Genomic DNA, 72,089 nt, shown 5'->3' with positions numbered 1-72,089 from the left:
GAGGGCACCTGCCCCCAGTAGGAGTTGGGTTCTTTGAAGCAGGCCTTTAACTGGAGCAGACAAGGCAAGCCCAGAGAGATTCTAGGAGAGGGTTCTAGAGGGTTTCCAGACTCTAATAAAACCAAATTACTAAAAATGTTTCCATTTTCCTCACTCAGGAAATTCTTACAGGGGTGGGGAATCTGAGGCCTTGAGGTCATATGTAGCCCTCTACATCAAGTGCAGACCTTTGACTGAATACAAACTTCACAGAACAAATCCCCTTAATAAAAGGTTTTGTTCTGTAAAACTTGAACTTAGTCAAAAGACTGAATCCAAGGACCTAAAAGTCCACATGTGGCCTCCAGACCACAGGTTCCTCACTCCTGTGCCAGAATATAGAGAGAAGAATTTAGTGGAAAGATAGAAGTAAAATAAACTGAGATTACAGCAACCATATATCCTCAGATTTGGGGTAGCTCCTCTCTGCCCTCAGGGGCTTTAGACTGTGGGTAACCCCACAAGCATCCAGAAGGCTTCTGGAATATCATGGTGTATTAGGTATATCTGTCATGATGGCTATTCCTGCTTATAATTCTATATTCCACTTTGTCCCTGATTTATTTCATAATCATCAGGTTGTTATTCACTTATTTGGGCTTCATTTTGTCTTATTTTAAAATTTCTCTGTTGGAAAGATGACCATTAAGGTCTCTTTCAGATAGAATATTCTTTGAATCCTTATCAACTGTAATGGGCACATGAAATCCATTATCTTGATGATCTCAGTAGATTTGAACATAGTTGAATGTGCCTAAGTGGAATCATGAGATTGGTTACACAGGATAGAACTTCCTTACAGTAAAGGTAACATAATGGTGAAAAATATTCTGTAAACTCCAAGGAAAAGCCTGGATTTTCAAGTTTAAACCATCTAATCTGAGCGGATTTCTTTTCACTTTTACTCCTGAGGGTACTGAATTAGTTTTCAGTCACTAGTTCTCTTTCATAAACTTTTCCTTATCTCTTCTTTCTGGACTACTTTTGCTTTCATTGGGACTGCATTTCAGGTTAATAGCTTTTTTGCTTAAAAGCTTATCTATTTTATAACAATGGATGATCAGTGCCCTAACCCGTTTGTAGCAGCACTCATCTGAAACTGTAAAAGAAGAGGGGTTATTCCTTGTTTAATCTTATCTCTGAGTGTTTCTCTTTGGTGAGTGTGCTAACCTCCATCTGCATACACACTGACGGACTTGATAGAGGGAAATTGAAAAGCAAACTAGGGAGTTTGCACTGGCCTTCACCTTTGAAGGCCATGTTGTCAAAGTAAAAAGCTTTCTTGTATGTAACAGTGACTTGGGAAGAATCAAGGGCTTTGGTGAACTTTATTTCCAAAAGAATAGTCCCTAGCTAGTTAATTTCCAAAGTATTTCCTGCAAGATGAAAGGACATTGAGACATTTAAAAGGAATATGTGTGTATGTATATGTATAAAAATGTGTCTGTGTGGAAGACATATGTCTATAAGAATGTATATATGTATATTTATATGCCCATTTGTACACATACATATATACACATGTATACCCACACATATGTATATATACAATGTATGTGTGTATATATACACACATCTATTAATCATGTAACCCACATGTATACATACATACATGCACAGACAGGTATCTATCTGCTAGTTCCCTATCACATATATGTGTATGCATGTATATATGTAGTATAGATATACCTATACATACATGCACATATATGTACACACATACATACATATATGCACACATATAGTGTGAGTATGGGTGTATGTATGAATATGCAGGTCCTAAAAATTGCACAGGTACTAATTATGTTGTAACTACCCAAAACACAAGCTTTGGGGTCTGAGGACCTGGGTAGAAATCCTGGCTCTGTCACTTATTATTTATGTGACTGTTCAAATCACTTAACTTTTTGGGTCTCAGTTTCCTCCTCTGTGAAATGATTGGGTTGAACTAGATGACCTTTTAAGATCCCTTAGAGAGGGAATGTGTTCTCTCCCTTTCTCTCTCTTCTTCTACCTTCTCTTCTCCTCTCCTCTCCTTCCCTCTCTGTCTTGTACACACACACACACACACACACACACACACACACACACACACACACAAAGAGGAAGGGCACTAGCAGAATCACATAATTATTTATGGGAGGGGTAGTAAAAAAGATCTTACATAGAAGGTGGTCCCGAAGTCTTATATTGAAAGAATGAGCGATTCCATAAGGTGCAGTAAATGAAGTTACCCATTCCAGGTATGAAGAATGATTAATGTAATGTTATGTGTAAGTAATTAAGAAAAGGCTGGTTGAGTTGTAGAGCAAGGAGAAGTTGGTAATGTATAATGAAGCTAGAAAGATAATTTGAGGTCAAATTGTGAATGACTTTAAAAGATCAACATAGGAGTTATATTTGATCCTAGATTCAATAGAGAAACACTATATAGTTGACTGAATAGGGAGTGGCATGGTTATATTTGTTCTAAAGGAAAATCACTTTGCTGGCTGTGTGAAAGATAGAGTAGTGTATGAAGAGACTTGAAGAAGAGAGAATAATGAGGAAATCGTAGCTTATTTCAAGGAAGAGGTGATAAGAATCTGAAGTAAGATAATTGTACGAGTAAAAAGTAGTCATATATGAGAGACTTCATACAGGTAGGCAGAAATAACTAGATCTGGAAATTGTTTGCATAAGTAGAGTGAGTGAGAGTGAAGGGTTTGGGATAAAACTAAAGTTCTGACACTGAGAGACTTGAAGGGAAATTTCTTGAAGAGAAATACGTTAATTTGGTGGAAGGCTAAAGTTGTGAGGGAAAGAAAATAAGTACTGTTTGGGACATGATGAATTGATAAAACCCCAGCATACTCAATTTAGAATCACTAATTAGCAGTTGATGATTTGGGGTGAGAGTTCATGAGAGATTCTGGTGCTGGATATATAACTCTGTGAGTCATCTGAAAAGAGATTATTATTAAACCCACGAGAGCTAAGGAGATCACTAAAAGATTATATACAGGAATGAGAAGAGGATCCTTAATTATTTAAGTGTGCACTATATATAAGGCTCAGCAAACTGTGATGAGACTATCTTTGCTCTTAGGGAGGAAAAAGGAAAATATTGTTATTTAAATGTGAAATCACTCATTTTTTTACATACTAATAATAACCCACAGGGAATGATGCTATTTCACTGTCCTCTCCTAACTTCAGCATTTTGCCATAATTAGCAAATAAATGCTTTATTTTCAAAATTTACCATTATCAAAATAGAAAATATTTCCCATGTATTCTCTTCTTTACTGCAGAACTGTCTTACATTTTGGAAATTCATCATTGACTTTGAAATGATTTCTGTTTACCCCGGGGATATCCCAGTTAATCTTAATAACCTCCTTTATTCATATTTACTCTTTTGAAAGAACATCTGACTTACTGTCTTTTGACTTCAGGATGAAAGATGAAAGTTTATTGATTATTGTTGTTCAGTCATGCACAACTTTTCTTTTCTTTTCTTTTTTAAGCAATTGGGGTTAAGTAATTTGCTCAAGGTTACACAGCCAGTTATTTCTGGGTGTGGTGCTAAGTATCAGAGTCCGGATTCGATCGCAGGTCATCCCGACTCTGGGGCCGGTGCTCTTACTCACTGCGCCACCTGGCCGCCCCTAAGCAATTGGGGTTAAGTAACTTGCTCAAGGTTACACGGCCAGTTATTTCTGGGTGTGGTGCTAAGTATCAGAGTCCGGATTTGATCACAGGTCATCCCGACTCTGGGGCCGGTGCTCTTACTCACTGCGCCACCTGGCCGCCCCTAAGCAATTGGGGTTAAGTAACTTGCTCAAGGTTATACGGCCAGGTGTTTCTGGGTGGGTGCTAAGTGCCCGAGCCCGGATTCGATCCCCGGTCATCCTGACTCTGGGGCCGGTGCTCTTACTTGCTATGCTACCTGGCCACCCCTCATGCACAACTTTTCATGACCCTATTTTGGATTTTCTTGGCAAAGATAATGGAGTGGTTTGCAATTTCCCTCTCCATTTCTCTTATTTTATAGATGAAGAGACTGATGCAAACAGGGTTAAATGACTTGTCCAGGGTCACACACCTAGGAGACTAGATTTGAACTCAGGAAGATGAGTCTTCCTGACTCCAGGCCCAGCACTTTATTGAAGTTGCTTAGTGAAGCAACTGTTAAAAGGCAAGAATATATCCAGTAAAAAACAGAGTATATAGAAATATAAAGAAGTATAGATTTAGAGTTGAAAGAGAACAAGGCCTACTATGTGCCAGGCCCTATGCTACGTGTATTACAAATATTATCTCATTTGATCCTCATAACAACCCTAAGAAATATGTGCTATTACTATTTCCATTTTACATTTGTGGAGATTGAGACAATAAGAGGTTAAATTCAAGCATGGTTTATAGAGCTGGCAAGTTTCTGGGGACACATTTGAATTCAGGTCTTCCTGAGAAGCACTCAATCCACTGTACCACCTAGCTGCCTCTGTTAAAGGATACTAGAGGTCATAGACCAACCAACCCATTTTACAAGTGAGGAAATGGAGGACTAATTAAAATTAAGTGATATGCACGAAATCACATGAGTAATCAGTGACAGAGCCAAGATTTCAACTCAGGCCTTCTAACTCTAAATACAGCAGTTTTTCCATTGCACATTGAGAGGAAGTATGTCATCATGAATAGAGAAGTGGTTTAGGACCCAGGATGACCCAGGTCAAGTTTTACCTCTGGTATATAGTAGCTGCCTTAATCTGCACAGATCACTTAACCTGACGGTGTCCTAGTAAACAAGTTGCAAAATAAATGGAAATACCATGAGTTCGCTATGGCAATAAATTACAGTGTCAGTCCTTCTTGTCCCATTTTCTCCCACAATGGGACCAAGTACAAACCCACCTATACCACAATTCCTCAGACATTTGTATATCTCTAACTGGTTGAGGTCTATATAATACATATCATTTGAATTTGTAATTAAATTCTTCACTTATGATTCAATAATTTTGAAACTGTCCTCTGTAGAAAAAGACATTACTTCATTCTTCCCATATATATAAATTCACCAACCCTTTTCCAATTCCACCCTGTAAATACTCCACAAATAATCTCTCATGATGTGTATCTATGTGTACACATATACATACATGTATACATACAGAGACAAATACATGCATATACACAGTCACATATACATGCATATACACATATGCACATATTATATGTATATAAAATATGTGTGTACATGTGTGGTGCACATGAGTGGACATACATGTGTGATGTGTGCATATACACACATTATGTTTTATTAGGAATATGTTTCTCTTTATTTCATTCCACCCAATATTTCTATGGTAGCTAAAAAAGGAAACAAAAACAAAGGGTGAGAGATGATCAGAAAAAAAAAATTAAAGACATACAGTAAATTTTAAAGGAGGAAAACTCTACAGAGAAATGCCAAAAAAGTAAAAGTAGAAAAGGATATGTGAATTAGGGGAAAAAAGAATCAGATATTAAAAGGGAAATATTTTATCCACATTTATGTCCTTTTAAAGGAAAAAAAAAAGCAGTGCATTATGTACTATAGTAAAATTATACCCTGTCATTCCATATTTCTTATCTCATTTTGTGGGTTCATGTTATAGCCTACGCTTACCCTCTTAAATTGTATTTATTTGTTTATGCACTTTTTTCTATCAAGTAAATTCAAATTTTCTTAGTTAGAGGTCATATATCTCATTGAATGTGCTGTTGTCTGTCCTTCATTTTGGAAGAAAACAGTGACATCAGTAAGGAGATGTCATGAGTTGCAAGTGAACTGTATTTAAGTGAGGCAGGGCTACCTAAAGTCAACAGCCTCACTTTTTACTCCAGAGCCATCTGAGTCCAGTGGTGAGATATAGATTAAGATGACTAGAAATGGCCTGGATGCAATGGGAGGGCTTAGCCTTTCTAAACTAAGGTATTTCCCAGGTCTCAGTTTGTCTGAGGCAACGCCAAAGAATGGTCTCTTTTACCTAGTCAAAAAGAAATATTTGCTAAATGTAATTCACAAGGACACTAGAGGGCACCACAGGGCACAGGCAGGGCCTGGATTCAGAAAGACTGGAATCCAAATTCAGCTTGAGGCAATTACAAGCTGGGTGACCCTGGACAAGTCACAATTTCCTCCTCTGTAAAACTAAGATAATAACAGGACCACCTCCCAGGGCTGTTGAGGATCAAAAAATGAGAAAACGTTTTTTTAAAGCACTTAGTCCAGCACCTGGCACATAGGTACTACAGAAATGCTAACTATTATTATTATTATTATTATTAATTAGGAAAGATTTCAAGTGCACCCATGTAGAAGAAAAACACAGTATTCTATAAAAAAGTAAAATTCTGCTGCTCTTAGGGCAATGAAATGTGCACCCTTTATGTAAGACAATACAAATGTCCTAAAGAGTCCTAATTCATTGGACATATCTTAGGAAAGGAAGACAATGAATCTCAACTAATGCTATGAAAGAGATAAAAATGATAAAATTCAAGGAAGATTTCCAAGTGGATTAGGAAGGCTGGTTTGAGCTAATAGGTAGATTTACACTGACAAATTCCCCCTCTCTTACACTTGCACCTAAAGGGCAATTTACTTTCAGCTGTGGTATGAAGAAAGATTAAAGTGATGGATCATAATTAATCAGAAGGAACATTATAACATCATGTTCTTTACTCAAGAGGAGGAGCACAATGATGAATAATTTTGCTTGGGTAGATAAGCAAGCAGGGCAGATTGGGAATGCCAATTAACTCCTGACCAATGGGTCATAACTGATGGTATTAACAGTTTCACATTTCAAATAGTTTTGGTAATCAAGTCAGAGTCAGGATTTTCCTAAAAATATTGGGATCACTGAAATACTGTATCATATTTTCATTTCATTTGAAAATTTAAAAGTTATATTCACAATAGCTTTATAATTTTGTGAGAATAAATTCCAGTGTGATAGAGTAAGCCTTGTGAATGAACTTAATTCTCATTTAGATTAATCCCCTAATTTTACAAATAAAGAAACTAATACAGAGATGGGAAAGTGATTTTCTATGGTAATGAAGGTCTCGACTCCAAATCCTTGTTCTCCTCAATGTACTAAGTTATATTCTATACCCCACATTCTAAATACAGTAGAAAAATGTAATGGGAATGTAAATTTTTAAGATCTTCCCTGCCCCTAGGCTAAAGTGCACCTGGAGCCTGGGGTGGGACGCTTGTTTTTCAGTAGATACCTCTTGATTGGCCAGTGAGTCAATAAGGTTGTTACATTCTCTGAGCCAGGAGAAGGTTATATAAGCCCTGATGTGTAGCTTTGTTTTGGGTCTCACTTTGAGAAGTGTTCTGTGATTTGATCAGATGAAACTCTGGGCTAGCCGTTGTCCAGAGTCCCCCGGCTTTGAAACCCAGATGTTGTTTGGTAGGGATGTAATGGTTGGACAGTTTGGAAATCTGTCTACTTGATCTGTTTTTGTCTTGATAATTCTGCCTGTATACTCTGAAGTTCGGGGTGCTGACCTTTTTCCCCTGAACTAGGTAAACAATACATATTTGGCTAATTAAAGTAAGCTTGTTAACCCATTTTGAGTTGCTTTCCTTTAACAAAGCAGATCCAAGACCCTGTGTTGGCAGACACCCTGGGGAATGCTTGGGGTGCTTGCTGCTACAAAAATAAAGAATATTCAAAAGTACTTTTGGTGGTGAGAAATTAATCAATCAACATTTATTAATACTATGTGATGAGTATTGTGTAAGATGGTAAAGATAGAAACAAAAAGATTACAAGTTCCTTCCCTAAATAAGCTTAAAATTTGTCATGAAAGACAATGTGCTTGTATGAATGCATATATATATATAGATGTGTTTAAAAACACATATATTAAGTTATTCACATAAAGATTAATGTATGTGTGTATCTGTGTGTATATGTGTGTGTACAGGGTATAACATAAATGTTATACCATAACATTATATTAAAATGTTATAACATAAATGTAATTGAACACGGGCAATAATAGCAGCTGGATAAATTAAGAAAGGCATAATGTAGGTGACAACCTAAATTTTTAAGAAAATTCAGACTTATAAGAGTCATAGGTGAAAATTCAGATATAATAGGGATGGGGGTGAAAAGGCCCAGAGATAATAGAAGATGGGCTGAGTATAAGAAAGAGTAAGAAGGCTAATTTGTGACAACTATAGATTAAATCACAGAAGCAAAATACAATAATAAGGTAGATTGAGGTCAAGTTGTGAAGAGTTTTTAATGTCCAACTTTGGAGTTTATGGAGCTTTTAGAAATAGTAAGGATAAAAATACTGAATAAATACCTTAAAAACTAGAATTGTACAAATGGAAAAAAGAGGTACAAAAACAGATTTATTAAAGACTCCTTAAAAACCAAAATTGGCCAGATTAGAAAAAAAAGAGGTACAAAATCTTGCTAAAGAAAACAATTCCTTAAAATAGGATTGGGCAAGTGGAAACTAGTAACTATGACACATCTTAAAGCAACAAAGCAAAAATCAAGAGACTGAAAAGATAAAAGAAAATATAAAATGTCTCACTGGAAAAACAACTGACCTAGAAAACAGATCAAAGAGAAATAATTTAAGAATTACTGGATTAACTGAAAGTCATGGTCAAAGAAATATTCTGGTTTTCATTTTTCAAAAAATTATCAAGGAAAACTTCCCTGATATCCTAGAATGAGAGAATAAAATAGAAATTTCAAGAATCCATTGATCACTTCCTTAAAGTGATCCCAAAATGAAAACTCCCTCGAATATTATAATCAAATTCCAGAGCTTCCAGGACAAGGAGAAAATACTTCAAACAGCAAGGAACAAACCATTAGAAGACAATGGATCTACAGTCAGAATAACACAAGATTTGCAACTACAAGATTAAAGGACCATAGGGCTTACAATATAATATTCCAGAAGGTAAAAAATCTGAGAATACAACCAAACAAATATAACCTTTGGAATATAACCTACCCAGCAAAACTGAATATAGACCTTTATGGGAAATAAATGGATATTTAATGAAATAGAGGACTTTCAAGCATTTCTGATGAAAAGATTAAAGATGAATAGCAAATCTGACTTCAAATAAAAAACTCAAGGGAAACATAATAAGGGATACATGAAAGAGAATCATAAGGGACTCAAGGTTAAACTGTTTACCTTTCTATATTGGAAGATGATGCATGTATCATCTAAGAACTTCATTATTAGGATAATTAGAAAGATGCTACACAGAAAGAGGGTGTGCAAATGAGTCAATTATTTTGGGATGGTGTTGAAAAAAATCAGTGAGAAAGATGGATACCCTGGGAGAAATTAAATGAAACACAGGAGAAAATAGTAAAACTATTTAAGTTGGAGACTTCAACTTTCCTGTCTCAGAGCTAGATAAAGCTAACTATAAAATAAGAAAGAAGTCAAGGAGATGAATAGAATAGTAGAAAAATTAGACATGACTGAAATCTGGAGAAAACTGAATGGGAATAAAAACAAGGATATGTTTTGTTTTGGTTTTTTTCTCAGTGGCACATGTCACCTACACAATAATTGTCATGTATTACAGCATGAAGCTCACACATCCAAAGGCAGAAAAGCAAAATATTAAATGCACTTTTTACAGACCATAAAGCAATACAAATTACATTAAAATAAGGGTTGTGGAAGCATAGATTAAAATTTAATTGGAAAATAAAAATAATTAATCCTAAAGATTGAGTGGGCCAAAGAACAAATCATAGAAACAACCGATAATTTCATTAAAGATAAAGACAACAATGAGACAACATTCCAAAATTTGTGGAATACAGTCAAAGAGAACTTAGAAGAAATTTTATATCTCTAAATGTTTACATTAATAGAAGAGAGAAAACAGAAAAATGAATTGGACATCCAGCTAAAAAAAATACCCCACAAACCAGAAAAAATTAAAAATGACCAATTAAACACCATAATAAGAATCCTGATAATCAATAAAGAGAGTAATAAAATTGAAAGTAAGAAAACCATTGAGCTAAGAAATAAAACTAGGGGCTGGTTTTATTAAAAAGTCAATAAAATAGACAAATCATTTGTTAATTTGATCAAAATAAAGACAGAAGAAAAGCAAATTACTGGTATCAAAAATGAAAAGGTGAACATACCACCAATGAGGTTGAAATTAAAGCTAATATTAGGAGTTATTTTGCCAAATTATATGCCAGTAAAATTGACAATCTAAGTGAAATTGACAGATATTTACAAAATAATAAATTGCACAGATTAATAGAAGAGGAAATACAATACCTAAATAATACTATCTTGGAAATTAAACAAGTCATCATTGAATTCCCTAAGAAAAAAAATCATCATGAACCAGATGGATTCACAAGTGAATTCTACCAAACACTGTAAGAGCTATTAATGTCAATATCATATAAATTATTTGAAAAAAATAGGTAAAAAGGGGGCCCTAAAAACTCCTTTTATGACATGAATATGGTTTTGATATCTAAACTAAGGAGAGAAAAATGGAGAAAAAAACTATATACCAATTTCTTTAATGATTATCAATGCAAAATTTTTAAATGAACTTCTAACAAAGAGATTGCAGCAATATATCACAAAGATCACATACTATGCCCAGGTAGGACTTATACTAGGAATGCAGGGATGGTTAGGGAGTAGAAAACTATCAGCATAATTGACCATATCAATAACAAAAACCACCAAAATTGCCTGATTATATCAACAGATGCAGAAAACCTTTGGCAAAGTACAACCTCTATTCCTATTAAAAACACTAGAAGCATAGTAACAAATGAAACCCTCTTAAAATGATGAGTAGCATCTATCTAAAACCAAGAGAAGACATTAACAGGGATAAAATTGTAGCCTTTCCAATAAGATCAGGAGTGAAGCAATGGAATCCATTATTATCACTGTTATTCAATATTGTATTAGGCCAGTTATAGCAATAAGACAAGAAAAAGTAATTGAAGGAATAAAAATAGGTAATGAAGAAACAAATCTATCATTTTTTGCAGGTAATATGATGATATATTTAGAGTATTTAAGAGAATCAGCTTAAAAAAAAAACCTAGTAGAAACAATGAACAAGTTTAGCAAAGTTTCAGTATATGAAATAAATCCACATAAATCATTAGCATTTTTATATACTACCAACAAAACCCAGTTGCATGATGCAGAAAGATAAATCTCATTTAAAATAACTGCAGACAATATAAAATACTTAGGCATCTACCTGCCAAGATATATCCGGGGATCGAAGGAAAACAATTACAAAACACTGATTTTCAAAGAAATAAAGACAGATCTAAATGATTGCAGAAATACTAACTGCTCATGGGTAAGTCAAACCAATATAATAAAAATGACAATTCTATCTAAGTTTATTTATTTATTTATTACCATGTCTACCAAAATACCAAAAAATTATCTTATAAAGTTAGAAAAATACTTATAAAATTCATCTAGAACAATAAAAAGCCAAGAATATCAAGGGAATCAATTTAAAAAAACATAAAGGAAGGCAACTTAGCAGTTACAGATTTCAAACTATGTTACAAAGCAGCAAATCTAATCATCAAAACAATCTGGTAATGGCTTGAAACCAGAGTGGTGTATCAGTGGAAATGATTCACAGAATACACAGTAGTAAATGACCATGGTCATCTACTGTTTGATAAACTCAAATAATCCAAGCTTTGACAGAAAGAACAAAACATCTGACAAAACTTTCTGGGAGAAATAGAAAGATGTTTGACTGAAAATTAGGTATAAACCAATATTTCACACTATATACTAAAATAATGTCAAAATGGGTACATGACTTTGACATAAAATGTATTAGAATAAGTAAATTAGGGGGGCATGGAATAATATACCTTTCAGGTCTATGGATAAGGGAGGAGTTTAAGACCAAACAGGAGATTGAGAAAGACAATGGAAAATAAAATAGATAATTTTGATTAAAATAAATTAAAATGTTTTGCACAACCAAAACTAATGCTGCCAAAAATAAGAAGGAAAACAGGAAACTGAGGAAGAAATTTATAGCAAGTTTCTCTGGTAAAGGCTTCATTTCTTAAAGATACAGGGAAATGAGTCAAATTTATAATATGAGAACAATTCCCCGGTGGATAAATTGTCACAGGACATGAACAGAATTTTCAGAAAAAGAAATCAAAGATATTAATAGTGACATAAAAATGTTCTAAATCACTACTGATTAAAGAGATGCAATTTAAAACAACTCTAAGATACCTCCTATCACAGACTTGCACAACTTGTAAACTTCTTCAGGCCACAGATAGTTTAGACTAGAGACAGACTGACAATGGTTGCTTGTCACAGGTCACATGACAGTTTAGACTAGAGACAGATCCTGGTTGGTTGCCACAAGTCATGAGACAGACTGATGATGGTTAGTTACCATGGGTCATATGACAGCCACCCAGAATCCTTTGGTGGGCAGCAAGAGAACTACAGGTCTTATATTGTGCAGGCTTGGCCTGTCAGACTGACTAACATGACAGAAAAGAAATATGACAAATTGTGGAGGGGATCTGGAATAATTGGGACACATTCACTATTTCAGAAGTTGTAAAGTAGTCTGAATATTCTGGAGAATAATTTGAAAGTAGAGACAAAAGATCATAAAGTTCTGCTTACTCTTTGACCTAGTAATGTTACTACCATGTCTGTATCTCAGAGATCAAAGAAAAGGGGAAAAAAGACCTATTTGTACAAAAAAATATATATTTATAGCAGCTCTTTTTGGGGTGTCAATGAACTGGAAATCACGGAGATGTCCATCAGTTGGGGAATGGCTGAACAAGTTGGGTTATGTGATTGTGATGGAATTCAATTTGCTGTAAAAAAAATGAGTAAGATGGTTTCAGAAAGACATAGGAAGACTTATATGAACTCTGCAAAGTAAAGTGAACACAACTGATAGAACACTGTACACAGTAATAGCAATATTGTAAGGCTGAGCAATTGTGAAAGACTTAGATACTCTGATCAAGGCAATGATCCAAGACAATATCAAAGGATCCATGTTTAAATATGGTGTCTGCCTCCAGAGAGAGATCTCATGAATTTCGAATACAGAATGAAGCATATTTTTACTTTCTCTTTTTAAAGATGTTTTATTTTCTTTGTGGTTTCTTCCTCAAGATGGCTAATATTGAATTATATTTTGCATGATTTAATTATCAAATTTTTTTTGTCTTCCAAAGAGGGCAGTGGGACAAGAAGGGCAGAAGAGAATTTGGAAATTTGGAACTCAAAAATTTTTAGGAAGTATTATTTTTTACATGTAATTGGAAAATATTTAATGAAATAAAAATATTTTTTAAAAAGAAATGATAAGCAGGATGGTTTCTGGTAAAAAAAAAAAAACCTGGGAAGACTTATATGAACCCTGCAAAGTGAAGGAAGGATATATTTGCATATATATATACATATACAAACACATATATGTATATATGTATGTATGTACATACTAACAAATACACATATGTTAACAGCTGATTACTCTAAATGTGCTTTAGCCACTAAGTTTTGTCTTCAAGATTTCATTGATTAGGGAACATAAAAGGCTTTACCTTTTTCTTTGCATTATGTTTGAACCTTGCCTAGGGGAGACCAAGTCATTTCTTAGTACTGACTTCATAAATTGGTTCAATTTGGCCTTTGTATTCAAGCTTTTAAAGCCTTGGTCTTTATTTTTTCTAGGGATATGTTAAGAATTTTCCACTCATGCAGTCCAAATGACATTTCAATATTGTTAGAGGAAGTTTCCACAGGGAGTCCTGGGAAGGATAGCCATATAAAATCATCCAGCCAAGGTTTTATTCCCCCAAGAAAAATGGAAAAGGAAACTATATAAAGCAATGGTTCAGCAAAACAAAGAAAACACCAGTAAATTTCTCCAACTAGCCCAGGGCTGCACAGAAAGAAAACAGAAAACCTAATGGAATTTTGGGGTGTGTGGTAGAGTCAAAGGGGCTTGAAGCCAATGTAATCTCTAGTAGACACACTCTAAAATGAGCAGTAACACCTCTATGATGCAGTGAATTAAGCATTGGACCTAGAATCAATGAGACCTCAGTTTAAATCTCGCTTCAGATAACTTACTAGCTGTGTTACCCTGGTAGAGTCCCTTAATGCTGTTTGCCTCCATTTCCTTATTGTTAAATGAGCTGAAGAAGGAAATGGCAAACCACTCTAGTATCTTTGCCAAGAAAACCCAAATGGGGCCATGAAGAGTCAGACGTGACTGAAATAACAATGACAAGAACAAAGTTAGCAAGGTCTTGGTTTTGGTTTTTGGAGTCTTAGCAGGTGACAGCGCCAGTTCTCAGGAGATGACTCTGGAAAGACTGATAGCCTGAGGCACTTAAGCAGCCTTTTGCTTCATAGTTTCTGCCTCTTGCCTTCTTTGAAGTCTCAGCTAAAATTCCACCTTCCAGAAGAAGCTTTTCTCAGTTCTCAATTTTATGGACTTCCCCCCTGAGAGAATCTCTAAATTATCCATTATATACTTTGTTTCTACTCTTACAGCTATATAGCTAGCATTTACCATGGTGCCTGTGTTAGGCACTTTAGAAGTATTACCTCATTTGATCCTCACAGTAACCCTGGGGGGGATACTATTATTATCTTCATTTTACAGATGAAGAAACTGAGGCAAAACAGTTTAAGTATGCTGCCCAGGCTCATACAGCTGGTAAATATCAGAGGCTGGATTTGGTCTCAGTATTCCTTATTCTAGGCCTGGTGTTCTATCCACTGCACCTCTTTTTTTCTGTTTGTTTTTTGTTTTTTTGTCTCCACCTCAGTAGAAAGCTCCTCTAGGACATGAATTGAGTCTTTGCCTTTCTTTGTATTCCCAGCACTCAGTACAGTGCCTGCCAGATAGTAGACCCATAATTAATACTTTCTGGCTTGACCTGACCTGATAAATTGAATCCCTGAAACATTCATGAATTACTCCTGATTCTGTCCTCATCAGACTTAGCAGAGTAAGTCTTTTATTCACCTGAGGGATCTTCCAGACTTGAAGCTAGCTATCATTTCCCACTAACTCTTCTCCCCCAGGCTAAACTTCACTTCCGTCATCTGATGATCATACAGCATGATTGCCAGTTCCCTCACCATTCTACATTCCCTCCTCTTGTCAATACAGTTTAATAACATGTGTCATAAAAACTCAGACCTGAAGAAAGTGCTCTAGATGTGATCTGACCAGGAAAGATTAAAAAAAGATTCTCACTTCCTTTATTATCAATGTTATAATAACTAACTCTTTTAGATCTGTTATCTTTTGTTGTCTCCTTGCACTACCAACTTAGGTGTAACTCATGTGTAATACAGTCTGCTAATGTTCCCACAGGCTTCCTTGGAATGATGCCTTTCCATTCTGTATTATGCAGCTGATTTTATTTATTGCAAGAATGAAAGGTTATATTTATCCTTATTAAACATAGGTCATTTTGCTAATTGATCGTGGTCCTTTTGACTGTTGATGACTTCACTCATGTTTTAGCTAAGTTTCTGAGTTTTTGAGAATTTACCAAACATACGTTTATCCAAATATTGATATGGAATTTCTTAAGACCAAGAAAGGTCATTGGTATATGTATTGGATATGAACCATGCCCAATCTTTAAGTTGGACTTGGTATTTGAATAACTTTGCATCAGCACTAATATAATAACCACTATAGCTAGGTGAGCAGTTCATAGACCATTAACCTGTTATCAAGAAGATGAGTTCAAATATGATCTCAGACATTAACTAGTCTTATGAACCTGGGCAAATCATTAAACCTCTTTTGCTTCAGTTTTCTTAACTGTAAAGTGGGGATCATAATAGCACCTACCTCATTATATTGTTGTAAGCATCAAATGAAATCATATTTATATAATGCTTAGCAGAGTGCCTGGAACATTGTTGCTGTTAAGGAATTTTTTAATTGTGGCACATAGGATGTGCTTAATAGTTCCTTCACCTTCCCCTTCTCTTCAGATCCAACTTTTAAACTGAGTTCACCTAAATACATTTAGCTCACATCTGTTTTACATAGAGTAGGGATTTAATAAATGCTTGTCAGATTCTATTTAATTGGATCCTGACCATTAGGATGGCAAGAGAGACTGTCAGATGCTTTGCTTAATTTCATATGTATAGCATCTGTAGTAGTCCCATGACATGCCAATCTAATTACTCTGTCAAAAGAGGAAATCCAGTTAGTCTGGAACAGATCATTCTTCATTGCCATACTACTAATTGTTAAGATCACTGGACTCCTTTCTAAGTGATCATAATCCATTCCTTTTACTCTGAATTCTAGTATTTCCCAGGATTAAAACTAGGACTCTTTTGTCTTGACTATGATAACCCCATCCTCTTCCTTTTTTGAAAATTGAAACATCTGCTCATCTGTAGCACTGTAGAACTCTCTTATTCTTTAGAGATTTTTCTAAAAATGTCTGTGAGAGATCTGGATTTGATAATGTTTTTATAATCAGATTTGGTTCTGATAATGCTTTTATTACCCTAGGATGAATACAGCATTTTTGATCTGATTTGAATTTATTGAGGCCTTCCTATTTATTTATTAATCTTGGGGTTTCAAGTGCCTCAATAATTTTTATTTTATTCTTTGGCTTGAAAAACACATTCCTTGGAGGCAGGCCCTGAAGGCGCAGCCCACAGAGGCAGGCCCAGAAGAGGCCTGATCAAATCGGAGGGCAAGTCACCCCACCAACCACAAGGTCCACTACCAGGCCTATCACCAAAGGGCTGGGACTGGAAAGAGCAAGGTAAGAACCAAATGCAGGGGCCCCTGTCCTGGACAGCAAAGACTCCTGGGGCTACCACTTCATAGCCCAGAAATTAAAAAAAAAAAGCCCCTATCAGCACCTCCAAAGACCAGGATTACAGAGAGAACCTGGCCGGCTACAACCCCCGCACCCCTCTGATCCTAGAAACATAGTAACTATTGCCCCAGGGCAAAACCCTCAACAGTAAAGGCTTGGGATCCCTAGAGGAATGGCTTGGCTAGGGCCCTGCCTCAAAATGGGTAGAAAGCAGACTACAAAGACAAAGACTCTGGAGTCCTACTATCCTCAGAGGGAGGAACCAAACTCAGAGGGAGACAATGTGGACTCCACACCCACAGCTGAAACATCAACAGGGAACAGGTCCCAAACACAGAAAGCTCTCTTAGATAACATCAAAAGGAACTTTGAAAACCGAATGAGAGAGATAGCAGACAAAATGAATAATTCACTCAAACCTAAAATAGCAGAATAAGAAAAACATTATAATGAAGAAAACATCTCTTTAAAAAGAAAAATGTATGATATGGAAAAGGAGCTCCAAAAATTAACCAAGGAAAATGATTTGATTAATTAGAGAATTAATTAATTAGAGAAGAAAAAGAAATCAAAGGAATCAAATTAGGCAAAGAAGAGACCAAGCTATCACTCTTTGCAGATGATTTCTAGAATCCTAGAGAATGAAGTAAAAAACTACTTGAGACAATAAATAAATTTGGCAAAGTTGCAGGAAATAAAATGAACCCACATAAATCCTCTGCATTCCTATATATTTCCAATGAAATTCAACAGCAAGAGATAGAAAGAGAAATCCCATTTAAAGTTACTGTAGACATTATAAAATATTTAGGAATCTACCTGCCAAAAGAAACCCAGGTCCTATATGACCAAAACTACAAAATACTTTTCACACAAATAAAGTCAGATCTAACCAATTGGAAAAATAACAATTTCTCATGGCTGAGTCGAGCTAATATAATGAAAATGACAATTTTACCTAAATTAAATTATATATTTAGTGCCATACCAATTAATTTACAAAAAAAAACTACTTTATAGAGCTAGAAAAAATAGTAACAAAATTCATTAGGAAGAATAAACGGTCCAGAATATCAAGGGAATTAATGAAAAGAAATGCTAGGGAAGGTGGACTAGCTATACTAGATTTCAGTCTGTATTATAAAGCAGCAGTCATCAAAACTACTTGGTACTGGCTGAAGAATAGAGGAGTGGATCAATGGAACAGATTAGGCACATGAGATTCAGAAGTCAATGACTATAGTAATCTATTGTTTGATAAACCCCAAGACCCTAGTTTTTGGGATAAGAACTCACTATTTGACAAAAACTGCTGGGAAAACTGGAATATAGTATGGCAGAAACTGGGCATAGACCATTATCTAACACCATATACCAAAATCAAGTCTAAATGGGTACATGATCTAGGTATAAAGGTTGATACTCTAAGCAGTCTCAGAAAAGAAGAAATAGTTTACCTGTCATATTTGTGGAGAGGGAAAGACTTTATGACTAAACAAGAATTAGAGAACATTATAAAATGTAAAATGGATAATTTTGACTACATGAAATTGAAAAGCTTCTGTACAAACAAAGCCAATGTAACCAAGATTAAGAGGGAGGTGGGAAATTGGGAAAGAATAATTACAACCTATGTCTCTGACAAAGGACTCATTTCTAAAATATACAGAGAATTGAGTCAAATTTATAAGAATACAAGTCATTTCCCAACTGATAAATGGTCAAAGGCTATGAACAGGTAGTTTTCAGAGAAAGAAATGAAAGATATCTATAAGCATATGAAGAAATGCTCTAAATCACTATTGATTAGAGAAATGCAAATCAAAACAACTCTGAGGTACCACATTTCACCAGTCAGATTGGCTAAGATGACAAAACAGGAAAATGACAAATGCTGGAGAGAATGTGGGCAAATTGGAACACTAATGCATTGGTGGCGGAGTTGTGAACTGATCCAGCCTTTCTGGAGAGCAATCTTGAATTATGCCCAAAGGGCTATAAATACTTTCATATCCTTTGACCCAGCAATACCACTCCTAGGGTTATATCCCAAAGAGATCATAGAAGTGGGAGGAAGACCCATATGTACAAAAATGTTTATAGCAGCTCTTTTTGTGGTGGCAAAGAATTGGAAATTAAGGGGGTGCCCATCAATTGGGGAATGGCTGAACAAGTTGTGGTATATGCATGTTATAGAATACTATGGTGCTATAAGAAATGAGGAGTAGATGGACTTCATATTTACCTGGAGAGGCTTATACGAACTGATGCTGAATGAGAAGAGTAGAACCAGGAGAAATTTGTACACAATTACAGACACAACATATGTGTGATGACTAACTTTGATAGACTGGACTCTTCTCAGCAATGCCATGATATATGTCAATCCCAAAAGACTCATGATGGAGAGAAATGTGTGCATCCAGAGAAAGAACTAGAAAGAATTGAGTTTATATCCAGATGGAAGCAAAATACCTGATCTTTTCCCCTTTATTGTTTGCTTTTATGTCCTCTTTACCATTTTTCATTCCATCTGATACAATCTGTCTTTATAACCTGACTAATGTATAATGTGAAAGTATTTACAGATCCTATACTTGACTATATGCCTCCATGGCGGGGGTGAGGGAAGGCAGGGGGACAAAAGGTGAAACTCAAGGAATTGTGGAATTGAATCCTGTAAACTAAAAGTAAACAAACAAATTAATTTAAAAAAAAACAACAAGAAAAAGAAAAACTCATTCCTTGGTGGAAAAAAATAGAAGCAAAGCAAAGACCAGATAGTTTTTGTATTCTCTCTAATTTTCCCATATTTATCCCATCAGTTAATAGTCTTTTCTCTTTATAAAACTTTTTCTTGCTCTCAATATAGAAAAAAGAAAAACAAAAAGCCATAAAACAACCCACTATCAACAACAACTAGGAAAATAAACCAAACAAAACAACAACCAAACTCTTTGTATGAGCTATCTCAGAAGCCTTCAAACAGAGGCCATGGTGTTCTCAAAGCAAGTGTTTTAGTCAATCTCCTCTGTGCCTTATTCTCCCTCTTACCTGTCACTATATCTCCCTAAAATTCTATGTAGCATGAATTCTTTCTAATTTTTAATTTATGATGACAGATTATCTGTCCCTTTAGTCTGGTTCATCCTTTTTGTCACCAAAATTTGATGCTGGCAATGATATTAACTTAAATGATTATTTGATTCAGAAATTTCATTAGTTCAAAATAGCCTCTCCATTAATCATTATAGTGCCAGAAACATAGTTCCCCTTGATAAATATTTGTTGAATTAATGAGTTTCAAATAGTGTCAATTATTTGCATTCCAAGGTAAATATTTTATAAAATTATAATGCAGATGGACACTGAGAAATTAGATTTTAAGTAGGAAGTTTGGTAAAGAAGGTCATTAATATATTTTGTGTGTTATGTTTTTCCTAATGCAGAAGACCATGAATGTTTCCTCAAATAACCAAAATAATAAGATAAATTGGTTACCAACAGAATAATTAAGGCATTTTATAAAGTTTTTGAAAGCAAAAAAAAATTCTAGGAAAAGCTTCAGCAAAAGAAAAAAAACTTGTCAAAATCATCACCTGAAAAACTAAGTTGCAGCTTGCTGAAACACTATTTATTATATGCTTGAGCAGAGTAACAGAAAACTCTGAAGCAATATATTGGCATATACAAGATAGGCAAGAAACACATTATCTTCATCTCACTGACTTCAAATCTTAGACTAGTTGTTTAACCTTTTTTTTTGCCTATATGAGATGGCTGTTTGAAAAAGTTAGTGCAATTGACATCTCTTACAGCTTCATAAGTCTTTTTTATCATATTTGTACAGCTTACCTCTTGCTCTGACTGAATAAACAACAAATTTGAAAAGCAGCCTAGGACAGTGACAGCTCTATCCCCAGCTGTAAGAACACTATCATTATCAGCAAAAATGTCAGTGGCTCATTTACAGATCAATGTCATGTATGAATAACATGGAAAAAGAGCATGATTATTGAGGAAGAGTCAATTTCCTCTAGCAAAAAGACAAGTGAAAAGAAAACAAATCACAATTTTAATGAATTTTCTGAAGCTGTATCCAAAATGATCCTATGGTACTTTGCTCATTCATATTACTTACTTGACAAATTTTGATGATGGTCAGCATTACATTACAAATTGTACTAAATAATTGATTTTAGGGGGAAAATAATTCTAAGATAGCAGTGTGGTGCATTAGTTAGAGTTGACTATAACCAGAAAGACTTGGGTTCAAATTCTGCCTCCAACTCTCATTACCTACCTGATATTTGGCAACCACTCTATGGCTAAGGTAACATCCTACTGCTTATTTCCTAAACCAAGAGTTTCAATCTGCACTGGTGAAGAGAGTTCTTGTACCATAAGTTCCTCCATGTTAAGGAATCCATAGCTTTCATACTGTTTACTGTTGTCTGCTAAAAAAGAGTTTGAGAAAAAATACTACAAATAATGAATCCTTTGAAGTAGTCTCATGTGATCAAACTTGCTCTATTTGAAGCTATAGTCTTGTAAAATACGGACGTTAGCTTCAGTCAAATAGAAATATACAGTGCAAATTCAAATAATGGGACTGCATTATGGGATTGATTATTTGTACTAATCTAAACCTAGCTATGAATCCTTCCTAAGTATTCATCTAACATCTGCAGACTATAGAATCATTTCCTAAGGGAAAAATGGTTTTATTTCATAAATAGGTAACCTTAAGAATTAAATGTGAATTTGGGGAAGAAGTAACATAACATACTCTTTCCACTTAAAAGTGGAAGACTGGTGCTTTTGCTAATAGACTGAGACCAATTTCATGCCCATAACAGATAACAGCTGATCTTCATAGTTTTCATTTGGGGACTAAAGTGTCATTCATTGTCTACTGCATAAATATCACAAATTTAAAGTATATATTTGACTGTATGGGATGTCTGTGCCTTTTAGATCTTCTTTAACCATGTCTGGATTTTAAAATAGTCATCTCTTGATGCAAATCTTATAAGTGATTTCATTTGAAATGACTGATTAGGCACCATGTCAAAAATTGCAAATCATTCGTTTCAAATTGAGTTAGTTTACATCAAGATCATGTTTTCTTTTAAATATTTCATGTGTGAAAGTTTACTAACACTTATACTACCTAATGAAAGTCATTGGATATAAGTTGGTTCAATATACTAAGCAGAAATTAGATGCAGGTATTCTTCATTATAACTAAATTCAATCTTCAAAAATCCATTATGATAGTGAATATAAAACTAGGTTTCACATTCATAATGACTGCATAATTAAGACTCAAGACCATGAAGCCTTCCATTACATTCATTTTTTTTTTTTTTTTGCCTTTTGGAGGGCAATTGAGGTTAAGTAACTTGCCCAAGTTTACACGGCTATTTTTTTTGTGTGTGGGTGTTAAGTGTTAAGGCCAGAACCGAACTCAGGTCCTCCTGACTCCGGGGCCAGGGCTCCACTCACTGCACCACCTAGCTGCCCCCATTACATTCATTCTTATGGTTCAGGAACAATCCTTCCCCTTGAAATCACATTGTGATGTTTTGAATTGGTGCCCCTTCTATTTTTTCATCTTTTCCTTTTAAGTCTTTATCAACCTATTCATTTCTAAAAGTGAACAATGTACTAGGAAATAAGACATCAGTAACCAGAGAGTACTATAGAATTATTTGCTTTAAAATATTGGGGGAAACAGAGTGGCAAATAGAAGCTGAATGATTTCAGTCTTGTGTTGTGCCCAATAGCCAGGCTATTACTTTTACACACACACATATTTATACATATATGCATATGTATATACATATGCATAGATAAGTATATATATAGAATTTATATATTTCATTATATATTACATATATACACATATACATCATATCATTACATTATATATATAATTTTGACAACTATAAAAATAAATTTAAATATCTCTTATTTGTGCTTTACTTATTAAAGTATCAATTTGAGGTCAAGACTTCTTGTTTCATTGTTTTAGGGAATTCTTAGTGTAGAAACCTCCTCTATTAATTCAGAAAGGAGTTAATTTTGCAATTTATAATCTTAAAAAGTTTCTCGGGGCAAAAAAGTTTAAATTCCTTGCCTAGGTCATATATCCAATACATGACCAAGGTAAAATTTGTATCGAGATCTTGCTGACTACAATCTTGGCTCTCTAGTAGATCACTTAATTAGCAATTAGCATTTATTAAGCACCTATGTGCATGTCGTTAAGTATTAATACCAATATTGTCAATTTTTCCCTTTAAATGTTTGATTCTGTGCTCTCTGCAACATTTCTAATGGATAATGAAATGCCAGAAGACTGGAAATAACCTGAAAACTTATGAAATGTCACTCTTCTTCCTCCAATAAGCCTTAGGAATTGTATTGTTGAGACCTATTACTAGCTTGCACTAATAACAAGTCTCTTCTATGAATTGATTTCCTTATTACCTGGATTAAATTTCAGTATAGAACAAAGCCATTGTCCTTTTAAGAAGAATGAAAATTTCTTTCTTTCTTTCTTTTTCTTTTCTTGTTTTTTTTTTTTTTTTTGCTTTTTGGAGAGCAGTTGGGATTAAGTGACTTGCCCAGGGTCACACGGCTATTTTTTTGTGACAAGTGTCTGAGGCTGGATCCAAACCTAGGTCCTCCTGACTCCAGGGCTGGTGCTCTATTCACTGTGCCACCTAGCCACCCCAAGAATGAAAATTTTAAATACTTGTACTTTGATTTTTTCAAACTTCTTCAATTTTATTTCTATCATTTACTTCTCCATTTTTTTGTGTGTCAATATCATGCTTATCACAGAAAATATTTTCTAAGGTACCATCCTCTATTTTGATGACCATCTTATATAACAAACAAGTTATTTGTTATTGAACGTTTTGATAATTCTCTGAAGTTAATTTTTTATTATTTAGTTGCCATTTTGCTAAACTGGATGAATATTTACAATTATCTTAAATATTATTCCATTTATTATGTTTCTGTTTTGTTAGCTTACCATTATAGTAATTTCTGATAATTGTCTGTCTTCCTTCTCATTCAAAGTCAGCACACTTTTATTAAGCACCTACTATGTGTCAATTTATTTTGTTTTCCCAACTAGTTTACCACTCTCCTGCATTTCTCTTTACTTTTTGGAACATTCTATATACTTTTTCATTGACAATATGAGTTCCCTAATAATCCTAAATAAAGTTTTTCATATTAGATATTGAAGAATTTCTTCTTGGACCTAAAAGTTCTGAACTTAAGAAACTAATTTCTATAAAAGTTAAACCTGGTATTTCTCTCTGGTATTACTCTTGGAATACTATTGATTTGTCTCTATCCAATTGGTTCCAATGCTTTGAAGTAATTTTCTTTTTTATATTCTGAACTATGGTATTAAATATTTTTGTTTCTTTTGGAAATTTACTGAATTTCAGATTGCTTCTCTAAGACTAAATATTCAGGTCATTTGGAGATATCTCCTAAATTTTTCCAGTTGTAAGCAGTTTATTATTTTTTGCCATATCATTGAACTTTTACTTTTTTCCATCATTATTTTGTCAAATGTTTTCTGGTTTTTATACTAAGTTACTGATTTTACTAAGATATCTAATTTTACTATTCATCTCTTCCTTTATTTCTTTTAAACTTTCTATTCACTCTTTTCTCCTTTCCAGGATAGTAGTTTCAGTTATTTACATAATTTCTTATGAATTTTTATATTCTGATTCTCTTAAGTCACACTATTTAATCATGGGATTAGAGTTTTTTTCTTTATTTTCTAATTTACTTATTGTCTATTGTTTCTATCACTGATTTTCTTCCTGTTGTCCTACTGAATAGCACAGAATGACTTCCTTCTGTGACTTTCTTCCTTTTCTTATCTATTTCATCTGTTTGTTGTTTTTACTTTGCTCTTTCCCTCTTACAAATCATTATGGTATTTACTTAAATAATTGTATCCTCCTCTGTTACACATGATTTCTCAAAGATTACTGGTTATTTTAATCATCTGAGCAAATTCTTAAAATAGTTAGTTGTGTAATTCATCTGATTCTGACTACTTCAACTACTTTAAAGCTTAAATTCCCTGCTCTCTCTTTCTCACCAGTTTCTTCTGAACCATATATGTGCCACATTTTTCAGTTTGAAGTCAGTTTTTGTGTTTATTCTAGGCTAAAAAAGAAACAAATGAAGTGGGAATAGTACTTCCAGACTTCAAACTCATTATAAAGTGGCAATCATCAAAATTATTTTGAACTCTTTAAAAAAGAAAAGTAGATCATATACAAATTAGCTAAGGGAAAATCATAAATAATGACATTGACCACCCCATTGTTTAATAAACCACAAAATATAAATCATTTATGGAATAACTATGTATTTTTTAATCTTAATTTCAATTATCAAGCATTTTTTATTATTGCTATGCCTTCCTCAATGCCATTCCTCTCAGCATTTTTAAAAGTAAAAAAAAAAAAACCTTCCATGCATAGCTGCATTGTCCAGCAAAACAAACACTTTATCTGCACAGCAGAATTTAAGAGAAGATTCAAAATATACAGCCATAAATTTCCATTTCAAGAAAGCATATATAATAAACACTACCCACTGTGTTCAGAGCTGTCCATCTTTTCTTTGCTTTTTTGTGAATTTTCTTTTGTTCTCTGTTGTGTACTTATTACTTTGTTCTTTTTCCCCCAATCCCAATAAGGAAACCATTAAATGCAGATACACGTACGTAATACACACACACACACACACACATATATATATGTATATATACACACACTCATATGCATACATACACATATACATGTACTTAGATATATATATATATATATATATATATATATATATATATAATCAAACTGATATATAGACATATACATTCATATGCCTGTACGTAAGACTGTACCGTTTTTGTTTTTCCTCTGGTTGGATAGGGTGGATAACCTCTTCATTTTTAAGTTCAAGTCTTTCCATATTTTTCTAAGTCCACCAACTCATCATTTCTTACGCCACAGCAATATTCCAAACTTATACTGTCTAGCTATTTTAAATAATAAAAAAAAGTTGATGGCTGACATATAGTGTAGTTTCCCTATATTTCTCTTTTGATTAAATCTATGTTAGCTTCAATTTTATCAAAGATCAGGATTACTACCCCTGCTTTTTTCCCTAATAAATTCTACTTCTGATCTTTATTTTATGTTTGTGTGTCTCTCTTATTTCTTAGCCTTCTTGACTCCTCTATTTTACTTCTAACTGATACCTTGGTCTCCTATTACTTAGCCTATCCCTCCTCCAAACATCCCTCCCTTATCCTTTCCCCCCACCCTTTCCCCTTATACTCTTGTTTCTAACTGAATTTAGAAGACTTTTATAGCCTCCAAATATTATTCCCTCTTTATCCCATTCCCAGTAATCAGGACACCATTCTATAACCCTCCTTTAACTTATTCTCTCAGTCACATATTTCTTTATAAATTTAAAACTTTTTTTGTTCATTTCTAAATGTATATATTGTTCTCTCTTTAACCTAGATCTGATGTAAGCAGTGTTTCCTCTAAAAATCCCTACCTTATCCTCTCCCTCTTCCTTATCCCCTTTGCCTTTTCTTTCTTTCTGAATTTGAAAACTTTCATGCCCTTCTAGATATATCTAGATCTAAATCTATCTCCATCTATCCACACATTATATGTATATATGCATACATATGTGTATGTATGTATATGTGTGTTGTGTGTATATATGTATGTATGCATATGCATATGTATTATTCCCTCTTTAACCCATTTGCAATGAGAGCAGGGTTCCAGAACTACCAGCCCTCCTCTCCCATATAATTCCTCTGTGTCAGTTCTTCCTCTCATACTTCAATTGTATAAGATGATTACTCTTTTTACCTTTTCCTAAATGGTTATACTTTTTAGAATCATATCACACTCAGGTCTACCCCAGTCTTTCTTGTGAAATACTGAATTAGTAATAAGAATCTTAGACATATGTTTTACACTTCCTCATATAAAAAGTCATTGAGTCACTTGTAATTAGTCTTTGATGTGTACCATATATTTCTCTTGAATCTTGTACATCAAAATTTCTATTAAGTTCTGGGTTTGTTTGTTTTTTGTAACAAAATCCTGAAAGTCTGATAATTCATCAAATGTCGTTTTATCAGGATTATGTTTAACATTATTGGGTATGATATTTTCAACTCCAACACAGTTCTTTTGCTTTTTTATATATAATGTTATAATACCCGTGGTCTTTGAATGTTGTCATTGCTAGGCCTTGTGTGATTATAATTGTGGCTCTACCACATTTGACTGTTTTTTTTCTTGTTGCTTATAATATTTTCTACTTGAGGTGGGGTTTCAGAACTTGACTATGATATTCCTGTAGATTTTCCTTGTAGGATCACTTTTAAGGATGATCAATGGATTTTTTTTTTCTATTTCTACTTTCCCCTCTCGTTCTAATGTTTCAGGACAATTTTCTTTAATTACTTCTTGTATTATTATATTAAGATTCTATTTTTGATTGTAGTTTTCAGGTAGTCCAAATATTCTTATGTTTTCTCTTCTTGATCTGTACTGACACCAAATGGTATAGCGTCCAAATTCCTAGAGGAGAAACTAAAGGAATTAGAGGAAGAAATAGATAGCAAAACTATACTAGTGGGGGACCTTAATCTCCCCCTCTCTGAATTTGATAAATCTAACCTCAAAATAAACAAGAAAGAAGTCAAGGAGAAGAATAGAATTTTAGAGAGGCTAGATATGATGGATCTCTGGAGAAAACTGAATGGGGATAAAAAGAAATATACTTACTTCTCAGAGGTTCATGGCACATACTCAAAAATCAACCATGTCTTGGGCATAAAACCCTCACAATTCAGTGCAGAAAGGCAGGAATATTAAATGCATCCTTCTCAGATCATGATGCAATAAAAATCATATGCAATAAAGGGCCATGGAAAGATAGACTAAAAACTAATTGGAAATTAAACAATTTAATTCTAAAGAATGAGTGAGTCAACCAAGAAATTATAGAAACAAGCAGTAACTTCATTCAAGAGAATTACAATAATGAGACAACATACCAAAATTTATGGGATGCAGCAAAGGGCGTTCTTAGGGGAAGTTTTATATCCCTGAGTGCATACATGAATAAATTAGAGAAAATGGAGGTCAATGAATTGGGCATGCAATTGAAAAAGCTAGAAAAAGAACAAATTGAAAATCCCCAATTAAATACTAAATTAGAAATGTAGAAAACCAAAGTAGAGATTAATAAAATTGAAATTAAAAACAATTAAATTAATAAATGAATAATGAATTAATAAATAAAAATTAATTAATAAATAAAAATAATAGCTGGTTTTATTGAAAAACCAATAAAATTGATACACCCTAAGTCAATATGATAAAAAAATAAAGAAGAAAATCAAATTATGAGTATCAAAATTGAAAAGGTGAATCTACCTCCAATGAAGAGGAAATTAAAACAACAATTAGGCATTATTTTGCCAATTCTATGCACATAAATTTGATAGGTAGGATCTATTTAAAGCCATCAGCAATGGGGCAGCTAGGTGGCAGAGTGAATAGAGCACAAGCTCTGGAGTCAGGAGGACCTGAGTTCAAATTCGGCCTCAGACACTTAATAAAAAAAAAACAAACCTATCTGTGTGACCTTGGGCAAGTCACTTAACACCGATTGCCCTATCTTCCCCCTCCAAAAAAAGAAAGCCATCAGCAAGTATTATATGTAATGGGGATAAGCTAGAAGCATTTACAGTAAGATCAGGGGTGCAACAAGGGTGTCTATTCTCATCCCTCTTATTCAATCTGATATTACGTTAGCAGTAGAAAATCAAATTAGGCAAAGAAAAGACCAAGTTATCACTCTTTGCAGATTATATGATGATATACTTAGAGAATACTAGAGAATCAAGTAAAAAACTACTTTGGACAATAAATTTGGCAAAGTTGCAGGATATAAAATAAACCCACATAAATCCTCGGCATTCATGTATATTTCTAATGAAATTCAACAGCAAGAGATAGAAAGAGAAATTCCATTTAAAGTTACTGCAGACATTATAAAATATTTGGTAATCTACCTGCCAAAACAAGCCCAGGACCTATATGAACACAACTCAAAACACTTTTCACACAAATAAAGTCAGATCTCACTAATTGGAAAAAACATCAATTTCTCATGGCTGGATTGAGCTAATATAATAAAAATGACAATTTTACCTAAATTAAATTGTATATTTAGTGTCATACCAATCAATTTACCAGAAACTACTTCACAGAGCTAGAAAAATAGTAACAAAATTCATTTGAAAGTACAAAATGTCCAGAATATTAAAGGAATTAATGAAAAGAAATGCTAGGGAAGGTGGACTAGCTATACCAGATTTTAATCTGTATTATAAAGCAGCAGTCATCAAAACTACTTGGTACTAGCTGAGGAATAGAGGAGTGGATCAATGGAATAGGTTGGGTACATGAGACTCAGCAGTCAACAACTGTAATCTACTGTTTGATAAACCCAAAGACCCCAGTTTTTGGTATAAGAAGTCACTATTTGACAAAAACTGCTGGGAAAACTGGAATATAATACAGTAGAAACTGGGCATAGACCATTATCTAACACCATATACCAAAATCAAGTCTAAATGGGTGTATGATCTAGGTATAAAGACTGATACTGTAAGCAATCTGAGAAGGCAAGGAATAGTTTGCCTGTCAGATTTGTGGAGAGGGGAAGAATTTATGACCAAACAAGAATTAGAGAGCATTATAAAATGCAAAATGAATAACTTTGATACATTAAATTGAAAAACTCCTATACAAACAAAGCCACTTTAACCAAGATTAGGAGGGAAGTGGAAATTTCCTAATTGGGAAATAATTTTTACAAACTATGTCTGTGATAAAGGACACATTTCTAAAATATACAGAGAATTGAGTCAAATCTATAAGAATATAAGTCATTCCCTAATTGTTAAAAGGTCAAAGGATATGAACAGGCAGTTTTCAGAGGAAGAAATTAAAGATATCTATAAGCATATGAAAAAATGCTCTAAATTATTATTGATTAGAGAAATGCAAATCAAAACAATTCTGAGGTACCACATCTCACCAGTTAGATTGGCTAAAATGACAAAAGAGGAAAATGATAAATGCTGGAGAGGATGTGGAAAAATTAGAACACTAATGCATTGCTGGTGGAGTTGTGAACTGATCCAACCATTCTGGAGAGCAATCTTGGATTATACCCAAAGGGCTACAAATTATTTCATATCCTTTGACCCAGCAATACCACTTCTAGGTTTGTATCCCAAAGATATCATATAAAGTGGGAAGAAGACCCATATGTAAAAAAAAAATATTTATAGCACCTCTTTTTGTGGTGACAAAGAATTGGAAATTAAGGGGATTCCCATCAATTGGGGAATGGTTGAACAAGTTGTGGTATATGCATGTAATGGAATACTATTGTGCTATAAGAAACGAGGAGCAGACGGACTTCATATTTACCTGGAGAGGCTTATACAAACTGATGCTGAGTGAGAAGAGCAGAACCAGGAGAAATCTGTACACAATTACAGACACAACATATGTGTGACAACCAACTTTGATAGACTGGACTCTTCTCAGCAATGCAGGGTTATAAGTCAACTCCAAAAGACTCATCATGGATAGAGATGTCTACATCCAGAGAATTAATCAGAAAGAACTGAGTTTGAATCCAGATTGAAGCAAACTACCTGCTCTTTTTCTTTTTCTTGTTTTGTTTTGTTTTGTTTTTTCTTTCCCATTGTTCATTCTGTCTGATACAATCCTTCTTTATAACCTGACTAATGTCTAATGTGAAAGTATTTGCAGATTCTATACTTAATTATATGCTGCCATGGGGACAGGGAGGGGAGGGAGGGAGAGAAAATGTGAAACTCAAGAAATTGTGGAACTGAATCTTGTAAAGTAAAAGTAAACAAACAAATTAATGAAGACCAAAAAACATAAAAAAAAGAAACCCCCAAATACGTATATGTTCATCTACTCCCACTCAGGTGTTCTGTGTAGATGGTTGTATTATTTTGTTCAGAAGGTTGGAGCCCACTCTGCCAGATATTTTCATGGATACTCACTTTTTTTTTAAGCAATTGGGGTTAAGTAACTTGCTCAAGGTTACACGGACAGTTATTTCTGGGTGTGGTACTAAGTATCTGAGCCCGGATTCGATCCCCAGGTCATCCTGACACTGGGGCCGGTGCTTTTACTCTCTGAGCCACCTGGATGTTCCATGGATACTCACTTTTTACTACTTGTTAGCTACTTATCTGTAATCAAAGTAGTATTGATGACACTTTTAAATTTTTCATTGATTAGCAAAGTAGATCAAAGAATCTGTGCTAGCAGGCCATCAAGGTTGTATTGGGGTACTTGCTAAAACACTAAATCATTTACCATCATCATCAAAAAAAAGTTCTTTTATAAATTCATTTTGGACAGCTAACCATTAGACTTTACTCTTTGGGTAGGAGAAGCTTTTTTATTTTTTTCTTCAGTGTCCTCGTCTGAAGATGAACTCCGGTCTTCTCTATTCTCATAATAACTTTCTATGGTTGGATTATTTCTCCTTTGCCTGCTTATATTTTTTTATTTGTAGCACTTTATTATTGTTATCACTTGTAGTACTGGGATGTGTGGGACAGTACCACTAGCCACAGATCCTCTTTCAGTTCTCCCTTCTGATCTAAAACTTAAACCAAGAACTCTGCCCTCTAGTAAGTGCCCACAGCCAGCAGCATCTAGTCCCACTGCTCTGCACTCATTAGACATATGCTGGTTCCTTCTTGCCTAGAGCCACATCTCAGCAGTACAATTGTGCCTGGTATCCCTTATCAGCATAGGTTCCCTCAATCTTCCCCTGCTCAGATGTTGAACACCCTACACTGTCCAGGAAGTGAAAATTCTTGTGGCTGGGGGTGAGGTTACCTTCCAACCCAGCTAGACCTAGGGCTTGCAGTTTGCTATTTCAGTGGAACTATCCTGGAGGCATTTGTACTTTAAAAGGACCAAACCCTGGTCTTAGGATTTTTCTTTGGATCTTCCCTAGTTGGCCCAGGAGGACCACCATTCTGCAGCAACTCTTGTTTATTTTTACTGTTCTGTGTTCTCCCTGAGGCACTATTTAGTTTGTGGTGGAAATCTGGAGATCTTGGAATTTTCTGACCTATTCCACCATGTTTCCAGAATCTCTTCTCTTGCTATTTTTCTTAAAAAAACTAACAAACAAGTAACACTTTACTATTAGGGATGGCTTTCTTAGAGGTGTAAATCGACTCAATGTCACTTACTCCTTTTACTCTTATAAACCTGTGATTTATATTACCCACTACATTTTAGCTGCTCCCAACATTTGACACACATTTATGTGAATTCTTCTGAATTGCCCCTCCTCACCATCCTTCTCCAAATGTGGAATGTCTTTCTCTCCTTATTCCCTATGCTTGTGTTAAATGATGCCTAAAATCAGTGCTCTCTTATCCTGTATTCCCTTAACTGTTCATTATTTGTATTCCCTCCAGGAGACTGTGAGCCTATGAAATTTAGAGATGGTTTAATGTTTGCACCTCTCCCAGTACCAAGCATAGCTTCCTACATGTGGTGGTGCCTAATTACATTTGTTCAACTAAAATGAATGACTAACTGAAGTTGCAAATGGTTAATATTCCCAATCCTCAGGAGAGGCAGTGAAGAGTAGTCATACTTCACATCCTCTTTCTCACATATAAGGAAATATATTTCCTCATACTGGGTTTTTAGTATCAGTTCTTTTAATAGAGTTCCCTTTTCAAATTAGGGGAAAAATTCAGAGTGAACTCTCAATAAGATAACCTAGCCAAGCATTTCTTGAGGCTTTTCATTATCACATCAAGAAATTAGGAAAGTATTTTTAACATATTCAACTCTGACCTTGTATCTTTCAACCAAAAAAAGAAACAAAACAAATTTTCTCCCATTTTATGACACCTCAAGAATGAATAAAACATCATTAAAAAGCAATTCACATACACCTTTTTCCTGGAGGAATGAGATTTTAACTTTGCATGGCTTCATGAGTAATGTAAGGTCAAACTGATATCAAATCCAGCTGATGAGGCCCAGATCCATTTTCTGAAGGAAGTGCTTGATATCTCTTACTCCATATGATGCAATTGCCTTTCCTTGCCAGCACCATATTCTAGAATGTTAATACTGTTAATTCAGTGATTTTATTTTGGAGATACAATAGCGATGAAATCTACTTAATGGGTTCTAAATGACTGAAGATACCAATGGCATATGTTGCTAATACTGTGGGCAAAGAAATTGTCTATTTCAAATGAATATACTGAGTCCTGTTGTAAATTGTAGGATAGTATTTTTTAGTACATTTGTTTTTAAAATCAACTTGTATTATTGGATTCATTGCTGAACCTGGAGCCAGGGAAACCTAGGTTAATATCCCCACTTTGCAACTTCTTATCTTTGTGACTCCAGACACCTATACTTTTTAGGCCTCAGGCAATTCCAGAAAGTACCATGTTATAAGGAAGTCATAGTTATTTAAACATTAGCGGTTTTTTTTTTTGTGGATTCATTATTTTATAATTATGTCTCATATCTCTAGAAGAGGAAACATGGTACCTGACTTTTGGAGGCAGAGGGAAAAAGAGTTTTGCCCTGAGAATCAAGGAATTGTTTACAAAATTAACTGAATTATATTAAGCAAATTAACTTAACTTTACTGAAGTTGTACCAGTGAAGGTCTAGCCAACTGTGCACAGGGTTGAGGACAAATGTATGTGGATGTGTGTGTTGGGGGGAAGGGAGAAAGAGAGTGAAAGGAAGAAGGAGGGGGAGAAGGAGAGAGAAAGAGAGGGGGAGGGAGACAGAGACAGAGAATGAGATGGAGACAGAGAGAACATTTGCTCAAAGAATACTAGTAAATAGTCCCACCTGAACTTGGATGGATTCTCTAGGGGAGTGTCCCAGATACCTGTGCTCATGAACTCAGCCCAGTGATGTTTATCTTTTTTTTTTTTTAATCAAGGATAAAGGCCTAGACAAAACATCAAATTTTACAAGAGAGACAAGGCTAGAAATTAAAGTACAGGATGATAGAATAAAAAATCCAGAAATTTATTGATAGGCTATAAAGTTGCACTGTCCAATACAATGAAATTTAATAAGGATAAACATCTTGTGCTTAACTTCAAGAAATCAAGCTAATAAATTTGCAAATGTGGGACAAAAGGTTATATATTAGTTTGGCAGAAAAAGGAAGAAAGAAAGATCTGTAAGTGAATTTCAAGCTCAATAAGGATCCAAAGTCGATGTGGGACTTAGGTGGCACAGTGCATAGAAAACTGGACTTATTGCCAGGAAGATCTGAGTTTGAATGATTACTCAGACTTTTATTATTTGTGTCTTCCTGGGCAAGGCTCAACAATATGTAAATAACTATGTACAAGCAAGAGATATAAAGGGGAAATTATGGCTTTTCTCAGAGATAAATTAAGTGAAAGAAGGACTCTAAATATTTTTTTTTGTAGAAGGAAGGATTACCCTTAACAGTAGCAGAGAATAAAGTTTATAAAGCACTTTCTAAATCCTAAAGGATTAAATAAATATTATTGTATATCATCATCATCCTCATGTATTAGTTAAGAAAATGTTATCTTGGGCTCCATTAAGAAGAAGATAAATAATTTCCAGAAATAAAGATATGCTAGTCACTATGTACTCTGCTCTAGTCAGACCACATCTAATGTGTCAGGTTCTGTTCTGTGCACTACATTTTACAGATGAAATGGATAAACTAGAAAGTATTGAGAGCAGGGTAAACAAGGCGGTGAAGATCCTTGACTTCATGCCATGACAATCACTTGAAAAGGACTGGAGATGCTTAAATTGGAGAAAAGGGGAACATGACATCCATTTTCAAGTATTGGTAGAACTGTCACGAGCAAGTGGGATTAATTATTCTTCCTCTTTTGGGTTCCAAAAGACCGAACTAGGAACAACGTCAGGAATTTCAAAGAGACAATTTTGAGACTAATATTAGGAAAAACTTCCTAACAAAACTTTCCCAAAGTAGGATGGGCTGTCTGGGGAGCAGCATTAGGATAAGATATACCTTATAACCCATGATTTCTAAAAAATAAGAAAAGCTCTAACAATAACAATATAATAATGACTGAATCTATATTTGAAATGGTAAAAGGAACTAACAGGTCAGGGATCTTCTGCCAAATGCAGGCCTTTGTCTTATCTGAAATCTGTAACATCAAGGTACTCTCACCCATGCATGATGAGGAAGGAAGTTATATTCTACATCCTTAGAGAACAGCCTCTCCACACATGCCTATGTCTGTTTGGGCAGGTATCTCTTTACACTGGTAGAGGAAGTTCCTCACCAAGAGCTTCCTGTACTGATACAATTGCATGTCTCACCATCTGACCACAGACAAATCAACTATATGAAACTGTTGTGAGATTCCTAAAAGCTAATATATGTTTAGTGTTCTATAAACTTTAAAATGCAATATAAATCTGACTATTATTAACAAGTTAACATATGGCGTTTTATTGTCAGAAAAGATTACCTTAATCCAATATGTGCACCATGGTCTATAAGGAATGTATCATTTTAAAAGAAATCTAAATAGTTTTCACTTCAAGAGACAGTTGTAATTGGTGAGAACAGGCTGGTGGATAAGGTGCCCCTGCCAGAGTTTTTCTCCTATCTGGGATTTATTAATATCATTGCAACTAATAGGGGCTCCTAAAATTCTGTCCTTTGTTTGCTTCCATTGAATAAAACTTAAATGTGAAAAAAAGAGAAATAGTTGTGGAAATGTTTCAATTCTCTTCATGGAGAATGAAACATGTAGGCCGAGCATTACATTCTGGCCATGGGAACGGGTAGAAGTCTTTAACAGTGGTTTCTAAGATATTCAAATATGAGGAGATCATCAAAAAAATAGTACCCTCTCTCGCTTCACCATGATGGTGATAACAATTATGCTATTCATATCTAATGAAATAAGGAAGCATATTAGGACAAAAAGTTTACTCTGGATTTGTATGTTCTTCGTCACTACAGTATCTACATATATTTGAAAAACAGGAATATAATCACAGGAGACATACAATTTGCTCAATCCAGAGAACATAATTTTTCATATTTATGGATATAAATGAGATTTCTCAGTTCTTTTGGAAAAAAAAACTTCTCTTTCTTCTGTTAAAAGACATCCATCCCTGAAAAGATGAGGTCAGGAAACGGAGACTTACTAACTTAATCATTATCTGAAGTTGTTGAACATAAGTATTATATGAATACTTTAAAACATTGCACTAAACTTAAAAGGTACATCTCTCGTTTTACATTCAAGAACACCTCCCAGGGGGTGCCTTTCCTAAAGATGAAGTGAGTGCACTGGGAAAGTCCACAGACTAGCAGGTACTGATTACAGAATTAGTCACACTACTGAGGAACTACCAGATCCATAGAAGGTGAGGGTGGGAGGGTGGGCATAAGATGGGAGACTGGAAAGCACTGTGACCTTTGGAATAGGTTTATATTAACTGAACTGGCTGAGTGATAACCTTTAAAATTCCCTCTAGTTAAAACCAAGGTACTCTCACTGATGCACGACAAGCAGAGATGTTACATTCCATACCCTAGAGAGAGAGGCAGCTGTTGTGTTTTGGGAAATTCACAAGGAAGGATAGAGCTACAATTAATTCTTCCTTGGATAATTCTCTAGAGAGCAACACAGAAATACGTTATAGGATTCCCCGGGTTAAATAATTAATCCACAGGGATTTAAAAGACCTTTTGTCCACTAGTCTTCTCTTGGAAAAGGATACCTGGGAAACTGCTTTTCCCCATATGCATGTATATATGTAAGAATGTGGCTTGCTCTCGGTTAATGTGCTAATGTTTAAGATTTATATTTTAGAAGGGAACTATAGCATTGACTAATCCTAAACTGCTCAGAATGCTCTCCAGAGTCCAGACACACACACAGTGTCTGAGTCTGAGAAAGGATAAATAACTTACCCAGGGTTAAAATGGCTACTTTATATCTAAAGCAGGAATTCAACCTAGAAATTTTCATGAACTATTCAATCCATTATGCCAATTTGGAAAATGTGGAAATATAGAATTGTAGTTAAAAAGAATACCTACGGAAGAGGGAGAGAAAAAAATATATTTACCAATAGATACTACAGAAAGTAACTATAAGGGGCGGCCAGGTAGCGCAGTGAGTAAGAGCACCGGCTCCAGTGTCAGGATGACTTGGAGATCGAATCCCGGGCTCAGACACTTAGCACCCACCCAGAAACACCTGGCCGTGTAACCTTGAGCAAGTTACTTAACCCCAATTGCTTAGGGGTGGCCAGGTGGCTCAGCGAGTAAGACCTGGATCAAATCCGAGCTAAGATACTCAGCACCACACCCAGAAATAACTGGCCATGTAACCTTGAGCAAGTTACTTAACCCAGATTGCTTTAAAAAAAAGAAAGAAACTATAATGAAGAATGAAAAAAGGTTGAAGCACCTAGAAATTTAAAAGAGATAAAATCCAAGAAATAATCAATTATTAAACCCCATGGTCTCAAATATATATAAAAATGCATAAAGAATAAACAATAATAAAGATAGATGCATGAATGTGTTTATATACACACATATGTAATCATTTCCTTTTATCCTCTTTCCTGGCTTCTTTTTCTTTCTTATTCTCTTTCCTGACTTACTCAAGCAATTAGTTCAAAGATTTTCCTCCCTTCTTCCTCTCCAATTTCCTACTTTTGTTCATTTTTTTTACTATGTGTTTTCCTTTGGTTTGTTCTTTTCAGTATTTTTCTCTTCATTGTATTTTGAATGCTATTTTCTGTCTCATGGGTTGGATGATTCATAGGCAACGAGATAGAGGGCTGAACATGGAATCAGGAAGATCTGAGTTCAAATCCATTCTCAGACATATTATCTGTGAGAAACTATTTAACTTTTGACTGTCTCAGTATCTTCCTGTATAAAATAGAGATAATAATAAATCAGTTGTCTAGTCATTTTTCAGTCCTGTCCAACTCTTCATGACCCCTTTTGGGGTTTTCTTGGCAAAGATAATGCAGTGGTTTAACATTTCCTTCTCTAGCTCATTTTATAGATTTGAACATAGGTCTTCTTAACTCCACATCTGGCACTCTATTTACCACTGCCCACTGTACAATAGTACTTCTAAGAGGTACTGTAAGGATAAAAAATTTGTAAAGGGCTTTTGCAAACCTTATAGCAGTCAGCTATTATTTTGGTGGTGGTGTTCTTATCAGTGGAAATAACAAGATTAATTACTTCTTGAATTAATAAAAAGCCAAATTATATGGACAGGGTAGCTAAGTGGCACAGTAGAATGCCAAAACTATAATCAGGAAGGCTCATCTTCCCAAATTCAAATCTGACCCTAGACACTTACCAGCTATGTGACCCTGAGCAAGTCACTTAACCCTGTTTGCCTCAGTTTCCTCATTCGTAAAAAGAACTGGAGAAGGAAATGGCAAGCCACTCCAGTAGGTTTGCCAAGAAAACCCCAAAAGGGGTCACAGAGATTCGGACACAATTGATATGGTACCACCACCGCAACAAGAACAGCTCAAAGGATATAAATGTACTATCAATAGTAGAATGGGAAAAAAGGCTACAAATCACTAGGAAAATGTGACTTGAAATATCTTTGCAGTTCTATCACATCCAATTGGCAACATTGACAACAAAGGAAAATGAGAAATGTAAATGAGGATGCAGGAAAACAGGCACTTTGATGCTCTATCAGTGGATCCATGAATTGGTTCAGTCATTCTGGAAAGAAATTTAATCTATGTCCAAAGAGTTAACAAGAGGTATATGACTATTAAGCTTCTAGTAGGTCTAGACTCCAAAGGGATGAAAGAGACAAAGAAATAATGTGCTTTTGTGTTGACAAAGAATTAGAAATCAGAAGGATGGAGTGGCCAGCAATCGAGGAATGGCTGAATAAATTATGGTAAATACAATGGTGTGTGGTATATAATGGAATACTATTGCATTGAAAGAAATAAAAACACAGATGTTTTAGAGAAACCTGGGAATACTTGCATGAATTGATTCAGAGTGAAGTATGAAGAACTATTCATATTTGTAACAAAGGTTTGTTTTATTTTGTTTAACAGGAGGTAGTGTGGGAAAGGGAGAAAATAAATTTTCATTGATTAAAAAAAATAAAATTCCATTTAAAAATCATTTTGGAACAATGTTTCCTGAGTTACTCAACTGTCAATAGCATTTGACCCAGTAATACCACTACTAAGCCTGTGGCCCAAAGAGATCAAAGAAACAGGAAAAGGATCGATTGGTACAAAAATATGTATAGCAGCTCTTTTTTACAGTAGCAAAGAATTGGAAACTAAGGAGGTACCCATCAACTGGGAAATGGCTTAAAAATTAGAGTATATAAATATAAAGAAATAGTATTGTGCTATAAGAAAGGGACAGTTTCAGACAAAAGGGATAGTTTCAGAGAAATCTAAGAAAACTTAAATAAACTGATACAGAGTAATGTAAATAGAACCTGATGAACAATGTATAAAATGGCAGCAACACTGGAAAGAAAAATGACTTTAAGATATTTTAAACTCAGAAATGTAACATAACCAACCATCTTGATTCAAGAGGACGAATGATGAAACATCAACCTGCCTCTTGACAGAGAGGGGATTGACTTAAGTTTCCAAATGATACCTATATTTTCAGAAGCAGCCAAGATAGTTATTTCTTTTCCTTGAACTGTGAATATTTCTCTTTATTTTTGCACTCAACTGGACTCCTTTGTACTTTTCCTTTATGCCCCCCAAAAACTCACAATACTATAAGCATGAATCAGCCCTGATAGTGATATCTCATCAGTGCCCTCACTACTCTCACTGGAGGACAAAAGAAAAACATTTTCCCAAGTCTTCCATTTCTGTACAAAAGATTATCTCTTCATTTCTAACCTCTTTGTACTCCTTTGGAGTGCTCCATTATGCTCCCATTTTATCTACCTTCAGTCTCTCCCACTGTAACAGCAAGTACCCTAGTATACCCAGGATGACTGCCAGCACAGGTTCTTTGAAATGTTTTACTAAAGGAAAGTGACTTTAAAGGGGTCAGCCATCTTTAATTAACCACATGTGCATATATATAATTCACTTAGTTCAGGGGGAAAAGTCTGCCCCTGAACTTCAGAAAATATAAACAGAAATTACAATCAGATAAAAAAAAATAACACAGTTCAACAGACCAATTGACAGGGTTTCTAGATGTCTGACCATTACATACATACATACATAGTTAGTTACCAGAGAAATAAGCACCAACATTTAGGTTTTCAAAGCTGGGGGGCTCAAAGGCCACCCAGAGTCTTATCTGGCCAAATCACACAACTCTCTCCATAAATCAGCCCTAAAGCAAAATCTCACCTCAGAGTATACATACCCTTCTTCAGGATCAGAAGACATCACAACCTTCTTGACCATTGCCTAATTACAAATATCAAAAGGTGTGGGGCTACTTGAACAACAAGCCTCCCCCCAGTCAAGACACATCTGTTGGGTTCCATTTGAGGTTCATTAAGGGTCAGGGAAAATCTTCAAATTCCCTTACCATTACATCCATTTAAGCTTCCTTTGTATGTTGTCTTTCTCTATTAAATTGTGAACTCTCCAAAGACAGAGACTAATCTTCCTCTCTCTCTCTTTTTTTTTTTCACTTTTTTGGAGGGCAATTGGGGTTAAGTGACTTGCCCAAAGTCACATGGCTACTAAATGTGTCAAGTGTCTGAGGTCACATTTGAATTCAGGTCCTCCTGACTCCAGGGCTGGTGCTCTATTATTCATTGTGCCACCTAACTGCCTCTGATAAAGACTATTTTTCTTTAGTATTTATATCCCCAGTGCTTAGCAGTATGCCTGACAGATAGGAGGTCCTTAAAAATGTGTATTGTGGGGGCAGCTAGGTAGTGCAGTGAATAGAGCACTGGCCCTGGAGTCAGAAGGACCTGAGTTCAAATGTGACCTCAGACACTTGACACACTTATTAGCTGTGTGACTTTGGGTAAGTCACTTAAACCCAATTACCCTCCAAAGAGCAAAAAGAAAAAAAAATGGTTATTGACTAATTATTGGTTATAAGCATTTTGTTTTCCTTTTCTTTTTCAATGGCGCAGCAGAGTTGTGAAAGGTATGTTCTTAAAAACAAGAAAAAAATAAATTATCCCCCCTCAAAATAAGCAATGTTCTCAAAAAAGAAAAGAGTCTTTGAAGCATATTTACATTCACAGAAGAAAACAGAAAGACCAGAAGGAACCACAGCCAAACAAGAAATCTTAAAAGTTATGCCTTTTATTTATTAACTGATTAAATAGAATAGCATGCTATATAATGCAAAATCATTTTTCCTCTTCTGTGTTGGATATGGAAATGCCTACTTGTTTGAGAATAAAAATAAAAGAAAAAATAGAAGATACAGTACAATCTCCTTTGCTGCTGCACCCTAACAACTCTTGGATCCTTAGGATATTTCAGTGCCAAAGGATAAATTCTTGAAGGTAGCTTGGCAATGGAAGAACATACATCATACTCCAGAGATCTCATACATGATTAGAAATACCTTTAGGGCTGTTAAAATTGTCTAAAACAATCTGGGCAGAGTGCCTAAAGGAATAGTTATGTGGAAGAAACCTTCATATTTTGGAGAACTCAAGCTTCCCATTTAAATCAGAAGTGATTGTACAGTTTAAGTTCTTACTATTAATGGACAAGCTTTAAAAGTTTTTTTAATTTTATTTTTTTATTTAATATTTATTTTTTCCAATTACATGTAAAAATAATTTTAACATTCTTTTTTCAAATGTTGAGTTCCAAATTCTCTTTCTCCCTTCCCTTCCTCATCCTATAGAGGAGATAAGCAATTTGACATAGGTTATACATGTATAGTCATCAGAACACATTTTCATGAAAGTCATACTATGAAAGAAAGCACAGACAAAAAACACAAGAAAAATAAAGAAAAAGTATCTTCAATATGTATTCAGACTTCATTTTTTTTTTCCTCTGGAGAGGACAGCCCCTTTCAAAAGTCCTTTGGAATTTTCTTGAGTCATTTTGCTTCTGAGAGTAGCTAACTTATGCATGGTAGATCATCATAAATATTGCTTTTACTGTTTACAATATTCTGGTTGTGCTCATATCACTCTGCATCAGTTCATGCAAGTCTTTCTAGGTTTTTTGAGAGCATCCTGCTCATCATTTCTTATAATACAATAATATCCCATCACAATCAAATACATCTTGTTCAGCTATTCACCAACTGATGGAAATCCCCTCAATTTCCAATTTAGGCCACCATGAAAAGAGCTGCATTATATATTTTTGTACATATTGGCACATTACTTTCTTTGTTTACTATCTCTTTGGGATACAGACCCAGTAGTGGTATTCCTTTTCTGTTAGACTAGCCCATCTGGCAGGTGGGGGTGGTAGCTCAGAGGTGGTTTAATTTGCATTTCTGTAATTAATAGTGATTTAGAGAATTTTTTCATATGACTATACATAGCTTTGGTTACTTTGTCTGAAAAATTGCCTGTTCATATACCATGATCATTTATCAATTGAGGAATGGCCTTAATTTCAATAAATTTGACTCAGTTTTATAGATATATTTGAGAAATGAGGACTTAAAAGAAAAACTTGCTGTATATTTTTGATAGTAATGATTACTATGTATTTCCCTCCATCCTATCTCTCTGCTATTTATCCTACTCTCTCTCTCTCATTCACCTTCTCCTTTCTCAAGTGTTTTGCTTCTGATTTTTACCTCTCCCAATCTGCCCTCATTTCTATCACCCCTCCTTCTCTTATGCCCCTCCCTTCCTACTTTACTGTATGATAAGATAGATTTTTTTTTAAAGCAACTGGGGTTAAGTAACTTCCTCAAGGTTACACAGCCAGTTATGATAAGATTGATTTCTACACCCAGCTGAGTGTGTATGTTATTCCCTCTTTGAGTCAATTCCAGTAAGAGTAACTTTCACGTGCTTGCAACCCCTCTCCCCTCCATCTTTTCCTGCACTGTAAAATCTTTTTGGGGCTTCTTTTATGTCACATAATTTATGCCATACTACCTATCCCTTTCCCCTTCTCCCAGTGCATTCTTCTTTCTCATCCCTTAATTTTATTTGTATAGATAATCATTCCATCATATTCAACTCATACTTGTGCTTTCTGTTTATGTATACTCCTAGCTGCCTTAATAATGAGAAAGTTTCTAGGAGTTTCAAATAACATTTTCCTATGTAGATATGCAAATAGTTTAACTTTATTGAATCTCTTATTATTTCTCTTTCCTATTTGCCTTTTTATGTTTCTCTTGAGTCTTGTTTTTGAAAGTAAAATTTTCTATTCCTTCCTGGTCTTTTCATAAAGAATACTTGAAAAGTCCTCTATGTCATTAAATATCCATTTTCCCCCTGAAGAATTATATTCATTTTTGTTGGGTCTTTTGCCCTCTGGAATATCATATTCCAAAACCTCTTGTCCTTTAATGTAGAAACTGGTAAATCTTGTGTTATTCTGATTGTGACTCCCAATATTTGAATTATTTATTTTTCAGTGCTTGCAATATTTTCTCTTTGACCCAGGAGCTCTGGAATTTGGCTATTACATTCCTGGAAGTTTTCATTTTGAACTCTATTTCAGGAGGTGATAGAGGGATCCTTTCCATTTCTATTTTACCCTCTGGTTCTAGAAAATCAGGGCAATTTTCCCTGATAATTTCTTGAAATATGATGTCCAGGCTCTTTTTTTGATAAAGGCTTACAGGTAGTCTAAAAATTCTTAATTATCTCTCTTGGATCCATTTTCCAGGTTAGTTGTATTTCCAAATGAGATATTTCACATTTCCTACTACTGTTCAATTCTTTCATTTTGTTTTATTGCTTCTTAATATTTCATGAAGTTATTAGCTTCCATTTGTCATATTATGATTTTTAAGGAATTATTTTCTTCAGTGAGCTTTTGCACTTCCTTTTCTATTTGGCTGCTCTATTTTTTTAAGGAATTCTTTTCTTCATTGGATTTTTGTGCCTCTTTTTCCATTCAGCCAAATATGCTTTTTAAGGAGTTCTTCTCTTCAGCAAGATTACAGTGAACAATAACCAACTCCAGGGGGGACCTACAATATTCTCAACTACATGGAAAACAGGTGCTATGGTGAGGAATTAGTATCCAAAATGTCAGATTCATAACTTAATGTACCCCTCTATGTGCCTATCATCAAACTCCGGGCATTAATTGTATATTGAAAACGTGATTATTAGCATCTCTGTTTCAAACAAACCAATTTTATGGTAAAAATAAGCATTCCAAAAAACATTTGGCAATTTTTTCTCAACTGTTAAATCACAAATTCTCAAATGGAGGGTAGCTTTTTAAATGTGTCACTTTTTATATTTTCATCACTTATCTTTTCCCTTACTTGTATGTTTAATTTGAAGTAAATAATTCTACTTAACATGGTTAAATGGTTATGAAACATTTGAAAAATCACTAAAAACAAAATTCTGAAATCTCCTTTGGATTATACATTGTTTAAAATCACTGCTATGAGCAAATTAAATTCTCTTATTCAAAAATAAACTGTTGATGTTATAAGAATTCTTTCCCTCAGTCAATTTTCTGCTATAAAAATTAAGAGTATGAAGTATTCAAATCTAATCTGTAATAGATTAGTATCCATGCTTGTTCCATATAGGTATGGCAACAGGTCCCTAAGATACTTTTTCAACAATGACAAGTTCATGAGGGTTGTCTCATAGGGGATCATTGATTCTTTTATTGCACATTCCTCAACCTGGATCAGGACCAATGGTTTTTCTTGAATCTTGTTAAGAGCTGCCTCTTGGTGAGCTCTTCTTCCACAATAGCTGCAAAAGTGACAGGAGCATTCACGGGAGAGGATTGGGACTCTCCAGCAATGACAAATCTTAAGTATGGTCACTTTCCAGTTCTAGGTTACTTTGTGTTGAATACCTTACAGATTTTAAAGCTTAAAAATCTAAGATTTCTTTTTTTAATTTTTATGTTTTTGCTTTTTTTTGGAGGGGGGAGGGCAGGGCAATTGGGGTTAAGTGACTTGCCCAAGGTCATACGGCTAATAAGTGTTAAGTGTCTGGGGCCAGATTTGAACTCAGATCCTCCTGACTCCAGGGCCAGTGCTCTATTTACTGCACAACGTAGCTGCCCAAACTTGCATGCCTAAGATTTTTTTCATGCAAACTGTCTTGGAGTGTGACTTGTACCAGATTTTTTTTCTTTCGTTAGAGATCCCAGAATGACTTGGATAAAGTTGAATTGAGAGATGTGCAGGCATTCCCTGTTTTGTTTTGTTTTGTTTTGTTTTGTTTTTGGAGGGGTTGGCTGTTACAGATATGGGAGTGGTCATAATTATAGTTTCCACACTATTCATTCCCAGCTTGTCCTCTTTGGCAGCCATAGAAATCATTTTTCTTTGCTTCTGGGGAAATTTAATCCCATGAGAAGTGGTTTTGCTTGAGTTTGATTTTGATATAGTTCCACACTTTTGCATATGTTTTTCCATTTCCATGATGGTTCTAAGATCCATGGCAGCAGGACTGACAGGGCTGAAAGAGCTGATCACCCAATTAGAAGAGTTTGCAGAACTGATTCAATTACTGGGAATGGACTGTGGAACAGGCATTTTAATGCTGGTGATTCTTCATATTGTTTTACATATTCACCAGAATGTACAAGGTATGCATGATTAAAATATGTTTTAATTTTCATCACCTCAAACTCATCTGTATGAATTCCTGTTGAGAAATCAGGAGACTGCAAGTCTCTAGGGATTCCTATTCCAGAATAGATACCTTCAGAGTCTAATGTCAGTAGTTCTGGAAGAGATTCTGCAGATATGGTTTTATCTAACTTTACCAAGGTCATAGAAATCTTGAAAGCATCACTGCTACAATTTGAACCATGTTGCAACATCTCTGTTCCTGTGGAAGGTGAGCTCTGAATAATATCTGAAATAATATAACTCCCAGAGCTGTCTGAATGCATTTATGGCTTTTTTTACTTTTGTTTTGGCCTTTTTCAAGAAAACTTTTCAGTAATTGTGTTTCATATTAATTTCTCCTTTCAAAAAAACATCAGTATCTTCTGCCACCAAGTAGCTGATATCTGGACCATCTTGATATGGAGTTATTGCCCTTCTATCCTTTTCTGGTATCATTTTTCTGTAGAACACAGAAAGATCCTTTAAAATATCATCACTTAAAACATCCAGTGTCCTGGCTTCAAGGAAAGATGTCATATTTAGCCCCATAAACTATAAACAAGCAAGTTTCAATTGTCCAGTATTATACTTTACTGCAAACTCCAATGTCATAACAGCATTCTTTAGAGTAAGTTTTTTGTTATTGCTATTTCACAGATTTCTTTCAATGCAATTATTAGTAAGTGATCCACCACCAAAAGAACATTACAAAGAAATTCTATACTTTGAGTCTTCTATTGAAGGGGCTTCATTACTAAAAAGGAAATCCTAGATAACTTGTAGTATTTGGATGTACTTGGCATTTCCAGAACAGCACAACTAGAAGCTTCAATCCTTGAGCTACTCAGTTAGTGTAAAAATATATGCAAACCTAGCACAAAGTACACTTCTTTGACAGGGGAATTCTTTCCCATCCACTAACTTCATGGTCATGTCACAAAGAAATTAATATTGTTTATGAATTAATTTTGCTTTATTTCCAGTTTCTGCTGTAAAAACATTGATTTTTTTTATTTTCAAATTTTACTCCACTCAGTCTATTACTCAAACTGCTGATATCAAATTTTTTTTTGCAACATTTTACAACATCTTTACAGGATTCACATCTTCACCCACATTTTTGCTCTCTTTAGAAGGTTTCATATTATTTTTTGTCTTTCATTGGCTCTGTGGACTTGATTACCTCTATAAATTTCAGTACTGATTTCTGATTAATATCTTCATGGAAACTCATTTCATCCAAATTGGATATTAGAGTATCTTGATATTCTTCTGGTTTTAGCTTCTACACAATTCTTGGTTTATAGATATGAGTTGCAAACTCAAGTATCTGTATTGTAGATGAATTGTAGAAGGTGAGCAAACAAATCAGTGTGAATCATCTCTATTACAAAGAGATCACAACCTACAGCATTGTAAAGCCAAGCATGAGCAACTTTCCAGAGGACTGCTGCTGTGAACAGCTTTCAAGGTTCTGATTACATAGTATAGCAAACTCTCTATTTATTCAATAATAAATCAGAGCAAGACATTCATAGAAAATCAAGGAACAGCATTCACAATGTTACAATTTATCATAGAAAATCAAAATACAACATTCATCATATCACAACTCAACAACTTATCACTAAAATGGCCACATAGTTTTCACCAAAGTGGTCACATAGTTTTAAACAAAGTACATTCATTTAGTCGATCACAAAATCCTTAATTCTATCACAAAGTACAAAAGTCAAAGTTCTCCTCCCCTAGGTCACAGAAAATCATAATCTTCTCAGTCAGAACACAGTATCCAAGCTTAACTCTAAGCTGGGTCTCAGCTTCCGTGATTCTTCTTCCATAGTCCCAGTTCCAACTGTCACCTGGGTTCAAAGGCAGGCAGCTCTCAGTTCCTTGTCCAGCTCCTTGTCCAATTCTTTGTCTAGTTTCTATTTCCTTCTGAAGTTCACAGTGTCCAGTCCACCTCAAGGCCACAGTTCCTGTTTCTGGGAAGACAAAAGTTTGACAGAGCCACAATAATATTTATATACATTTCTGGCACCATCATCAATTCACTTTCTGCCTGTGAAATCAAGTCAGACCCACAAACAAGGTCTGAGAATTCAAAACAAATCATCAACATAGAAGTCAATACAGACCCGCAAACAAGAGGTCAGCACAAATTATCAGTAAAGTCCCAGGACCTCCAAAACCCTCTTCCAGGACTTTGGTAAACATACAACCAGAAAATCCTCTTTCAGGGCTTTCAGTAAGGTCTCAGGGCTTCTGTACAAAGAATCACAAACATCAACACAGACAGAGCAGACAAACAGAGTGCTGGGATACCACAAGTTTTCCCCTTCTTGACTCTGCCACACAAGAGTCCTCTTCTCAGTTTTTCTGTCTCTAGCCCTGGGGCTCTCCTTATACAGTCATTAGCTTCTTCACAGGAGTTCACAAATTCTAGGATTCACAAGTTGTGTGGTTCCCATGTTCTGTTTCTTTTTCTTTTTTCGCTTTTTTGGAGGGCCATTGGGGTTAAGTGACTTGCCCAAGGTCACATGGTTAGTTTTGTGTTAAGTGTCTGAGGTCTGCATTTGAACTCAGGTCCTCCTGACTCCAGTGCTGGTGCTCTATTCACTTCACCACCTAACCACCCCCACATGTTCTGTTTCTTAACACACTTGATACAAGGCTCAAAAGAAATTTGAATTGAAACAAGGTATTAATTCAATAGCTGAAACAAGGTGTGAACTACTTCTGTGCTTGCCACTATATTTTCTTCTTTGTGATAAACATCTGGACAATTGACAGAAATACCATGTGAAATTAATAACTTCCTGAAAAACTCTCATCACATAGCCAAAATATACTTGTGAACAAGTAAAGTTTTATTGCCAATCTGAAATGTCACGTCAAGAGTACTGTCTATCTCATCTGTTTCCTCTAACAATGGGCCAAAATCTTCTGCAAATGATGATGATGACATAATTGGAATTTCATAAAGACTTGTCTTATGGTCAGACTGCAAAACTGTAAAGTTACTTCTGCTTGGTTCCATGCTAATACTGACAACTCTGTGGCCAAAATTAAGTTTTGTGAGCTGACTCCTCTCATACACACTACTTATGTCATAGACACAAGATACATCTGATGAGGAATTATGGAGGTTTGATATATCTCCTTTCTTTTTGGTATTCTTTTTTTTTCTTCTTCAAGTCATTTCATTGTAAATCCTTCACCATCTTGGGTAATAAATAGCATTTCATTTCTATTTAAAGCATATTTTCTTTCAGATGCTGACAATCAACCTTGTATTCCCTATGTTTCCCAGACACAAGAATATTTTTCAAGTTGTTGCTTTAAAGTCATCTTCTTGCACTCCTAATCTTCAAATAAATAAATGTCTCCTTTCTTTGTAACACATACTGTGGCAACATCACTTGCAGCAACCAGGGACACAGTGCCATCTTTATGATGCAGAACTGAGACTTGCCTGGGAGCCATTATACACTTTTCTCCACTGGGACCTAGCTGTCCGCTATTTATTCCCATAGAGTAAACAGCTTCTTTAGTCCACAGCACTGTATGGAACCTGCATGTAGCCACTCCAATAATTGTTCTCTCTTTCAGATTTTTTGCCTAAATCTGTCTCGGTATACTACATCTAGATGGTGGAGGAATAATACACAATTTATGAAAATTATTTAGACTGAATGTATAAATACCTCCCTCTTCAGTTAAAAAACAGTATGATCCTTAGTGACTGCCACTTGGAACTGGTTATGACCAATTAGTACTTCTACCAGCCTAGGGACCAAGCCTAAGCATTCTCCTTGCCCATGACCACAGGAGTAAACTTTCCTTGACACAGAAAAACTGAATGAAATGTACAAAGTACCACCAGCTTGATATAAATTCCAGTTCTGGAAAACAGATTCACCAGTCCATGATGATGCTTACTATTTAGGTTTCCATGACCAAGGGTAAAATTTATGTTATTTTCCCAAGTGTAGACATCTGTAGGATCAGTATTCTTAAATACTACATGTACTTTATTACAAGACCCAAAACTGATAAACCTTCTTTATCCTGTATATACAAACTAACACCATGCTTCAAGAGTGACCAAACACAATCACTATGTCCATAAAAAATGCTTTTATGCAGAGCTGTCCATCCTGACTCCTTGACTCTCATTAACAGATCCACCCAATCCAACACTCCTTTCTTTCCACATGATGTAATGAGGTGAAGAAAATTCCTTCTAAAGGCATTCTTGATTCTTGCAGCATTGCAACTGTAAGTAGAGACAAAGGCTTTAATCTGCCCTTCACAGACCATTGTTACTACAGACAGTATATTCAAAGCATGCTTCAGGGATCAGCATTTTAAGTACAGTCTGATATAGAAGAACTCATTCTATTCCTTTTCACACTGTTTATTCTTTCTTCAGAAGATTTATTCATTAAAACTAGGCTTATTTATTTCTATTTAAATTAAAAAGAGAGAGCCAAAGTACCCATATGCTTTTTAGGCTGAACTATGCTGGAGATAGATAGTATTCCCAGAATACAAACTCATTTCTCCAGGACAATACTACAAAACTACAAATCTTTGCACAATTTATTTTGGCATTTTAAAAATTTAAGTATAACTATCTATAAATTTTATATCAAATACATATTATTTAAATAAAAAGTTCTCTACTGTTCATAAATTATTCCAGGGGTCAAGCACCAAGAAGGAGTGGGGAGGGGAAATCTACCTCCACACTGTCTAACATCCTTTCAAATATACCTGATTGAAAGGGAGACCAGTTGCTATATCAAAGAGTGCAGGCAGTCTCCACAGGGTCTACACAAGGTAGACTGGGCACTCATCTTCAGTGACAACAGCAGGCAAACATGAAGAGTGCCAGCAGACTCTGTCCCCAGTGCCTGTTCAGAGGCTCCAGTAATAGCCAACTACAATGACCCTCAAACAGCAACAGGAATCAATGGGGCCTTATTCTGTCTTTTAAAGTGTAGTCTTTAGGGGAGGCCAGGTAGCACAGTGAGTAAGAGCACCAGGCTCCAGTGTTGGAATGATCTCGAGATCGGATCCTGGGCTCAGACACTTAGCACCCACCCAGAAACACCTGGCCGTGTAACCTTGAGCAAGTTACTTAACCCCAATTGCTTAGGGGCGGCCAGGTGGCTCAGCAAGTAAGAGCACCGGCCCCAGTGTCGGGATGACCTGGATCAAATCCGGGCTCAGATACTCAGCAGCACACCCAGAAATAACTGGCTGTGTAACCTTGAGCAAGTTACTTAACCCCGATTGCTTTAAAAAAAAAAAGTGTAGTCTTCTTCAGTATTGTGTGTGTGTGTGTGGGCACGTGTGTGAGCCTCCTTTACCTGGGTGTTGACTCTTTTTTCATGATTTTCTTGCAACACTCTCATTTCTCTCCCAAAATTTTCCTGTACTTCTTACTTGATTTAAAAAAAAATCCTTTTTGAGCTGTTCCATAGCTTAGGGCCAATTCATATTTTTCTTTGAGGCTTTGGAGATAGGAGTTTTGACTTTGTTTTTGTCTTCTGAGTTTGTGTTTTGAGCTTCCTTGTTACCATAGTAACCTTCTATAATCAAGATCATTTTCTACTGCTTATTCCTTTTCCAGACTTTTTCTTGACTTTCAATTTTATGTTAAAATGGGGTTCTGCTTCTGGAGTGGAGGGGGCACCATTCCACACTTTAGATTTTTGATGTAGTTGTTTTCAGAGGTAATTCTGGGGACATATAAGTTTTCAGTTCTTCCAAAATGGTATGATCTAGGGAGATGTGTGTTTAATATTCTCCTTTACTATGCACTGCTCTGTGAGTGACCACAAGTTCCACCCTGGAACAGCCCCGAGCTCTGGTGTGCCAGTGCTCCTTCTTGAACTGAGGCTGAGAGCCACTATTGTGACCCAGATCCATGTATGGGCAATGCAACAGATTCTTGCCCCTAGTGCCGCCCTGTAATCTCCTTCTGACTAGTTGTTTGACTTCCTTACTGTCTGTGGGCTGAGGATCCAGAAACCTCTATTGTCTCCACTGATCGAGTCACCTCCAAGGCCTGGTCCTGGTTTGCTGGGACCTGATGTGTTCTGGCAGGGCTTGTGGAGGACTGAACTTCATTCTCACACTGGTGCAACAGACCTTTCCTGTAGACCTTCTAAGCTGTCTTGGACTTGGGAATTCTTTCACTGACATTTTCTGGGTTCTGCTGCTACAAAATTTGTTTTGAGGCAATATTTGAAGGTCTGTCAAGGGACTTTTGGGAGAGTTTAGGAGAGCCCCTGCCATCTTGGTTCAGCACCTTTAAAAAGTTAATAATTTATTTGTACAAAATGAATGTTTCCCAGGCTAGATTACTAGATCAAACTAGATCAGTGCTTCAAGGCATTCAAAATGCTTTTACATACTTTATCTCATATTCACCACACAAGTGTGTGAGGCAGGTACTGTTAATTATCCTTATTCTACAAATAAGACTGAGGGAGGTTAATCAACTTGACTAGTTTCACAGAGCTAGAAATACATGAGGAAATACTTGAACTCAGGCTTTCATGACTCCAAATCAAGCATTGCATCCATGACATAATTTAGCTTCCTAATATAATTAGTCCTTTAAAGGACTGAGGAAATGAGAATTTGGGAGACCTAGTCTCTATCTTGACTGTTATTAAATAGCTATTTTAGCAGGCCATGGCATTTAGGATCTATCTACCTGTAAGAATCTTTACTTTTTAAATAAGAGGGTTGAAACAGCTGATATCTAAATTCTTTTCCAGCTCAAAAATTTGATGATTCTAACTGAACCACAGCTTTAAAAATACTGAAATCAATGTGGCTTGGGGAAGGTGACATGGTGAATATAGGATTTGTAATGGACTTTGTAGGGTGGGTAAAATGTGGATTTGGTAAGGGTGGTAGGGCAGGAAAAGGAAGGAGAGAAAATTATAGCTATGGAGAATATATGTTCCTAAAATAAGAAAAAAAAGGAGAAAGTGAATTACCTAATAATTATAAGTTCTTGAGAAGAAAAAATTTATATTAAAAGTAGTCAAGGTGATTGTATCTTCATTAGTTTTTTTAAGAATCCTTATAAATCCTCTATTGTTGGAGTGGGGAGAAAATTATCTGACTTGTTACAGTATGTATTGTAATTATAGTTTGAATGGATTTTGTGCTATCAAAAACTACTTTGTGAAAGAAATTTAAAACTGATCCACAAGAATAAAAGATTTACGAAATCACATTGCTTCGTTTTCTTCTAATGGGATATCCCACTGGGTAGCATGGTTAGAAAATATTGAGAGGAGTGATTCCAAGCATTTATGGGGATATTAAACAAACAAAAATGTTTGTTTACCAGAATACATTTGGAATGAAAGAACTTTTTTTCTCAACCTAAAATCCCCCAAATTACATAGAATTTAAAGAAAATGACAGAAGTCTCTATCTCTTCTAGGATCACCGACTCAGAATTGAAAGGCACCTAAAAAGGGACCTAATCTAACCTACTGTATATTTTAACAAGAATCACTACTTTAATTTATTAAATAAGTGGCCATTACACTTGAAAATTTCAGTGAGGGGGAGACACACTATACCTCCCTTCTTCTATTGTCTAATGTCAAAGAAAAGTTAAAATGTTGATTTTCAAATCCTCTCTACTACTTAGCACGGTGCTTGGCACAAAGCGCAGACAATTAATGTTTACTGAATAGCTGTCACTAAGAGCATACTTGAAAAAACTTTTGCCTCTATAAGATATGGGGAGACAGAAACACCTTTCTTATGTGGTCTCTTCAATATAGCAGTTTCCTCCAGTGATGGAGATGGGAATTCATTTCTAACCTGACCATCCTAGAACACTCAATCGAGATGGCAATATGGTAGAGGAAAGAAGACTGGCTTTGGAATCAGTCCACTTGGGCTTAAATTTTATCTCTCATATTTTCTATATATGTGACCTTTGATAAGTCATTTAACTTCCTTAGTTTCTTTTTTTTAAGTCATTTAACTTCTTAGATTCTTTTTTTTTTTTTGCTTTTTTCTTTTGCAGTAGGGAAGGTAGGGCAATTTGGGGTTAAGTGACTTGCCCAAGATCACACGGCTAGTTTTTTGTGTTAAGTGGCTGAGGCCACATTTGAACTCAGGTCCTCCTGATTCCAGGGCTGGTACTCTATTCATTGCACCACCTAGCCAACTGTGCCTTAGTTTTTTTGCTGGTAAAATGAACTAGAGGGCCAACTAAATTGGAAGAGAGGGCCTCTCAGGTCTGTTTCAGTGCTAGAACTATGATCCTATAAATCTTATTGATGTCCATCAATAAGATCAGCACAGAGGTTTTCTAGCCATAGAGGTCTTTCTTGACTTCTCCTGATGTAGCAAAGTTACTAAATGGAATGCTCTGGCTGCCACCTGTCATCCTTAGCTTTTAATGTGTGATTGGCCTGTCTTCTCTACTTATCGCATAATTCCATAATGACATTTTTTTTAACTCCTGTTATTTGGAGGTCCTCATTGGTTATAGATTATAGCTTTCTCATATCCACTGTTCACCTTTAACTTACTCTGAGATTCATTTGTTTTTGCAATGCAACCAGGGTTAAGTGACTTGCCTAGACTCACCCAGCTAGTAGGTGTCATGTGTCCAAGGCTAGATGTGAATTAAAGTCCTCCTGACTCCAGAGATGATGGTATATCCAGTCTGCCACATGCATTGAGATACTAATTTTTAATTTTTAAGTCACTGGTTTACAGGCATGAAGAAATACTCTTAGAATACTGGTGTTGCTTTCATTGGTTAACTGCTATAAAAAACACTCTTAGAATAATTGTATTGCTTTCATTGGAAGTGTTTGGGTCATTAAAGGAGATTTTTCAACCTATTAAACACAATTCAGAATATTTTCCTCATGCTTTTCAACATTTGTCCCAGCTCACTATCTGTACTTCTCTTTTTGCCTGTATCAAATACCATATAGTTAAGTGTGTATGTATACATGTGTGCATTTGGTATCGACAAGTAGACACATGTGTATGTGTTTGTATACGTGTTATATGCATCAAAATATATGTAGATATAGAATACATGTATGTATAATAAGTATATAGAACATAAACTCTCTGGGTTTTGCATCAAATTCATGTTACATTTTGGGTAATAGAAACTTTATTCATCAGGGCTTTCCCTGAACAGATGGTCGTCAACCTGCTATGAGAAATGACAAATCTCTTTCAAGAGGCTTTGCAGAATTCTGAGTTTGTTACAAATAGCATTATGTCATCCACAAACAGGGGCTTCTATAGTAGTGTTGCCAAACTCAAATAGAAATAAGTTCATGAACACCACATATTGACTTAGAAAGCCACAAATTAACATTACCTACATTTTATTATATTTTTTTATTTACTTTGTTAAACATTTCCCAATTCCCAATTTTAATTTAGTTCCTTCACACCTGGGAAGTATGTGGTTCTTAGCATCAAATTTGCCACCCCTATTCTAAAGGACCATCCACAGGGAATCTCTCTTCAACCTGGGCTTCATTTTGTATTTCCTCTGTCCTATTCATGGTATATACCTTTGCTGAAACTGAAGTTCTCTCTTTTATGCCTTGTTTGATGTTTATGATCAGTGTTATTGAACAAGATTTCTTCAGTAATCATATCTTTCAAGATATATTGGATGATTTTGAAGAATGTGTGACATAATGTTAAAAATCAGGCTGTATGGATATGTTCTTTAAAAAAAACAAAAGCAGACAATAAGAAAAATAGCATGCTACATTTTTTCTGCATTCTGTCAAATGTTAAAATGTGGATTACATTTTAATATTATGTTTGAAAGTCTGTATTTTGTGGTACAGTTTTAAGATGGTGAAGCAGTAGGAAGAAGTAAAAACCAGCTTCTTTGCCATACTTCCTCCCTAATTATCGAGAAATTACACAAGACTAAATTATGATTTCTAGGTGGCACAGTGAATAGAGCACTGGGCTTGGAGTCAGGAAGACCTAAATTCAAATCTGGTCTCAGATATTTACTAGATATGTAACCCTGGGGAAGTCACTTAACTATATTTGTCTCAGTTTCCTCATTTATAAAATGACCTGGAGAAGGAAATGGCAAACCAGTCTAGTATTTTTGCCAAGAATACTACAGATGGGCTCAGAAAGAGTTAGAAATGACTGAAACAACTGCACAGCCAGAATAACAACAAAATCCTGGAAAATCTTAAATAAAATCATAGTGAGTGATTTTTTTTCCAGTCTGGTTGGTTTAAGGAAACAAATTAAATAGGTCTGTAAACACTGGTTATAGGGATTAGCCAAGAGGACAAGGCTGAGTCTGGGCATGAAGGCAGGAAGCAAAGGGAAAGGAAGAGGACCATACAGATCCTTGAACTAGCAAGGGGGTCAAAGGGGGAGGGTGGAACCTATCCCTTAAATGAACTGTCTCTAAGATCCTAAAATAACAAAACAAAGAACCAGAAGTATCTAAGAGGACAGAAGCTAAGCCCAAAAGTATTCAGATCTCAGTCCTAATATAAAGTTCAAAGTTAAGAAGAAAAATGAACAAACAAAAGAACGTATTTCAAACATTAAAATCTATATGGTAATAAGGCCTTTTCAGTCATAAACAAGAGATATAAAATCTTACCCAAGAAAATAATTTCCTGAAAATTATAATGTAAAGTAAAGTATATCATAACAAAAACAACTGACTTGAAAAAAAATCGGAGTATCTCAAAGTCATAGACAATAAGGAGTGTAGACATGATATTACAAGAAATCAGAAAACTGCCCAGATTTCCTAGGACCAGTAGGCGAAGTAGAAATTGAAAGAGTCTATTTGTCCTCAAAGAAGCCTCTCAAATGAAAATTCCTAAGAATATTATAGCCAAAACTCAGAGATCCTCTTTTAGAGGAGGAAGGAGGGGGAACAACAGCAAACTGCAAGCAGCCAGAAGGAAAGAATTCAAGAGCTGAGGAGCTACAGTCAGAATCACCTAATAATTAATATGGCTAATTTAATGCATCAGAAAATATGGAACATATTTCCGAAAATAAGGATCTATGTTAACAATCTTTGCAGAATAATGAGTGGCAATAGAAAGGACATCCCCCCCCAAACACACATGCATGCATATTATATGTGGTATATAATAATTTAATATAATACAATACAGTGTAATACACACACACACACACACATATATATATATATATATATATATATATATATATATATGTATCAGCTATAAATGGCACCTTAAATGTTGACCATGTATTGGAGTATAAATGTCCTCACAATCAGATGCAGGAGTTCAGAAGTCATAAATGTTTCTTTTTAACCAACCACAATGCAATAAAATAATATTCAATAAAGGGCCTCTGAATCAAAGATTAAAAATAATTAGAAATGAATAACTTAATCCCAAAGAATAGGTAAGTCAAAGAACAAATGAGAGCAATCATCAATAATTTATTTAAAGATAATTAAAAATGATACAGCATGCCAAAATTTTGGGAATATAGTCAACAAAATACTTAGGGGGAAATGCCTATCTCTAAACGCTTTCATTAATAAATAAAAAGAGCTGTGCAGCTAGGTGACGCAATGAATAGAGTGCTGATCCTGGAGTTCAAATCTGGTCTCAGACACTTGATACACTTACTAGCTGTGTGACCTTTGGGCAAGTCCCTTTAATCCCAACTGCCTTGCCTTCCACTCAAAAAAAAAAAAAAGGAAGTAGATCAACGGTTAGGGCATGCAACTAACAGAAATAAGCTAGGAAACCAATAAATTAAAAGTCTACAATGAAACATCAAAACAGAAAACTAGAAAATAAAAAGAGAGAGTAATAAAATATTTTTAAGAAAATGAATTAACAAATAAAACTAGGAGTGGCTGTTTGAAAAAGAAAATAAAACAAACAAGCCATTAGCATGTGATTAAAACCAGAAAAAAGAAAAATGAATTACCAGTATCAAAAATAAAAATGTGAAATCACAAATAATGAAGAAAAAAATTATTAGGAGTTATTTTGTCAAATCATATCATAATAAAACTGAAATCTAAATGAAATGGATAAATTTTTACGAAAAGATATATGGTCCATGTTAACAGAACAGAAAATAGCATATATAAGTAATACCATCTTAAAAAAAAAATGAACAAGCCATAAATGAATTACCAAAGATGGGTTGGGGGGGCAGATGTATTAAATTATATAAATTATTTCCAAAAAACAATTTTAATACAAGATAAACTGTTTGGAAAATGTTGAAAAGAATGGGTCCTAACCAATTGCTCCTATGAACTATATATGTTCTTGATGGCCTAAATCAGGAACGGTAAAAACAAAGAAAGAAAACTATAGAAAACAGAGTTAGCAGACATTAAAAGAAACAATTTTTTCCCAAATTTTATTCAATATGAAATATATCTCTACAGTTTTTATTGAGGAGGTTGACCATGTCCACGACCAAATCCACCTCTAAATTGGAATTCTGTTGCTGACTCAGACCCAGCCTTCTTGTCAGCACCAGGAGAAGCAGCACTTCATCTGTATGTGTCTGTCAGTTTCACCCCCAAGTAAGTCCGGCAGGTCCCTCACCCTCCAGATCTTTGGGCCTTGGCCTTCCTGTCTCAGAATGACTTCTGCAAAGCATGGCAGACACAATCTCAGGGGGAAGGTGAAGGTAATCCCGAAGGTACTGAATGCCCTCATTGGTGAGGTAACAGTAGGAATGCCTCCATGCAAACTGCTCCTTAACATAGCCATGAGACTTTAGAGACTGCATGGCCTTTATGACATGGAGATTGGGCACATTCTTGTCTGCCGGCTCAGGATGTTTTGGCATGTGAACATCCTTCTTGGCTACCATTACTCCCTCCTTAAAAAGGAGTTCATAGTTGGCAATTTGGTTCTTCCTGGTCATCAACATCTCTGCAGTGGTGACAGTTTCTGCTCTAGATGGGGCCTGGGATAGAAAGATAAAAGAAATATTTTAAATAAAATATTAACAAAGAAACTTAAGTAATATATCACAAAGATTATATTCTATCCTCAGAGTAGATTTAGAGTAGGAATGAAAAGCTTGTTTAATATTAGAAAAAATTGGGGTGGCTGGGTGGTGCAGTGAATAGAGCACTGGCCCGGAGTCAGGAGGACCTGGGTTTGGATCTGGCCTAGGACACTTAACACTTGCTGGCCATGTGACCTTGAGCAGGTCACTTAACCCCAATTGCCCTCCAAAAAGCAAAGAAAAAAGTATTAGAAAAAATTATAAATATAATTGACCATGTAAATATGAAAACAAAAATCATATGAATCTATTAATAAAAGCAGAAGAAAAGCTTTTTGACAAAATTTCACACACATTCCTATTAAAAACTCTAGGAAGTATAGAAATAAATGATATTTTCCTTAATATGGTTAATATATCTATATAAAACAAAGTATTAGCATCATTTGTATAAAAGGATAAACTAGGGTTCTTTCCAGTAAGATCAATGTTTCCATTATCATCATTACTACTCAATTCATGCTAAAAATGTTAGCAATAACAAAAGAAATTAAAAGAATAAGCACAGGCAAAGAAGAAACACAATTAACACTTTTTGCAAATGATATTATGGTTTACTTAGAGAACCCTAGAGAATTCACAACAACAAAATAAATACAGAAAAGGTGCAGAATATAAAATAAACCCACATAAATCATTATTTCTGTGTATTATCAAGAAAATCCAGCAAGCAGTGATAAAAAAGAAATGTCATATTAAATAACTGGAAATATTACACATGTGAATCTGCCCAGCAAGAAGTGCACAGATTCTATATGAACACAATAATAAAACACTACTTAAAAAATATATATAGGTCTAAATAATTGAAGAAATATTAATTGATCATGGATAGGCTGAGCTAATATAATAAAAATATCAGTATTACTTAATTTTGTTTGTTCCATTTTACAAAGTTAATGCCTGTCAACAATATGCAAACACATTATGTTGTGACATAGATAATGGAATATCACTGTTCTCTAAGAAACATCAACATGAGGAATGTAGAGAAGCATGGAAAGACTTATATGAAGTGATGCAAAGTAAAGTAAGCAGAACTAGTGAACAATATATACACTATCTACCACCATGTAGAGGAAAAGAATAACAACAAAACCATCAAACTCAAATGCCGCAAATTTGTAATGATCAAGCTGGACCCCCAAAAAGAGATATGAGAAGACAATTCCTCTTTGCAGAGATGGAGGACCATGGGTATGAAATGGAGCATAACAAAACACTTTTTCATTACCTTAGTTTTGCTAAACCTTTGTTTTTTTCTTCCTCTTTTAAGATTCTTTATTGTGAGAGACAGCTCTCTGGAAGAGGTTGGGAAAGAGATATAGTACAAAACTATATTAAGGTGATATTAAAATAAATTACATTTATATAGTGTTTACTATGTGTCAGGCATTAGACTAAGCACTTTACACTTATCATCTCATTTGCTCCTTATAACAACCTGGGAAAGTAGGTGATATTATTATCCTTGTTTTATAGATGAGGAAACTAAGCCAGATAGAAGATAAGTGACTTGCCCAGGGTCATATAATATGGTTCTGATTTGAACTCAGGTCTTCCTGAACCCTGGGCCTGGCACTCTTTCCACTGAGAGCAAAGATATCAACAAAAACTTATGTAAAACAGTAAAAGATATTACCAAAATGTATTTAAAACAATAAAGTGATTATTTCCCTCCCCTGCTTAAGTGAATTTGTCTCAAACACTTTTTGTGTTATTTTACCAAATTGTCAAATAAATAAATCTTGATTTGTTAGAGTCATATCTTATTATTTCCTACATATGTATGGGGATTCTTTCAGACCATGGCATCCCGTGAACTCTGAGAAACAGAAAAATTAAGCTCTTTATACATTGCCAAAATAAATTTAGGTGATTATTTCTGGTTATAAAACTCTCTAGAATGTTAAGGATTAGGATAGCAGGCCCAAACTCCAGGACCTTGTATAATGTTACCAGTACCTAAAACAGATCCAAGATGTCACACCTAATCTGAAGAACCCTTTGATATAGAATCTTAACAGTCTGCAACCTCTAAACCACCAACTCCAGTCCTTATTACAATTCTCAGAACCAATAGCTTTGAATCAAGTTAATCTGAGGGCATGTTTCACGCTACTTGCATCAGGTGCTAAAATGATTTATGGTTCTGCTGAACAAGGAGTCAGAGAGACTATTCTAAGCCAGCCCTTTTCACTAACTCATTGGATGACTGGGCAAAACTCTCTGGGACTAATTTTCCTCATCTACAGAATGAAGGAAAACTGGGCCAGGTGGTTTGTAAGGTTCCTTTCAACTCTAATGATAGCATTTTTTCTCTTTATGGCTCTTAACTAGTAGAACATTCCATCAATGACATCAGTGTCATCTTGAGGATGCCTGTCATATATCTGTGACCCACTATCCCTCAAAGTATCTCTTTGGTCGTTCCTGAGAGGTTGCTTGCCAAGTGGTCAGGGTTTCATCTGTTGATCTGTGTTAACTTTTTTTTATTTTATTTTTAATCTTGGGCTTTAATTTCTTTTTCTTTATTTTTTTTTTCCTTTCTTAACACTTAGTCCAATATTTTCATTTTACAGATGGGGAAACAGAAACCCACAAAAATTAAATTACTCTCTCAAGGCTTCAAAAACGCTGGAATTTGAAGCCAGGTCATCTGACTCCAAATTCAGTGCCTTATCCAAAACAAGCATTTATTAACCTCTTAGTTGTGCCAGGCACTGTGCTAAGTGTTGGGGAACAAAGACAAAAGTGAGCCAGTCTCTGTCCTGAAAGAATTTACATTCCAATGCAGGGGAGCAGGGAATAAGACAAACTGTATATATAGAATGCACACCAAATGAATAGAAAGTAGTTTTGGTAGGATAGGTGAAAAGGTGAAGGGTGCTCGAGACCCCAAAGTACCAACATGCTGGGTCTTGCCAAATGAATTCGACTCAAGTCTTCTCTCAGCCAAAGAAAAGCAAAGTTTATGAAAAGTTCCTTTCCATTGGACAAAGAGTAAGTCTGTGCTAGTTCATTCTATGGCACTCTTACACCACAGGGGGTAAGATGGGGTCTTCTATACAGAAGGTTGTGGGAGGATTCAGAGGGGTCTAGAGGAGGAGTTTGGGGAGGGTCTTCAGGAGGAGTTAATGAAGTAAATGAGTGATTAAAGGTGGGAAGTTGCTGGAGGCCACCTGAAGACTACAGACAAGGGTGGGCTAGGCCAGTTCAAGGGTGGATTGATATTTTGATAGGCTCAAGAGTGAAAAGTAGATGGACAATGGAGGGCTAGGCTAGTAACAGAGGTCTGGGCCCAGCCACAATGTAAGGCTTCTGGCCTCAAGCAAATGCCTCATCAAATGGGACAATTTAATCAGAGTTCAAGGGCAGTTCCCAGAACCTGCACTTCATCGTAGGCACCTATATCTGAGGGCTCAGGAAGGGATTTTTGTATAAGGCACCTGAACTGAGTTTTAAAGGGAAACTGGGCTTCTAAGAGGTGGAGTTGAAAAAGAGAGAGCTTTCCAGTATGGAACATTCCAGCTTGGGCAAAAGAATGGACATGAGATATGAAATCCTCTTGAAGAGGCTACCCATAAAGAGGGTTAGGGTTGCTCTGGAGACCCCAAAATGCCAACACACTGGGCCCTGCCAAATAATTCGACTCAAGCCTTCTCTCAGCCAAAGCAAAGTAAAGTTTATTAAAGTTCGTTTCTATTGGACACAGAGTAAGTCTGTGCTAGGTCATTCTATGGTGCTCTCACATCACATGGAGGGAAGATGGGATCTTATATACAGAAATTTGTGGGAGGAATCCAGGGGTGGTCTAGAGGAGGAGTTTGGGGAAGGTCTTTAGAAGGAGTTAATGAGGTCAATGAGTGATTAAGGGTGGGAAGTTGCTGGAGGCTACCTGGAGACTACAGACAATGGTAGGCTAGGCCAGTTCAAGGGTGGATTGATATTTTGATAGGCTCAAGGGTGAGAAGTAGATGGACAATGGAGGACTAGGCTAGTAACAGAAGTCTAGGCCCAGCCACAATGTAAGGCTTATGGCCTCATGCAAATGCTTCATCAAATGTGATGATTTAATCAGAGTTCAAGGCGGGTTTTCCAGAGCCTGTACCTCAAAGATTCAGGGAGAGCTCAAGGGGGCTCCTAGAGCCTGCACCTCATCATTCCCTCCTCAAATAAATGGGACCCAAATTCCTTTGGGGTAAAGGGTGAAGGTCTCAGCTTCTAAAAGTGCTTCCTGCTAGCAAGGGGCTTAGAGTTGTCCATGCCTCTCTAGGTCCCATTCAAGGGTGTCAGACTGAGGAACATGGATGATGCCAGGTCCAGTGGGCTGAAGAACTTAGATGTGGTCAGAGATTTGCATAGCCTTAGTGGTCATCCAGAGGTTGATGGCTTGAACACTGCAGGAAACAAACCTTGCAAGGAGGTTAAGCAAACGAAGACCAAACAGGCACCAAAAAAAGAATAGAAGAAAGACAATTTCCCTGGTACAAAAGACAAATTTCCTGTTTGGAATTAAAGATGACTATGGCAAGGCAAAATGCTATCACATATCCCTTTCCTTTACAAATTGCTCCATGGACATTTAGCAATGGAAAGCAATAGCAGCCACAGAATCTAATAGTTTTCAAAATCAGGCAGTAACTCCCAAAGCCTGTCCTCTCCTTCCTTCATCATAGAGAGTAAAAGGTATTTTCTAGATTGGGTAAAGCTGGAGTGGTGGTCAATTTAGTTTTCAAAGTCTCAAAAGCTTTCACCTGGTAGTCTGGGCCCCACTCTAGACAGAATGAGTCAGGGACTTGAGTAACAATTAATGGTTGCAGTCCCTCCCAGGCCTTGGGTTTAATTGCATATAAACCACTCTGGGGGAACACTTTAGGATCTAGGAGTCAAACAAATACTGGCATGGTAAAAGTAGTTCATCCAGGAATTTCCTGATCCCAACTACTGACTCAACCATCTCCCACATTCCTGAGGGAATATAGGAAGATCTGGGAGGCTTAGCTAGAGAAAACTGGCTTCCCAATTTCACCAACAGATCCATTTCCAACAACAAGATAGGATAAGAGGAGATAATAAGGAAGAAGTGTCCAAACAACAGATCCTCAAATAGGCAGGGGACTGGGTATGCCTGGAGACATCCCTTAGTTTCCCCTTCTATGTCCCTGACCTGACTGTTGAAGGGGAGGGTAGAACCAATTGGTTAGAACAGAGAACAGCCATAATAAATTTTAAAAAAATAGCCATAAAAAATCTTAACAATAATAAAGGCAAGCCTTGATGCTTGCCCAGAGTTCAGTGAGAGATAGAGAAGGTGGGAACGCTAAACCCCAGGCTTCCCCATCACACCAAGTCTTAAGAAGACTGGAGGACAGGGTACTGGGAGGTGGCTCTACCACTTTTCCAACCTCAGGGACAATCTTACAATGTCCCTCCTGGTCAGATAGGCACAGTTCTAGAGGTATTGGTTCCTGGGGCTCCCTCTGGGGGGATGCCCTGGAGTGGCACTCCTTGGACCAGTGACCCTCCTTGGGGCGTCAAAAGAAGGTTTTCCCCCTGCCCAAGTGACTGGGCTTCCTCCAAGGGGTCTCCTGGAGGGGCTTTTCCTTGCCATGGCAGCAGCCAAGAATCTAGCATGTTCTCTGTTTCTCGTTCGTTCCCTGCATTCTTTCTCCTCTGCTGCAACCAGGTCTTTGTTATTAAAGACTCCAAAGGTCATCTCCAGTAACTGGGCCTGAGGTGTTTGGGGTTCCATCGCCAATTTCTGTAGTTTCCTCATAATATCTGGGTCATACTAATGAAACACATGTTAAGGATTGCTGCCCCTTCTAGAGTCAGGATCTAAATTTCTATTCCTCTTAATCGTTTCTACAAGTCTATCTAGGAAAAGGTTGGGATTTTCTTGATTTGTCTGAGAAATTTCTCTTTCTGATAAATTACTTGCTTTTGAAATTCAGTTCGTAGGCCTTATAACAGGCAAAGTACCACATGGTCTCTCTTCTTCCTGTCCTCCCAGATTTGACAATCCCATCCTGAGTCACTAGTAGGAACAGCAGCTGTTCCTGGGGAGTATTTTCTGGGGTCAATGCTAGCCAAATGATCCCAAAATTTTGGGGCTTGTTACCTGATTCTCCTCTACAGGTAGAGGAGTGTGTGAATGTGTGTGTGTGTGTGTGTGTGTGTGTGTGCACACGCATGTGCCTAGAAGAGTCCTTATTGGAAGTCTTTGGAAGGGAAGGTTAGGAGAAGGGATAAGTGCACTACTCAGAAGTTGGAGAAAAAGTGTAAAAAAGATTAGTCTGGAAAGAACCTTACATATAGCCTATACAGGTATAGGTTCAACTCCCTCATTCTACAAAAGAAGGAACTAAAATCCCAAATTTCTACAGGAGATTTTTCACACTCCCTTGTTAGTGCCTTCCCTTGGAGATTATTCTCCATTCCACACTGTATGTATCTGATCTAAATGCAAACATTTGCTATTTCCCTTATTAGAATGTGAGCTGCTTGAGGGCAGGGTATGTTTTTGCAAAAATGTTTTGTATCCACAGCACTTAGCCTGGCACACTGCAGTTGCTGAATAAATGCTAGTTGCCTGACAGCCTGACCAAAGTGAAGTGCTGGAAGACACCTCAGAGATCAAGTACTTCAACTTTCTCATTTTACAGAAAAGGAAATTGAGGACCAAAGAGGAGTGACTTGCCGAAGATCACATGGATAGTAAGAGCTATGAACTCATATCCTGATTCCAAAACCATGTTCTTTCATTACACCAAAAAATGGGTAAGAATATCCTTAGAAAATGAGATGGGTACATTGGGAGTGGGGGCAAGTTGGGGTTTATTTATTTTTTTGGCATTCTATTTTCTTCACAACTGCCAAATTCTACTTAAATTAATTTAATTACTTGACACTATACCAAGTCAAATTACCAAAGAATTATTTTGTGAAGCTGGAAAAAAAGATAATGACAAAATTCATCCAGAGGAAAAATAGCTAAAGACTTTCAAGATAATTTTTTAAAAAGGAAAAAAAAAACTGGGAAGGAAAGAAGAAAGCAGTACCAGAGCTCAAAGTATACTACAAAACTGTTAACATCCAAATAATTTGTTACTGTGTAAGAAAAAGAAAGAGGCAGCTAGGTGGCTCAGTACATGGAGTGGTAGGCCTGATACATATGTAGCCACACAATATATAAAAGCAAAGGAGAAGCCTAGTGTGCAATGAACTAAGAAATTGGGGAGAGGACTCACTATATGACTATATGTTGGGAAAACTGGAAAGTAGTTTTTTAGAAACTAGGTATAAATCACTATTTCATACCAATTACTGATACAGGATCTAAACAGGCTCTGCATCTACTATCTGGCCATTTTTGCTAGAGAAGTATAATGGAAGGGGAATATTGTAAGAGCCATTCTATATTCTTTGTTTTATCGTTTGGCATGGCCCTCTCTCCCAAGTTTAAAAAAAAAAAAGCTTTTTTGAAAAGTTGTATTATGCATTCCTTTTAAAAAGTCTAGAAATATAGGGGGAAAATGGAGTTTCCCATATATATACACATATGTATGTGTATATGTATGCATGTATGTGTGTATATGTATGAATATGTATATATATGTATATGTGCTTGTGTTTGTGTGTGTATGTGTATATATGAGACAGGTTTTCTGACTCTTTTATCACTAGTGATGACAAAATTATAAGATTAAAGGGTAATGTATTTTTAAGTCTTGGTAATTCCAATCATATTGATTTTGTAATTAACTTTTTTTTGCTTTTTTAATTAATTTCCAAAAACAAATGTTCATTAACCTTGTCTCAGTACTTAAATAGAAGGGGGTTTTATTGCTTACTAAACCTAGAAAATTCAGAAACCTAAGAGTCCTAAGAGAGACTAAAAAAAACTTAACATTTATATAGAATTTCCAACGTGCCAGGTTCTGTGCTAAACACTTTACAATTATTATCCGATTTGATCGTCATAACAGCCCTGAGAGGTAGGTACTATTACTATGTCCATTTTATAGATGAAGAAAATGATACAAATAAAAGGTAAGTGATTTGGCTAGGGTCATACAGTTTGTAAGTGTCTAAGGCTGAATTTGAACTCGTCTTTCTGATTCTGGACTGGGCACTCTATTCACTGCACCACTTAACTACCTGTCAACTAGTGTCAGGTACCAAAGAGATTCCATTTTCTCAACAAACTTCGTCAAATGGGGTAAATAATTATCAAAACTTGAACAAACCATCACTAAGAATTTGAACTTCTAACCACAGCCCCTCTCCTCTTCTCAGAAATTTATTTACAGGTTACAATAATTGAATTAAAATCAACAATCAATTATTCAATATTTAATATGTTCTAAATAGTGTTCTATACATTAGAAAGTCAAAGATACAAAAGGAAACAGTCCCTGCTCTCAAGAAGCTTAGAATCTAGTAGTGGAAATGACAAGTACAAGTAAATAGGAAAAAATCAAATGTTTCAACCAGGAGGTTGAATTTGAGCTATAGTGAGTAAAGAGAGGGAAGGGGGAAGGTAAAGGTAGAAAAGTGGAAATATATCATGAAGAAGATAGCAATGAGCACAGTATCTGTGCATCACAGTGGGTAGCATCTGCTTAGAGTATATAGCATAGGATGGGGACTATGTAGAATAATAATTAGGAAGTAGGAAAAATAAGTAGATGAGCTTTAAATGTGATTCTTCCTGAGGTTTCTCATCTGTAAAACAAGGTTCCCTCTGGATCCAAAATTCTATAATTCTATGTATGCAGTTCATCTGGAATTGATTAATATCATTGCTAATTCACCTCTAGCTAAACCTAAGAAACAAATTGAAACAGCTGCTTTATCCATGTCTAAATTTTGACACCCTATGAGGATAGCTTTGCCCATTTCCTTGCTGAATTTTTAAAAATCACATCAATGAATGTCTGTGTATGTATATACATATATATGTGTGAGAGAGAGATTGACATTTATATATCTATACACACACACACACACACACCCTTTCTAGGTGTAAGGTTTATGATTTCCATAAGGATTCTTGTTCTTTTACTATGGAATATACAAAGTAGATCTGCCTACAGAAATCAAAGATTTTCTGAATGCCAAAAGGTGTAAGTATTATATGTTTGGACGGTCCATTGCTCACAAATTTAGTAGTGCTTAATAGTAGCATTAGACTCCAAATAACTGAGCAAAAAGACCTATACAAATTTCCTTCAAATTTACATAAAGGTTAAACTCCTGTTTAAACATGCTATCTTTACCACTTAATGACTTAATATTCCATAAATATTTTAATATGATGCCCATATCCCCATTTTAATATATAAACATAACTCCCCTCCCCCTTCATATTAGCTGCCCTGAAGGTTCTAGGGGAAAAAAAAATTGGCCAACTTTCCTATAAGAGTGCCACCTTGTGACAATTATTTCCCTACATTCTTTTATTGGTTATTTTTTTAAATCCAGTTATCCACTTTCAACACTCTCCTCCAGAAATGGCACCTATGAAAAGTAAATTAAAACATCAACTATTCAAATAAGCATTTCTTTCTTACATGCCAGCCCCAAAACTAGAGGTTGAATTTTTTGATTGAATAGGTGCTCTGTGTGTATATTATGTCAATAGTCAATCTACTGCCTTACATTTGTTCTCCTGGCGCTTCCCTTGTTTCTGCCTACACTATGGCATTAGTCTAAGGATCTGAATTTCATAAAGCTGGTGAAACTCCCTCCACCAATTCAGATGGTGTCACATCTATTACTTAGTAGATAACAAGTGAGAAGTTGCTTAAGGCACAGGAAGCTTAAATGACTTGACTAGAGTCACATATCTAAGAGGGGGTATTTGAGTAGCTATCTTATACCCCAACACAGCATCCTATCTACATCAAGCTGTCTTTCCATCAGTATGGTTTGATGTCAAAATTATGCCTTTATATTATGTATTATTTCCAAAAATATGGTAATTAGGCTATGTCTGAATGATTTTGTATGATTAAGTTCATGACCAGTGTGTATCACTCTGTTTGGCCAGAAGGTGGCACCTGAGGGGAGGTTCAGAGATTCAGAAGATCCAAGAAGCAGAGGTAAGGAGAGAGAGAATTCTAGTCCCTGGGGAAAACCTGTACAAAGAAATAATTGGGAAACATTAAGTAAGCCAGTTTGGTCAGAACATAAAGCAAACAATGGGGAATAATATGAAATCAGCTTAGAAGGACAAGGTGAAACCACTTTGGGGAGGTCTTTAAATGGTCAAATAGAAAGGTTTGTTTATTTTTCTGATAGAAACAACAAAGTCATCTAAGCTTCTTGAACCTATGGATATTGTGTATATGTTGTTGGACTGGGTTAATTTGTTGTTAACTTTTGATGAACTATTTTCCTTATTCTTTTTCTTTTTACATGAAGAATTGTGGAGAGAGAAATGTGATGTGAAAAATAATATAAAAATAAAATCTATCAAGTTTATTTTAAAATAAATATATATTTGTTGACTTGAATAGCATGATGAGGACTATTAATGAATGCTTCAATAATGTCTATATCAATCTGTGTCTTAAGTTAAATGGCAATATAACGTCCTTTTTTCAGTCAAAATATGTCGATCAAAGATGGAACTTTTCTAAAGAAATTAACGAAAATGAAAACACCATATAAATGAAAATTAATATTATGAGATGTAAATGAATTTCTAAAATGCCTATTCAATTCAATCAGTAGAATTTAGCCCTTAGGACCTACCTAGCATGTAGTTCCAATAAAATAATGGAAATAATTTTTTTAAATACTAATAGTTTTACTCACAAAATATAATATTAGGAGAAATAGGAGTCAAACTTGGTGTGTCCTTATTCCATGCTACATTGATTCTTTAATATTTAGGTACCACTTTAACAGTTAAATCCTTTATAGGCAAGATAAACTGAAGCAATGGAATATCCCCCCCGGCTCTCAAGATAGCATAAGGAAGAAATAAAAAGAAAGAAAGAAAAAGATGGCCTGGGAGACAAAGTTTTAAAGAATTCAGAAAGTGAACAGCAATACTGAGTTCCTGAAAATAAGGACTTATCTCTGTTTATTCGTCATAGAGTGTACTTTAAAGATAAAAGCCCAAGTTAGTCTGATATATTGAGGAAAAGGCACTGGAAGTTAAATGCTTGGGAGTTAGACATCTATGAATATATGATATTTATGGCATCTATTTCAGATGTCTTTTCTCTACTTTTGGTAGGTCCTTGAATTCTTTCAACATAGTGAAAGCAATAAATACACAAGCCTTTTCAGCTCCTACTATTTTACTTCTTCAGAAGATGAATTTTTGTATAGAATTATTTCAATATATTTCAATAATATTAAGCATTGAAAAAATACTATTACCAGAAGATAAGCCTTTTATCATTCATTTGGTCATATGCATTAGGGAAATATAAATTATTTACTTCATATACTTTTGTATATTAAATGTTTGCCTCTTCTGTGTTTGCAATAAAATGAGTAAAATAATTTTAATTCAATACAAGCAGATTTCTAAGATGAGAGGTGGGCCTAGATGATGTAAGACATCTATTTTTATGGGTTTATTGAACTATTCCAGTCTCTTGAGAACTTCTTTAAAGAAATACTTAAAATTAAATTAAATTTTTCTATAAAAAGACAAAATAAAGTTAAAGTATAGAACTCTAAAAGATTAAGAATTACGTTGGGAAAATAACCTCTCAGGCCTCATTTTCTTCACCTGTATAATGCGCAAATTTAATTAAATGCTCCCTAAGATCTCCTTCCCTCTCTGACATTCAATGATTCTATCAGTCAATTTTTAGTAAAATATTTAGGGAATTGTGTACTTTGATATGGTAGAAAGTTCACTGATTACCTCATCATGGCTACTCCATGTAAGGTATGACTGGATTTTGTTTCCACAGAAATCATACAAACATAATTTGTGAAACCTAAGAAGTCATACTTGTTGTTAATGTTAGAGATAAATTGATTGCAGAAGAAAGCAGTAGGGGATGTGAGCCGCTTATTAATCAGCATTTCTAAAAGCAAACTCTTCTTCGTTCTGTAAAAATTCCTTTTTTCCCCAGCCAAGTGTAGCTCACCAAGGATGGGGTCCATTAACCCAGAAGCAGTCTTAGATAATGGGACTTTTCTTATGGATATTCTGGGTTGAATCTTCAACTTGTACTTTTGTCAACTCTATTAGCAATTGAGAAAAATCTTTTCTCATGTTGTGGTGATCAGAAAATCCAAGAGATGCAGAAATCCAGGGATAAGATTTTTTGGCTTATTATTCCTTTACTAAATAAAGTATCAGGATGAAAGGGAGGAAGGAATTGAAATGTGGAAATGAGAGATGTAAGCAGGGGTGAATACCCATGTGGAGGTGGGGTTTAGGGGTTTTTGGATAGGCTGTGAATCTTGAAATGTCCGGTCAATGGGTTACAGGGAAAGGTGAATCAGGTTAGAAATAATAAAAGGGTTTTGTAATTGTCTTGAAGTGTGCCTGAGCCTTCTAGGTTACCTTTCTCCACAAGGGGGTAAAGGCCAGGTCACCTGTCTGAAATGACATAAAATAAAAATCTTTTTTTTTTTCTAAATTCACTAATGGCCAGGTGGAATTCTTGCTAAGACTTTTATTTCTCATACTCCATCTACTGCTACCTTACTTCAGTCTTTAGTACATGGTCTTCATGGTGTGCGCTGGTCATAAACTCTATGATTTAACAATTAATTCTTTGAAAATAAACTTTTAAGTTAGCTAGGCTGGACCCCTGGGAACAGATATAAAATCTTTTGATGAATCTCTACTTATAAGCCCTTTTGTCATGGTAGTGCCTTTCAGAGCTTACTTTTAAATGAACTGTTGTTTCAGAAATGGAGCTCACACCCATGTCAACTACAGGTATAGCAGCAGCATCTGTTCTATCTTGTAAGATAGAAGTCATTCCTGCAAGGGGAAGAGAATACATAAGA

At 35.4% G+C, this 72,089-nt stretch overlaps 2 pseudogenes; both read right to left on the bottom strand.

Moving 5' to 3' along the window:
* Positions 1-44,913: 44,913 nt before the first annotated feature.
* LOC138151202 (inhibitor of Bruton tyrosine kinase-like) lies at positions 44,914-50,383 on the bottom strand (annotated as a pseudogene).
* Positions 50,384-58,446: 8,063 nt separating this feature from the next.
* Positions 58,447-58,949, bottom strand: LOC138150884 (small ribosomal subunit protein eS10-like; annotated as a pseudogene).
* Positions 58,950-72,089: the final 13,140 nt, after the last annotated feature.

This window comes from Petaurus breviceps, unplaced genomic scaffold (genome assembly GCF_028583685.1).
Source record: "Petaurus breviceps papuanus isolate PSGF00001 unplaced genomic scaffold, PetGlider_PUasm1.0 90895, whole genome shotgun sequence".
Lineage (NCBI taxonomy): Eukaryota > Metazoa > Chordata > Mammalia > Diprotodontia > Petauridae > Petaurus > Petaurus breviceps.
The sequence above is the reverse complement of the archived record's forward strand: the minus strand, read 5'-3'. Positions and strand labels throughout refer to the sequence as shown.